This window comes from Empidonax traillii, unplaced genomic scaffold (assembly GCF_003031625.1).
Source record: "Empidonax traillii isolate 1590-97213 ecotype Southwest subspecies unplaced genomic scaffold, ASM303162v1 scaffold321:size1084243, whole genome shotgun sequence".
NCBI lineage: Eukaryota > Metazoa > Chordata > Aves > Passeriformes > Tyrannidae > Empidonax > Empidonax traillii.
Genome location: NW_020955514.1, coordinates 160,173 through 232,261, shown reverse-complemented (window position 1 = coordinate 232,261; position 72,089 = coordinate 160,173). Strand labels below are relative to the sequence as shown.

General features: G+C 41.9%; 2 protein-coding genes across 23 annotated transcripts in view; both read right to left on the bottom strand.

The window, feature by feature from the left end:
* ADD1 (adducin 1) overlaps nucleotides 1-7,218 on the bottom strand; it is a 63,953-nt gene extending 56,735 nt beyond the window's left edge. For 4 of the 16 annotated variants that reach the window (XM_027891408.1, XM_027891409.1, XM_027891414.1 and 1 more), the window contains exon 1: nucleotides 7,077-7,210. The gene's annotated coding sequence lies outside the window, so the exon portion shown is untranslated. Of the gene's footprint in view, nucleotides 1-7,076 lie in introns of all 16 variants that reach the window. The other 12 variants (XM_027891406.1, XM_027891407.1, XM_027891404.1 and 9 more) reach the window with 7 other exon arrangements.
* Nucleotides 7,219-15,367: 8,149 nt separating this feature from the next.
* Nucleotides 15,368-50,496, bottom strand: SH3BP2 (SH3 domain binding protein 2). 7 transcript variants are annotated; one of them, XM_027891426.1, is made up of 13 exons: nucleotides 50,412-50,496; nucleotides 26,002-26,141; nucleotides 24,885-24,987; nucleotides 23,132-23,249; nucleotides 22,460-22,530; nucleotides 22,017-22,105; nucleotides 20,572-20,637; nucleotides 19,440-20,028; nucleotides 17,781-17,892; nucleotides 17,376-17,431; nucleotides 16,900-16,981; nucleotides 16,589-16,648; nucleotides 15,368-16,146 (listed from the first exon to the last, which is right to left on the bottom strand). In XM_027891426.1, exons 2-13 carry the CDS (start codon nucleotides 26,138-26,140, stop codon nucleotides 16,009-16,011), a joined length of 1,623 nt encoding a protein of 540 aa, XP_027747227.1. In that variant the 5' UTR covers nucleotide 26,141; nucleotides 50,412-50,496; the 3' UTR covers nucleotides 15,368-16,008. The 7 variants fall into 7 exon arrangements, with proteins under 7 accessions (XP_027747227.1, XP_027747228.1, XP_027747230.1 ...); XM_027891427.1 differs by lacking the exon at nucleotides 50,412-50,496 and adding an exon at nucleotides 50,219-50,270; XM_027891429.1 differs by lacking the exon at nucleotides 50,412-50,496 and adding an exon at nucleotides 50,038-50,058.
* Nucleotides 50,497-72,089: the final 21,593 nt, after the last annotated feature.

Genomic DNA, 72,089 nt, shown 5'->3' with positions numbered 1-72,089 from the left:
TCCACCAGCCAGAATGTTCAATTAATAAGGCTGCCCTCATAATTTGCAGACCAGCTTTCCTGGCTGACATTCAGATTTTAACCATGCTTCCCAGCCTTCTGTTCACCACTTCTGGCTTTCCTTGACCAGCTGCCAAAATGCTCTTTATTTTCTGGTGGCTGGGCAGGCCAGAGGACAGTTTGAGAGACTACCTTCTTCCAAGTTGTGCAGCAAACTGTTCACTGTGTTCTCTGCTCTTGGCTCCTGCCCAAGTTTCTGCAGTAAGGGAAAACTGGAGGATACTGGAAAGACTATCATGCCACCACTGTGAAGAGGGACCACCGTCATCTTCATTGGGGTTTCCTTGGCCTTAAACCAACATCTCCATTAATAGACTGGAATTGAGTCAAAGTGTCCCAGATCAAGAATAAAGACCATGGCAAACCTAGAAGTGGACATCTCACCTGTAAAAATCCTTACCCTCTGCTGTGATCACAAACACTCCCTCCAGGACAGGGCTAAGAAGTTCAATGTAAGATGGTCCACATAATTCAAAAGCCTTAAAATCAGTGCAAGTTCTAAAGAAGATTAAAGGCAAAGTGGGAAAATCACCCAGGCAGATGTTCAGTTTCAAACAGCAGCGATCCAAGAGAATACCAGGAGTTGGACACTCTGAGTCCAAGGCATGGGAACCTACCCACCAACTTTCCTTGACACGTGAGAGACATGAGAGCTTTCCTTTAGATAAAGGATGGATATCTCCCTCTTCCTCTCCATCCAAACCATGTATTATTCGCTTGCTTTGGGAAAACTCAAAGGAATTTACTAACTTTTTACCAAAATCACTATATAAGCAAACAGGGAAAAAAACCATTCATTTCATATGGACAGCTGAGATCTAAGCAAACATCTAAGATCATTATTCATTTATTTTACATGCCTATTAATAGATCCAACAATGTAATCCTGTACTGCAGTTGTTCTACATAACCAAAGAAATGGTTACTGTATACTTCAAGCCACCAACACTTCATGAAAAACAATTCACAAAACCAAACACCATGTTATCCTGAATTCACCTATAAAAGACATAGAACTATTCTGGAGTGCCTTTAAGTTATCAGTTATAGCCAAAATTACCAGAATATCTTTGAAAACTCATCACCTAGTAAGTTTTACTCTAAGCCCAAGAGGGAGGGGGAAAAACAAACAAGCAAGCAAGCAAACAAACAAAAAAACCCCACCCCTTGCTATGTGCACTGGTAGACTTAAAAATTATACCCACAGTAAGGAAAGAAAATATACTGTGGATTTAAAATAAAATCTTGTGCTTTACACTGATCTATTATTCAAATCCTATGGCAACTTGAAGTGACATTAAAGAATAAAGCAACACATTAGCTCTGTAGAATTTTACCTGAAAACCACAGGAAGTTTCCCAGTAACTGAATGCAACTAGAGGAAGATGACAGAAGTAAGGAAACATCATTTCCTACCAAATGAAGTCTCTTTGCTTCCCTATTTATCCTTTTTGTCCCAAGTTCTGATGTTTGCCCCGACATCCTGCATGAGTCCATCTGCTCCTCCCTTCATCTGAGCCTTGGCCCATCCAGGTCAGCCCTGCAAGAGGCAAAATGTGCTTGGACTGGCCCAGAGCTACCCATCTACTGACACGCTGGAAGTGCGTGGCACCTCCACAGCCACATGCTCCTGCTTCCCAAAGCAAACCAGGAGCCGTGCCTCGCTCTTAGTGAGGGCACGAGTTCGGCCATCACATTTGTTCATTACTGGCAGAAACCTTTCATGTCCGAAGTCACCATTTTCCTGGCAAATGTAGCTGAATGTAGCTGACAGGTTCAGAAGGTGAAGTGAAAAATGAAATGAAGTCCCTTCAACTCTGGAATACTTAAAGCTGTGCCCATTCAAGATTAGTTTGCAAAGCTTTGCTAGACAAGGTTTTTTTGAGAAACAAAAAACAAATATACTGCATCTCTCAGTTAATGCACAACAGCAGCACTGTCTTCTTTCAGTGAATTTTTGATGGAATGGGTGTTTCACAAACATACAAACTGTACAGATTTCCATCAATATTTTGCAGTGACAATACCCAAAGAAATGGTTTTATCTGTTAAAACACCAAACTCAAAGCACGCTTTATCCTTCACCTCCACAGCCACAAGGCAGCAACAGTAACTTTATGCTCATGTGTATGTAACACACACACACAAAAAAAAAACCCAAACAAACAGCCAACAAAAACAACCCACAGAAGGCAGCCTTCATGGGTCAAGGTTTTCCCCAACACTTTCTGGTTTAATCTGGTGTTAGCTACAACAGACTTGAAATAAAGTACCAGACCTCTCAAGATTCAAGATCTAAAACAAGATAAAAATGAAAACCATAAAAAGCACCACAACAAAAATTTGAAATGTGTAGGTACAACACAAAACCAAACCCCAAATAAACTAAGTTTCTACTGCTCCAAGTCATATTACAGTTTTTAGTCCAAAGTTGCTTTTACATGTTTACTGATTACAAGAACTTAGAAGATCTTAGGTACAGTAATTTGATTTCCCCTTAATCTTTTGTGCATAACCCTATCACAACATTCATCTACTCATTTCATGTGAAAGTATCAAAGATGCCATAAAGTGTTACTGATTAACTGCATTTACTACTCCCTGTTTCCATGACCCCTTTACAGCAATTGAGTTGCATATATGAAAGAAAAATAAAATCTCCAAACTCTGAAATATTTTACTCCTTATTTTTTCAGATTTCATGAGTCAAGATCTGAAAATCATACATAACATATAGTAAAAAAATCACTAATTTTGAAAAGACAAAGGCCAAAAATGCAAAAAAATGTTTAATTAGTCTGAAGAGCACAGGAACTCCAAATCCCAGTTTAAAAGAGTAGCCCTTGACATCGCAGTTTTAAAACTGAATTCACATTTGCTTTCATGTATGCTAATTTTTAATTAATCTGCAAGGAAAACCACTCAAATTAGTAATAGTTAGAAACCCCTTTGATGTCCCACTCACTGGCAGAACTGATCTGAGGCTGGAAGGTTGATCTTTCACTGGGTAACAACTGCATCCAGCAGAGCAGGCAGAGATCATTTCTCAGAATGCAATCCAATAAGCAAGGTCAAAGGAGGGAGTCACGAAGGTGCTGAAGAAGTTGTTGCTCCTGTTTGGCTGCACCTTCAAGGACACTGCAGTTTCTGGGATGGGTCACAGAGTCAGTCCAGCAGCCCCAGCAATCACAGTGCTGGTCAGCAGCCCCATGGGCAGGGGTTATTCAAAGCCATCTCTACTCTGAACCTAAGTTGCCCTGAAGTAAAGAACAGTTAGACTCAAAAATTCTCCAAAGCAGCAGCAATACTTCAACTTTATTCAAGACCAGGACCGTTGGTTAGAATGTTAGAACAGAGCCCTCAAGGCAAATGACATCATATGAGCTTATTTATCATCCCAGCTTATTTATCATCTCAGCTTGTACCTGATCTGAAAAGCAGTAGTTCTAAAACAGGCATTTCCTGGAGCCTCTTCCCTTGCAACTACCAACCACCAAAATTTCTGAACTGACAAGACTACAGTAAACAACATCCTCTGAGTGGTGAGGAAAGAAATCAATTATTTGCTTCAATCTGACTAAAGATTATCAAGATTGCTTTCAATAAACAGCAGATGCTTACTGAGATGGTAACAGATGTTAACTTACATTATTACAGAACCTTGTTATTGTACACACAATACTTTAAAGGGAACAAAAAAGTAACCGTAGAAAGGGGTAATTTTAAAGTAAAAACTATCATAGATCAATATGTCTTTGAAAGCAGTGCTTTTTAAGCATTACTACCTCTGATGAAAAGAAGTTTTCCTCAGGAAATAAACTGGTTTACATATTTCACAGTCTACACCTTTCTCTACTAACAGATTTGCACAGCTACTTCCCCCAGCCCTACCAAAAACAGTATTTTTGAAGAAAAATGCTGAATAAGTAGCAAGACTAGGTAATATTTTCCCATTCCCCTGAGAAGGCTGATTAAATTATATGAATGGAAACTTCCAAACTCAGGTAATCTAGGAACTTCTACTATTTTTAAAATATACCTACTTTTGAACCTGTTACTTTAGAAGAGGTACAATTTAACAGAAGAGCTTTAGACAAGTTCCTCAGCAGATGACAAGCGACCTGCACAATGGAATAAACAGCGTAAACTTACATTTGCCAGTCCTCACAATCACTTCTCAAACATAAAGCACACATCACTCTAAAAGTGCCTATGAAATATTTAGTTACAGTCTGAACTACTAATACAGTAATATTTCAGAGATTGCTTTCTTCCACGCAGCGTTGCCCGAGAGCAATTTCAAATTTCGGAGCCACTCAAGTCAGAAGTTCAGCATGACTTCTCCTCCCTGTCCCCACACCTCAGGTGTCCCTGGTGCACAGCAGAAGTCCCACTGATATTCTCTCCTTCATAGAAGCAGTGGGCAAGTCTTGTTACTATGCCTTTTTCCCTCAGAGCAGGACTGACTCATTTGCATAGCAACAGTTTGGGATTTATAAATTACTCACTATTCCCAACTGCTACAGTTCTTTAATAATTAAGAAAAGTATTTCTGCCAGTCAGAAAAGCAGTGGATACAAGATTTACTGCCTGGCCTCCTCAGAAAGCACTTGGCCCATAGTTGGATGCACAGGAGCCATCAACATGCTAAACAGCCTTCTCCTACTTTGAAACCCCCAGTTCTACTATTTTACTCTATTTATTAACAAAATTGGATACTTCAAAATTCAGTTTTCTCCTCCTATAGTAAATCACAGAATGTTGGATGAGATTTGTTAAGGGCAGTTCATGCTGCGAAACTACCCCTCAAAAACCAAGACATGAATGAAGCAGTTTCATCCCTACCTCTGTCAGTCTCAGTGCTCAAATGCGTTTTCTCTGTACAATCTCATTAAATGATCCAATTCCATGCATGGATTCACAGACTGGTTTGGGTTGAAAGGGGTCTCAAAGACCATCCAGTTCCACCCCCCTGCCACAGGCACCTTCCACTACATCAGGTTATTCTGAGCCCCTTTCACACATCAATTTAACATCGATGGCGAATCGCAAAGAATGAGAACAGTTGAGTCATTTTCTGTTGGAGACACCTAAAAAGAGCTGTCACAGAAAAATACCGATGCAGTAAATGACCTTCTTCACTCCGCAGCATTAGTGAACCATTCTCTAATGAACTTACTGGCACAACACGCCAGCAAAAATATTTTCTTCAGATGGAGCACAAAGATTCAGATTTCTCACACCAGTTTATAACAGTCAGCCACGGAAAAAAACATTCAATCAACACAACAGTTTTTGGCTAAAAGGTGCTATTCTCAGCACAGAACCTCATATGGAAAACAGATCTCCAGTAAAACTACAAGATACTTAAACATGCAAACACAGTCATGCACATATTATCATCTTGCTACAGTAAAGATGTGTAAACTTGCTATTGCCTCTTCCTCAAAACTCTTCTAAGAAAACCCCCAAGCTTAAATTCTGTAACCGAAGCAAATTATATAGATCATAACGTTCACCTATGACTGTTTTTACAAGATGGAATCAAATCTTCTTACTGAATATAAAGAAATATCAAAGCCACATGCCCTAGAAGTTTAGTCCAGAGCTGCATTTTTTCCTCACTTATACAACTGCTCTTAATTTCCTTACTGAGATACAGAATTGTTACACCGAAATAATTAATTTACAAAAACAGAAGCCTATTTGAGAAACAGTTTGTATTTCCTTATTTTTCAAGTAACTTATTTTGCTCTATTTAGAAGAAAAAAAAAAAAAAAGGCAAAGAAAAAAAGAACAAATTTGTGGCAGCGAAGAACTGCCAAGAATTCCGGTGGCACATTCAGTCACGTTCCAAGAAGCAGAGCCGTAAACAGCCTGCGTGCATGGAGATACCTGTAGCTTTCAGCAAAGCGTACAGGAATTATCCAGCTGTAGTTGCAGTTTGAGAATTCACAAGCTGAAGGTAGACATGTTTTGCAAAGCTCTGTATGAAGACGTAAGTCATGGTGCAAGAAAAGAGCACACCTCTGGTATATGATAATGTTATGACCTACAGCAACTTCCCAAAAAGCACAAAACCAGCAATGAGGTTACACCATTGAGATACGGCAGTGTCTCATGAAAGATTTAAGTGCAGTGCTACTCCTAGCCCCCATCTCAGCACAGCCACGGATATTTTTCCAGCTTGACTGGATTTTCCCCCTCCGTAATTGCTAGTTTTAACCAAAGCCAACATAGATTAAGAATCAACCTTAAAAGCAGCGCAGAGAGCGCGCCGTAATTACGTGCAGAAAGGCATGTGACATTCTGTATCAAAAGCAAACCCTGAAAACGCTAATATGTAACACCCCTTCCAACAGAGGAGACAAAACAACTGCCCGCCTGCTGCCGGTGCTGGTGCCCCGCCAACCCCAACACCGCGCATCCCAAACCCTCCTTCGCTCCTGAGCCCCCTGCGGGCGATGACTCGGGCGGTGCGATGCCCGCATTTCGGCCCGCACGGCGGGCCGGTCACCCCGCAGGCCGGGGAAGGGGCAGGTGGAGCCGGGGGGTCGGCGGGGGCAGCGCCGGCAGCCGCAGCAGCGCTCGGTGCGACGGAGATCCCAGCGCCCCGCGGCCGCGTCCTGCGGCGGCCGGAGCATCCCGGCGGGCACGGGCTGGGCACCGCGGCACCCGAGGCAGGGCCGGCAGCGACCTGCGCGCCCCTGGCAGCTCAGCCCGCCCCGCACAGCCCCGCACAGCGCCGAGCCGCCCCCGCCGCCCCGCTGGCCCCGCACCGCCGCAGCCCCGCACCGCGGGCACCCTGCGCGCAGATGGTTTTTCCGAGCACACGCCGCCCCCCTGCCGCTCTCCAGGCAGACGCAGCCCCCTCTGCGCTCCCCTCCGCGCCGAGCGAGCCGGTCCGGCGGCGGCGCCCCCGCCTTGCCGCCCCCTCCTGCGCTCCGCGCAGCGCCCGCCGCCCCCTCGCCCGCCGGCTGCGCCCCTCAGCCTCCCCCGCAGCGCCGCGGTGCTCACCCGAGGGCAGAGGAGAAGGGGCCGGAGCGAAGGGGCCGCGGCGGCCGCTCCTCTGTCCCTGTGTCGCCGTCCCTGCCCGTCCCCGCCTCCCGCCGCTCCCGCCGCCCCCTCAGGCACCGAGCGGCCCCCGCCCGACAGGGTGCGGCTCCCACAGCCCGCAAGCCCAACAACGGCGCCGCCCATTGGCGGGTCGCCGCGCGCCCGGCGAGCAAGCGGCCCTGCCATTGGCGGACGGGGAGGAGGAGGGCGGGGGTCGGTGCGGCCGCTCCGCCCCCGGCGGGTCCCGCGGCCACGGCAGCGCCGGGGGGTCCCCGGGAACGGGCCGGGAAGAGCCTCGGGCACGGGGAGAGGGGGCTCGTGTGGCGCTGCATCCCTGCGGAGAGGAGCGGCGCGTCACCTGCGGGGCTTATCGCGGAGCGGGCCGGGCGATAGGGGCGGGCAGACACCGCTTAATGGCCCGACGCGGTGCGATAAGGGCTCGGTGGCAGTGTCTGATCCCACCGGCTCGGACAAGGCCAGGGCGGGCCGGGAGTGCGGGGGTCGAGCTGGAGAACCGCCCTGGTGAGGGCCAGAGACACCTGTCAGACCCGAAGGTGTTTAATCGGCGGAATGCCCTGCGGATGTTGAATTCCAGGCTGAGAAGAAGCTGCGCGCTTGGTTCAGGAAAAGCAGATACGTCGCGTAGCTGTTATACGGGAGGCCTGATTAGATCTTTATAAATCAGCTCCTTAGATCTTCTGAATCCTGAGATCTTTCTGAACCTTGTGTAGCTTTTATAACCCCACAGTTTGTTGCAGTGGCTGCAAGTAAAACACCAACTGTAAACTTTAACTTCTTCGGACATCTGTCGTCATTTTCTGTACATTTGTACTTTCATTTCTGTATCATTTTAAGACTGCTGCTTTACACTTCTTTTTGGACACTGTTGTGTAGAATCCTGCCTGCCGAATGAAGAGTTGGGAACATGCTCTCAGAAACACTGAACTCTCCTCCTGTGCTGTCTGTACACATAAGTAGGGAAGGGAAGCAGACTATAGCTAGCAGAACCTGATGGGTGCCTTCAGGAGACACCTCCTGTGGAATATGGGAGGAATCCAGCCTGCTCCAGCCACCTCCACCTTGGAAACACACTCCACTTAACCTACTTCTCACTTTCGGGCAATTAATCTTCATCTGTTTACTGTTCAGAACGGGAAAACAGGCCACAGAGATACATGTAAACTTATCTGTGAATTCAGCCTCCAGAAATGATGTTTGGGTTGTCAAGTAATGACGCAGAATGATTGTGGCACATCTGACAAGAAGGCCCTGCTGGACATAGATCTGCCCAATCAAAACCATCCCACAGCAGGACACGTGCTTGTGTAATTACTGATGATCAGCAAATTATGTCTGAACATCTTTTTGTAAGAACTGTTGCAGTAAGCCTAGAGGATTAAAGTCCCTTCACCTGCCTGTCCCCGTGTTAAACCCAGTGGATGTGTGTACACAGCAGCCAGCAGACTCTTGTCCTTGCTCTGGACCTGCAGGCTCCTGCCTCATGCAATGTCTTCCCTTTGATTATCTGTCAAAATGCTCCTTCATCTTGGCACCTCTCTTCCTTTCCTTTCCTCACCATGGCATTTAACACATAAAGCTCTCTCGTCTGGAAAAGTAAATGGGAGAACCAATCCACGTTAAAAGCAACTCAGAAAAAAAATGTAGCATTAAGCTGTTCTAAGCTGAATGGGTTTCCTCTCCAGCTCAGTGCGTGGCTCCAAGGCCAGCAGTGCCAGGAAGGATGGGAGTGTTGAGGACAGCAGCAGTGCCCAGGGGCTGGGGGAGGGCAGGGTCATTTCTTTCCCTGGCAGTGCTCTCTCAGTGTTTGTGTAACCGCTGGCTGCAGTGGCAAAGGCAGCTCGGGCTGATCAAAGGATGCCTTTTATCAGCTCCTGTTCGCTCTCCTGCTGCAGGACAGTTCTGTTCCTTTACCCTTCTCGTGTCCTGCTCTGTGACCTGCCCAAGGGCACAGGTCCCCACTGTCCCCTTCCAGCCTTCTCCCTGCCCCTTGCATCACCTCCCATAACTGTGAGGCCAGAGAAAATATTTTTTTACCTGGCTAATCCGAGGGAAAATCTGGGGGGTGAGGGAGGGGGCAAGGCCAGCTGCCTGCTGAATCAACCACCTCGCTCTGCAGGCCGAGACTGTGACAGCTGATGTGTGATGGTGTTTATGTTCTGTGTTCACTTTTCGGCCTGACCCGGTTCCTGCTCTACCTCTGCCCAGCTGCAGGAAGGGCAGTGCTGCTGCAAAGGTTGGGTTACATGGGCAGAAACACAAGGGACTGCACTAAAGCAGTACACCGTGCTGCAGAAATAAGGCAAGACAATCTGAAAAAGCACTGCTGCATTATTTAAGAGATGCAGAACTTGTCTTTGTTAACTCTTGCCAGCTGGGTTTGCAGCATTACAGCTACAACAAAAGGTAAATCATGAACCACACAGTAGTTTTCAGGCTGAAGTGTTTGACTCCTTCAAGATCTTTGTGCTGCTGCTGAGAGCTCTGGGATAACGACCAAGGCAAGTCTGTAGCCAGTAGGCTTCCACTTGCCATGTGCACATCTGCACCTGTACTGGAGAATGGTTACTGGCCTTCAAAAAACAGAAAAATGCTGTGGTGGATGCTGAGGACAGCCAAATGTTCCCACGAGAGGTGTCAGAACGTGGTGCTGCTCAGGCAGTACAGATGTTCCTCTTGCTGACTCATCCACAGTCAGTTGTTCTCCTTAGCAGGCTTGAGCAGCAGCAGCACTGGACTCAACTTACATCAAACAGTCTCAAATAAAAGTGTCAGCGTGAACGTATTCATTTACAAATTACTGTACAGTTGTTTTTATGCAGCTGGCCTGTTTTCCTGGCATTAGCACTTCGTGGTGCTCCAACACCTACAGCTGCCTGAGAGAAGCACATTTATCTTTTCCTTTGTAAGGGGTGCATTCATTCCACATAAGCAGTTCCAGGTCAGTTTTCTCACCTCCGAACCGTGAATGATAGCATCAAGGTAGATCTTCCTTGGTCTGCCAGAACTGTTCTGTCCTGACTAGGCAGGACTTGCTTCTCTACTGTCATCATTCATTGTCATCTCACACAGACCTTTTACTCCATTTCCCAGGTTCCTCTAAATAAAACAATGCCAGTATGTGAACTCTCTGCTGCTTTTCCCATGGAGAGTCTTTGCATTGGAACTTCCTTGTGCCAGCAAACTAAGAGCCAGTTCCAGGCCAGTCGTACCAGAGCTGGAGCACTGGGAGGGTGTGCATGGACAAATACAAATTATCCGTACGAAATCCCCCAAGAGCAGCCCCAGGTGCCCTGTCTCTCATTGGCACACAGGACGCTGCTGGGGGTGGGACAAGGGAGCTTATGCACAGGCAGCATTACTACTGAAAGACTTGTGAGGGATTTGTCTTTGAAATTATTCAACTTAAATGCCTTTTTTTTAAATGATGTAATGGGTTACCTTACTCTCAGCTGTGATTAACAGCAGTAATAATGCCTCGTGGTTTATGGGCAGTATTACTGAAGTTGGTCATTGTAGGTAAGGCTGTGTCTAAAGTATATGAATTCATGTCCTTCACAGGAAACTGCTTTTTTGAATTTTACTGATTTATGCAAGGATGGAGAGCTTTCCCAATGGACTGAAATTCATATTTAGAAACAAACCCTAAAGTACATATGAGAAACATTCAATAGGACAACTACATGGAAGAAAAAAAATGTATTCTGGTCTACTTTCACCTACCTCCACAAGGAAACAAAAACACATTGGAAGCTTGTTTGAGCTGAAAAAAATAAAGATAACTGACACTGTAGGTGGGAGAAAGACAGAGCAGCTGGAACTGGCCCATACTAAATGTTGCCAGATTTTACCCAATCTGTTAAACTGAGAGGCCACTTTGGCTTTAAGTTTGAAAGGTATTGACTTTATGCTCACGAAGCAGAGAGAAATTTTTACACATGACTGAGATGAAATGTCAGTCGAGCCACATGGTTCAAGCTGGTTTGTAACAGTTCCAGTGAAACATAACCAAAGGTGCAACAATTGCTTCAGCCAAAGGAACTCCAGCAACCAGCATTCTTTGTGGAGGTTAGGGTTTGTTTTTCCAAAATGCTTTTCCAAGTAAATCCAATTCTTTCAGTTGCAACATCTATGGCTTCCTAAGGACCATCTGCCTTCTAGCTGTATGTTCTCTGCAAGTTGCTTCTCTATGAACTCCAGCGTGACCAGAGCTGCTGAAATTGCTTTTAGCTGCTCTCTGATGAACATCTTCATCCTTAGTAGCAGGAGGAGGAAAAATGTCACTAAAAGAAGTTACAACTTTTGAACTAACTTTGCAACTACAAGCAGACCCAAGAGAGTAAAACAAAGAAAGGAAAAAGGTACCAGGGCAAGTTCAAAGTAATGAGGAGGGCTGAAAAGCATAAGAAAAATATTTTAAGGTAGTTAATACTTTAGTTATTATTATATATAGGAGAAAATTAATTAATCTTGAGAGAAGCTTTGTAATATTAGAATATCAAGTTTTTAATTCCCTTAAGTCATATTTAATTTTAAAATGGCACATTTTCAGCAGCACTCCCACGGTCAGGGTGTGGCTGGCATTTCCTTGGAAAAAAACCCCAACCATGAATGTTAGCACGGTGTAAATTAAAGCACAACATAATCAATGGAGCCTAAAACAGACAGCTCACGAGGCCACACCTGGCACATCTTTCCATATTTGCCCTGTAATAAAACCCTTTACTAAGTTTCCACGGAACAGACCTGTCTGTTTTCTGTGCTGCTGGGGTGGTCCTTTCAAATCACTGGCTTTCCATATGGGCGCAAAGCTCCATCCATGGAAATGGCTTTCCAGATCAGAACTCCAGGGCACATCAGCCCCCCAGCCTGAGAACCGACTGTGCCCAGATGGCACACAGAGGGCATTTGCACAACGTGGTTGTTGAAAGGCAGAGGAGGTGGTAACTTAAAGAAGGGTTAAGTGCTTTTCCCTCATTTCATAGATATATATTTCACATATATATGGATTTTATACATCCAGAGATCTAATCCTCTAAATGGTTGATATTACTGTCATTTCTGTGCAAACCAACTCCAGGGAATGCGTGTGAATACAATGACATTAAAAACAATTCTTTGCTATCTCCAAGATTCCATGCCCATTAGGGCCACACCAGGAGGTTGGATTATCCACTTCCTGGGAACTAAATACTGCAAGGAAGGAGGTACAAGTGTGGGAGAGTAATGACCATCCTGTAATTAAGATACAGGAATGGAAGCCCTGAAGGAATAGATTTGGAGCTGGCTGTGCTCCAAAGCTTGCTACATACCTGAAGTCTAATAACTTGATCACTTCAGCCTGTCCAGTATTAAAGCGAGCTCAAATGCTCTCTAGAAGTTGTAGTTGTATTTGGTATTTTGGCACTTCAGGTATTTATAGTAAAAGAATTATAAGCTCTCCTATTTATGGGTCTGTAATCACGGGCATCTCAAGCAGTCCCACTGCTAGGAAAAAAAGCCCTCCTTGACATGAAGGAGTTGACTTTTTCATGAGATAGAAACTATTGCAACATCATGCAATTTGCTTGCTGCTGGGTAAAGTATTTCATGTTCAGGACAACTCTTTAGTGCTTCGCGATGTGGATAAATTTAGGTGGTGCTCAGGTGTCCATTAGGTAAATTCAACCTCGAAGTCTATTTTAAGAATAATTTAAACATAGAAGTATGAATTAATTTGGTTGTCATCTAGGTTGAAAGACATTCAAATGAGTAATTTTGCAAACCAACATTGCTACTTACACGAGAGAGATGAGCCAAAAGAGTCTTAAGTTTCAAAGACCTGGCCCATTGAGTTTCCCCCTGAAGTCAGCTTTAATCTCTGGCTTCTATCTGAAGTCTCTTAAGATTGATTTCTCTCTAATGACTTCCACACACATGCTCAGCAGCTGCAATCAGGTCGTGTGGATCCCTGCGTGGAACAGGCTGACCAGCAGATGTCCCCAAATTCTAAATAATCACGGTTAAAGCTTCCAAAATCTTCAGTGCCCTTTTGCACGTTCCAAAGGATGAAGCACCTGAGGCTACAAATACTCTCCTTGCTTATTCCCATTCTTGTTAAAACTGGAGTTCTGAACGAGGGGAGTACTTGTCTGCTGACACAAAGCACCTTTACTGCCATTAGAAAAAGCATCTGGATATTGGTTCACTTCTTACAACATATTGCCTATTGATTGATTGTCCCTTGCTTTATTTTCAAAAGCATTATAATCTTCTTTCCCCTAGAACAGCAAACCCCCCCTCCCCCTCAAACAGCACCTGTAACACTTTTTCCTGGAGGTTCAGACAGAGGAAGCAAGACTTTTTCCAAACTGCTATCAATTAGTTTTAACTAGGATATCACCAAATTTATAAACTGCCTTTTTTTGCACATCAAATGCTTTTACATTTCCTGACAAACTACTTTAAAGCTACAGAGTTTGCAGGAGGCTGTAGACAGAAAGGTTGCTTTGTGGTGAAGGAATGAAGAGAGGCAGCTTAGTGAGAGGTACAGGAGACACACTGAGCTATGTGTTCTAGCTGTGCCTTTCTTCCCTACAGACACCAGAAATTTAACTTGGTTTGATTTGACATTAAACAGAGTAGTACAGGGGAGCAAGAGGGCTTGGAGAAAAGTGTGTAAGTGACTGCAGATTTGTTTGGAACCCTCCTACCTGTTTCTGGAGGGATGAGGGAATTACCTTGCACCATCTGATAACCAGAATGCCAATTTCTGAGAGTTGCTTACATGAAGATTTGTTTCTTAAGGGGGCTGAAAACTAATTCCTTTAACTGTATGGTTAGAAGAGTCTAACAGTATCTAACACAACTACAAAAAGAGCATTAAAACACACATCCATGAAATTAAAGATGACCACACAAAATGAGGTGAACCGGCACTGAAAGTTTTTATCCATTTCAGAAATCTATACATTTAGGTACAAAACAGAATTAACACAAAAATTTACATATTTTCAACCCTTGCATTACACAGGTAAAGAAAGTGTTATGTTTTAAATGTATGTGTACAATTTAAAAATCTTCTGAGCTTATGCTTGGAAAAAAATATCTGAATAGAGCCCCAAAGAGAACATACTGTAGATATGACTGTCATGAAACAATTAAGTCAATTATTCCCAGACAGAGAAAAGTTTATTCTCTAAACAGTATGTGTGAATACTGCAAGAAACTTGACCCTGCTCTGATATACATTTATGTATTTGCCAAAAATGTTTTATAAATGCTGTCTTGGCTGAGCCCTCTTTAGAGTAAATTACGTCAGGGTAGTGAACCACAGGGATACTAATTTAAACTAAAAGGAATTGGAAACTTAAAATATCCAGTATTCAACAGAATCTGAATTTTGAGTACTTCATACACACATAAACCCAATAAACCCAATTACAGCGGGAACAGAGATCAAAAGACTGATATTGTGTGTGTCTGTGCCTCTTGCAAAGGTGGAGGCAGTTTCTTGCCTCAGTTCTTATGTATGATCCTACTACAAAGGAGCTTGTGGAGACAGATTCAGACTGACAGAAACTAGATACCGTCTTCTGTTTCAGGAGTGGCAGATTTTTTTTTATTATTATTACAATTCCTGTTAACATTATTAGAGCATGAAACCATTATGACAGTACTTTTGGACCAAGAGAATTAACAGGTTATTAGAACAAATTTTTCCTCCTTATTAAAGTTTAGGAATAGAGTAATTTGGGCATTGGATTTAGGATACCTGTCCCCAAAACATTAGGGAACAAATATTACAAGCACCCTAGTAATGTTTATCACCAATAGGATGTTAAAAATAGACTTTATTTTACACGCAATTACAAACTGGGTAGAAATTTTAGTAAAGGAAAAATTCTTGGTAGTAGATTAGGGCTGTAATTCTTGGTAGTAGATTAGGGCAGTGTGTTTTGCCCTAGGAGAGAAAACAATGCAATGGGCTGACAATCAGATCCTAAGAGACTGATCCTGACCACAAAGATTTATAGTAGTATCAAAATCATGGTTTCAGGGTGTTTTTTTTCTGTGTTTTGTTTTAAAGAACCTTTGACTATGGCAATGGGAGAGAACCCATCTTCTCATACCCATTAAAAATTCCAGCGGCACAAACCCTTCCAGTTCAGAACTTGGTAACGAGGCTCCCATGAAGCCAAATCAATATTGTTCCACACTTACCTGAAGTGCATGTCATTAAGGAGTCTTGAGATGCCACAAGTGTATCAGCTGGACAGCACCTGACAGTGATTGCTGCAGCCACTGTACTCGGAAGGTACGTGCATGTATGAGGTGGCTTAAAAAAAAGCCGGATTTCCTGATCATCTTTACCCACAGTAAATCAAATAGTTTGCACAGAAGTCTTCGTTATTTACATGTCAACTATACAAGTAGTACAAAAGAATATCTCAGTTGAGCACCAGTGCTGACTTTAGGAGTACTACCTTCAAGTCAGAGTATTAGTATTCCCTGTCACAAGTAAATTCTGATAGATGTCCACAAGTCCCCATTTTCTGGATCAGTTGTATTCAGACCACTTCTTTGTTCATGCCCTTCTTTGACATTCCAAAGAGATTAGTAATAGCAGCAGTTTTGTAAAAAGTCTGGGTATCCTGGACAGCTTTTCCAGCATCATCAGTTCAGATCTTTTTAAAAGAAAAGACCATCAAGTCCACCGATCTGGACTGTAAGGTTTTACCAAGAGTTCATTACATGGCGTTTATGTACAATTCGTGTGAGAATAAATGGTGGGAAGAGACTCAGTTTGGGTGTGCAAACAACAGCATGTCCAGCAGTGGCAGGAGTCCAGAGTTAACTCAGGGGCAGGGAGTGTCAGTGAACTAGGGCTGTCGTGTCACCTTGGTTTGGAGTAGCCATAAGGACACCGAAGCATCAGGCTGTCGTGACTAGGTAAGACATGAGTGCTGTAGTATTCAACCACACTTCCCATGTTCAAAAACATGATGTCTGAATCCAGGTAAAACTTGTCATCCTGTTGTAGAACAGAAACCAAATGTAATCACTGACAGCAAAGCTTCCAACTCAGTGTTTAAAGAGAAAAAGCCGAAACACCATCATCAGAATGAAGAAGTTCTTTCAAACATATAACTGCTTTGCAAACTAGTCAGGTACACAAATAAGTCCATATTAAACTTGGGCATTTAATATTCTATCCTTTAGGATTTGACTGGAGCTGAAATTTAGATGTGAACATTTACAGTTTCTCTTTTGCATGATACAGCAACTAGAAAGCCCAGATCTGAGTACTCAAACTCTCATCCTAGACAAGATATTTGTAAATCAGCTGATTTTCACTTTCAGGAATGGGAACAAGTTTAGACTTTAATTCCAACATATACCTACATGCACCCACATTTTATACACACACACATACAAATATAATATACATATGCACACAGAGTGCAGCAACTAACCTTCTCAAAGATTCTGTAGTTTCTCACTTTTCCTGCATGTTCATCCCATACAACCAATACCTTGAAGAAGAAAAATGCAACATATTCAGTCTATGCTACCAAGCTCTTCTAAGTCAACATATTATTGAGGAATTAATTAAAATTCAGTCTAAAAAATTAAAAAGAATCACTGACATGATAGCAATTGTCTCAGATTTTCTTGCTTTACGAAAAGAGCCCATCTAAATTGTTAAGTGCTTTATCATACAGAAGATATAGCATGTCTCAGTGAAGAAGTTTTCTGGGGGGTAGATTCAGCAATTGCAACTTACCTTTCCAGGCTTAGTAGAGGAGTTCCTAATACAGTACAATCCATTCTGCGGTCGTCCTTGAGGGCTACTAGCTTTAAATATCCTAAAAAGAATGAGCAATTACACATATTAGCATTTTCTGGCTCAGATAAGTCAAATGCCTACAGTCTTAAAATTCTTTTTTACAAATCTCTGTATCAGTTGTAATAATTCATAGTAGATCACTAAAAGAATGTCACTGTTGTAACATCCAAACCAGCAGTGCGGCACAGAAGATCTGATTTTCTGGTCCCTTCTACCTTCCTGGCAGAACAACCTTCCCCAGATGGAGCAAAATCACGTTGCATTCTTATCTACCAATTGATACACAAGCACTGAACTAACTTCCCTGAGAAGTGATTTCCATATTAAATACCTGACAAAATTATCTTTGGACTACTGCTCAGTACAGGTTTTTGTAGGGCTTTTAAGTAACTATTTTAAAAGTCACATTTTACCTTTCCACTTCGAAGGATTCAGAGGTATTAAGAAATATTGAAGCAGGCAGCCCAACCTGTAAAAAACAGGAAGAAAATAAATCACAGTGTAAGTCAACGGCAACTCAAAACATGAGCAACTTGTTATGCAAGCAAGTTACAGCCATCACTATCTGAAATCATTAATGGTGATTTAATCAATACTTTATGCTTTTTTTTCTCCTTAATATCCAGTATCAAAATCCAGAACTTATCAAGGCATTCTCAAAGAGGCTCAAAAAGAAATAAAATAAAAAAAATTACACAGCACTGTGCTTTCAGAAAGTTATTCTTTTCCTGCAATAATGTATTTAAAACAATTTCCAAAAGTATACATGAGCAAGGAAAAAAATATTCTTTGATAATGGATCATCTGCTTAATCTTACTTTTTCATACTCATCATCAGAGTCATCATTGTCAGGTTGGCTTGGCTTGGAGGGTAGTGCTGGTTTTTCAAATGAAAAGCTTCTAAAACTCTGTCCATCTGGTGGTGACCTCCTGGAAGAAAAAGAACAAAAACTGAAGGATATGTCATCAGGAAAACAGAACAAATTTACACAAAACACTGAAGGGATAGTAAAACAGAAATTTCAGTTTAGCCCCCAAATCATAGAATGGTTTGGGTTGGAAGGGGTCCTTAAGGATCATTTCATTCCAACCCTCCTTCCACTCAACCAGGTTGCCTAGAGGCCCATCCAACCCGGCTTTTGAACACTTCTATGGTCCAAAACTTCTCTGGCCAACCTGTTCCAGCAGCTCACCACCCTCACAGTAAAAAATTTATTCCTAATATCTAATCTAAACCTACACCTCCCCTCTTCCAGTGTAAAGCCTTACCCCCCGGTCTATCACTACATGCCCTTGTGAAAAATCCCTCTCCAGCTTTCCTGTAGCCCCTTTGGGTAGTGGGAGGTGCTGCAAGGTCTCCCTGGAGCCTTCTTTTCTCCAGGCTGAACAACCCCAACTCCCCCAGCCTGTCTTCCAGCCCTTGGATCGACTTAGTGGCCTCCTCTGGACCAGTTTCTACAGGCCTTTTTTTAAAAGGGAGCCCCAGAGCTGGAAGGCAAAATAATTTGAGTAATTGTAGATTAATTTAGGTAGGAAGAGACCTCTAGAGGTCATTCAGTCCAAGCTCCTGCACAAAAGAGGTCCAGCCAGATCAGTTAGCTCAGGAAGCCACGTCCAGTCAAGTTTTGAGTATCTCCAAGGACGGAGATTCCATCCCAACTTGTTTCTGGTGTTTCACCATCTGTTTCACATGGTAAAAAGTTTTTCCTAATACCTGACTGTAATTTCCCAAGTTGTGACTTCTGCTTGTTGCCTCTAATCCCAAAACACTGCAGACTCTGAGGTCTTGCTCTGTCTTGCCATACCCACCCACTAAGTAGTAGCAGGTACCACTGATCTCCCACTGATCTTCCTAAAAGTTGAATGAATCCAGTTCTCTCAGCCTCTCCTCACTTATCATGTGCTACAGCCCAAATATCTTGGTGGTCCAACATGGGACTCCCTCCAGTCTATCAGTGTCTTCCTTGTACTTTGGCTTTAAAGAGTGTATTACTTGTTCTTCAGAGCTGCTGAACGAGCCAATGGACAAAAATATTTTCATCTGCTTCACCACTGTAACTAGTTCCACATCCCTTACTAAAGCTGATCTTAATATAAAATGGAACACATTTCCTATCTCCACAGAAGCCTAAAATTGGTTTTGTAGTTCATTGAGGTCCGGACATAAAGGCTTCTTATTCACTGCAATCAAAGGCTATTAAGGCTTTGAGACACACCTGAAAATGAACTATAAAATTTTGGTGTAATTTTTTTAAAGTTTGGTTTATCTACTGTTTCTTTCTGAACTGTTTCTGCAACTAAATTCATTACAGACGTCTCAAATAAAACACAGGCAATAGAAGCACAACACTGAGGGAGAGAAGGATGGCGCAGGGAAGACAAACAGATGTCAATATGGATCTGAGAAATATGTCTATCAACTAGTTAGCTAATACACAATGGAAAAACAAAATAGTGCTTTGTGTTTTCATACTTACTGTAACTGGGGACATGAAGATTTCTCTGCTCTAGGCTTGATTCCTGGGGGCTGGTGGCTTGGCACAGGTGGCTTTGGGAGCACTGGTGGCACAAACAGTCCAGGTTTACCGTGTTCTCTTGGCACTTTGGGCTCCACTGGTTTTTCAGTGAGCTGCGACAGCTTGGGTTTATTGGCTGGGAGTGGAGGAGGAGTTCGCGGTGAAAGGTTTAAGTTTTTTAGCTTCTCACATCCTTCTGGAAGAGCAAGAACTTGGGCTGGAGGCAGAGGGTCTGGAGGCAGTGGGTGAGATTCTTTGACACATGCAGGCTTCTTGAAAACAGGCAAAGAGGGCACAGGGGGCAGCTGCTCACTCAGTCTCCGGCTGGAGGACTGAACCTTTAGGCTGGGCTCAGCTCGGCACTGCAGCTGCGGCTCTCTCGTGGTTACGAGATCCTCCAGTTTGATATCAGGTAAGCTCCTCTTGGGAGGTGGTGGGGGTGCTGGAGCAGTAGGTTTGCCAGCGTAGGAATTTGCCCTTGCTTCTGTGTAGGCAGCTTTTCTGACATGAGGAACGGGTGGAGGTGGGTATGCTGGGGGCAGGACCATATCTGTAGAAAGAAAGGATGGCACACTGAGGGGAAACACATGTATGTCAACAAGCAAGCCTTTTCACATTAATTTTTAATGTGATTTAAGGTATTTTACTGGCATCTGGTCTACACAGTACCCAAAATGCTGGATAAGCATTTAACTTTCAGCATAGTTCTGCATGTTATAGGTAGTAAACTCCTGCCATTCTTATTCAGGCATGGCTTGTGATGACTTAGCAAAGGCTTTTTGCTGTGCTAAAAATAAATTAAAAACAGACTACACTGAAAGCATTAGTCCTGCTCCAGACTGATGGAGAGATGCAGGTCATCCAGGGCAGGAGGCCTGCAAGCATGTTATGCTTTCTGTAAATGGTTACTGCTGTTACTATAAATGTCTCATCGTAAATACCTCTCAAGATTAGGTAGGTGTGCATTACTTCAGTTATTGCACCACTTGCCATGTTTTAGTTATGACCAAAGCAAAGTAATAATCCTGGCATTCCATGTGAATATTGCCTTCACTGGGGGCCTTTCATAAAGGGAATCCAAGAAATCACATACCATCTTTCACTATGTCACAAGTATCTGGCTGCAAGTAGGACTCATCCTCTTCCTCCTGATCGTAATCTGCAGATAAAAAGAAGTGTGTCATACTCTGATAAGTACTCCTGGAACCAAGAAAGAGCATCAACTACTTAGGGCTCTTTAATAAACAAATATTTTTCAGAATTTTTTTTTAAGGGAGGTAAAAAAATTAATTAATAATTTTGGCCCACCTCTTTGCTATCTAGAATAGGTGTTTCCTTAAATTTTAATGTCAGTGAAGTAAGCCATCACTTACAACAGGGGGAGAAGAAGTACACTAAACATGAAATTTGTTTCCAACTTTCAAGTTAAAATTTCTGGTGCTACAGCCTTCCTGAGAAACACCCAAATCAGATGCAGAGACACAGCTACATGGATGCATTGGCAAAACCACTTGGAAAAAATATAATCCCCAAAATTTTAACCCTAACACAGAAACATTTCTGATTTTGCAATAGGGAAGCCTAAGCAAGCCTCGTGATCCACAAACAATTAACTCTGTGCCTTGCTCTAGCAACAAAAAAAACTGCACCACAACAAATGGCTGAAGTGGTTTCAATGTTGCCTTTAACTGTAAATCAGAATAATCAAGACAAGAAAAACATGCTACTTCTAGGCAGTACTTTCTCATTGATTATAAGAGGAGTCTCAAGAACAGTATGAGAGGAATGCACTAAAAAAAGAAAAAGGTAAGAATAGAAGAACTGATTTTTATCTGATAATTTTCCTAATTTAAACTCCTAATAGGCCTCTCACCATAATTCATCTTGCATACAACACTTCCCTTTCATAAACACAGAAGGACTAAACTACAGTCCTTCCTACATGGAATGCTGCTGAGTTGGTTTTCCTCTGCTTTGCAGCAATTGAACAGGATTTCCTAACAAGACTCAGTCCTGCCTTTTTGTCCCGGTCAGGAAAAAGAGTCAGGAATTTCCTTTCAGGAAATGAGAATACTCGCTCCCATCAACCCTGCCCTTAGAAATCTGAAAGGGAAGATGAGAAAAGCCCTAGCAAAGGATTTCTGTTGAACCCTGAGGCCAGGTTTCTTACATTGGATTTTACTAATATATTTCTTGACTAGGAGGTCAGTTGCTGAAATATGTTGTGAATGCCTACCTGGAAGGCTTCCTGTCACATCCTCACTTCTAACTAACCTCCCTGAAAGGTCTGAATTTCTTGAGTTTATCTTTACTAACAGAATATCTGCTTCTGGTTTAAAACTACAACAGCTATACACCTTGTAAAAAACAAAACAAAACAAAACAAAAAACCAAAAAACAAAACAAAACAAAACAACAAAAAAAAAAACCAGTTGCAATATGGACCAGATTGCTTGGAATGGCAATAAGTCCTGCAGAATCCAGAAGAAATAATTAAACAAATAAAGAAGTCGTATTTATCAGTGTCTGATTTGTCACCTTCATTATCTGCTGAATGATGAGAATACTTGATATCGATGGGACGTTCTACTGAGCCATAGAAACTGTCTGCATCAGAACCAGAGTCACTGCAAAAGAAAAGACAGAGTCCCTTCTGTTTAGGGCTCCAGCACTGGAGAGGAATGTTGGAAAAGCAGAAGCCATCTGTTCCTAGTTCCCAATTAACAGTCTTATATGTTGCTGCTGTCTTTTAAAAAGATTGTTTTACACAAAGCTGACATTTAAAGTTGTCTTAGTAAAGAGATTTATTTTTGTCTTGGTGTTCTTTAAGGTACAAATTAGGAAGGGCCTTCCTTCTTGGGTCTTACTGCACCTGTTCTTATTTAACAGCAAGTTATTTGCAGGTGCAAAAAGCCTAAACCACCACTGTCAAGAGCTAGTGTGAAAGGGATAAAAAACTAATAAAGATTAGGGGTTTATACCTGAATTCTGTTATTGTTTCTTTCTTCTCATGGTAGTGATCAATTTCTCTCCTCAAGGACAGCATCCAATTCTAAATAAAAATAAAAACACAACATTCAACACCTCCACGTTTAAATCACTGAATACAGACATATCTGTCCTCTGTAACCACAGAGTAACTGTGCAGGGAACAAACACTGAAATAGTATTTATCCATGACTTTATACTGAAAAGACTCGTCAGTCAAATGTTTTGACTGCCTAAAACGCTGTAAGAACGTACTGAAATATTAAATTTTCAGTTTTCAAGTTTCAAGCTATTATTTCCAAAGCCAGATACCTATTCATAGTATGTTTATGGGCAAGAGATTTCACTGAACAGTTTTCATACTTTATCAAAGGTTTAACATATAAATATTTATTCCTTGGCTAAGAATAAATATGGAATATTTATGGAATATAGAGAAACATATTCCATCTAGTATGACACTTACAGCCATTCCCCAAACTACAAGTTGAACTAACACCAACTTAGTAGTTAAAACTTCAGACATGACTTTCAGAGGAGCCCAAAGAACTAGGTATACAAATTTCAGTGACAGCTGCATTTCCAGTTCCTTTAGATTTTAGGGAAGTCCAAGGTTCGCTTTCCGCTTCAAGGAAAATTATACTGCAAAAGAAGAAGAAAGTTACCTTTCTTTCATCTTCAGAAGAAGCTGAAAAAAACCACGTCCTGTGCTTCTTGCTTATGTGAACTAACTTGAAAGGAAACACATTACTTGATGTTGTCTCCTCAGCTGCCCGCATAACCCTGAGAAACACAACAACCGACACAGAAACGCCTTAATCTATAAAGTTACTGCTGCTGAGCAGGTCAGAAAGCTCTGACAGAGAACAGTTCTACTGGCCAGTTTTGCCTGATGAAAAATAACCCCCCGAGCCCAGGAAAACACCCCAGAAATCCCCATATGTGCATTGGTGGTACTTCTCCATTTAAGTGGTAGAAAGGACAATGCAAGAGCTCTGACAGGAGGAAGGGCACTCATCCAACCACCAGCCAGGATTACTGAATAGATGCTTTGACGTGTTCAGGAGTTTTAATGAACTGCATTAATTCACAAGTGTCACACACAGTAAGAAGTATTTAGGGTGCTTGTGGTCCTACTTTCAGAAAGGCACTATTTCAGAGGAGAAATCAAAACATATGCTTCCCATGAAATAAAAGGAAAATTAGGAAAACTAATATTAAAAGTTAACTTAATTTTGCCACTTTTCCCTTATAAACAGTTTCTTGCACTTTTTTTACTATTTTAAAACAAGCATAACTCAATCTCTTTCTTTTTTTGTGTGTATAAGGAATTTCCTCATTTGAGATTCCTCTGGGGGGAAAAAAAATAAAAACCCTTTATGCAACTACCCAGTCTAACAATTCTTTCATTTCAAATTCCTTTTCAGTAATCTTTCTCTGTGTGCATGATACTGAGGCCTGGTCCCTATTCCAGCCAAGGTTGCTAGAATGTAGATACATAAAAGGCAATAAACACAGTCTCTAGCATTTACAAATCCCATGGCGTTTTCCACATTAATGTGGGTTACAGAAGCTACTGTCGTGATCACGTTACACCATGAGTTTCTTCTGCAAATTAACCTTGAATTTTTAATTAGCTACAATCTTTACAACTGCATTCCCCTAAAATATGCCTTTGTTGTGCTCAGTTAGAAAAGCTCTCATAATCTAAGAAAAGATAATTCCTTATTCCAAAAGTCTGAGAACATGATGCAGTACAATAATAACATATACCAATGCAATAAAATCGCACTGATATTTCTTTGCATTCCCTCTCTTATTAAACTTTTCTTAGCAATTTCCTAATGTTGAATTGGACTTGCATTAGTAGGCCTTGTAGATGTGGTGCACTCAGACTCTGACAGGACTGGCTAACCTGAAAGCCATGTGCCTTCCACTTACAAAGCAAATATTAAGATTTAAAACATGTAGCAAAACAAGTCAGACATCTTGCCCATGCATTCTCTTATTTATCACTCTGTAGTTCAAACACTTTTGACACTAGAGCTGCTGAACCAGTAACTCCATAAATTTTCCCTTCTGGTTTTGCGATGATCATTGAAATCCCTACAGAACAAAGATCACTTGTCTGAAAGAATCCACATCTATCTGCACAAGCATGAAGTCAATGACAAGAGCGAGCCCATTGCAACTCAAACAGCTTTACTGGTCAAATTACAGGACGTGAAGGCTGTCCACTTGCCAGGCACTGGAAATGTCATACACACAATTTGAAAGGAATACTTCCCTTGGAATCTAAGATCAATGCTTAACCCAAAGAACAGATGTAGCTGTGTTTAACTTGGTTGGAAATGAAGCCTGGAGTCTCTTGCATTAAGTACAAGGAGTTTGGGTGTTCAACAAGTTTTTGGCACTCACCTGTTGTAACCTTTCAAAGAAAAGGCACCCTGGGGAGATGCAGATGTGCTGCTTTTAAAATAGTAGATACATCCCTCGTGGATAATCACAAATCTCAGTGGCCCTGAAAAGATAAAAAGTGAGCAAAATAAGATTCCAAAGGCAGTACAATAACTATAACTTGGCTAAAATTATTGTTTAAGATTTCACTGATGTTATTAATCATTATAAATGAGCACTAACTAGTTAAGTGACAGCTTGCTGATGATCAGTCACATGGTAAAACTGTCCATTCACAAAGTTTCAGGAGCATTTCATTCCTTCATTTGAGAGGGAGCTGATCTGAAAATTTCAAAAGAAGCCTCAGACTGCAGGTCTGACCTCCACTCGTGCTCCTTTACTAGCAGAATAAACAACAGCAGGAAGGTAGCTATAGCTACAAATACTTATTTACATCCATCCCAAAACCATGATGGTATCTCTTCTTTCACCTTAAGTATATAATGCTGCCAATAAAATGATGTTCTATTTTCTTTCTTTGAAAGGGGCCAAGACTCCTTCCTATATCAAAGGCAGTAATCTTTGTCCTTAACTATATATGTATAGTTTCAACATAAACAGGAATAGCACATGAACAGCAAATAAATAAAGCCAAAACCTGAAGTTTTCTCCATGTAAACAGACTCTGATTTCAGAAGAAATTACTGGTTTTAAGTACAGCCCAATGCTGGCAGCGAGAAAATTTCCATTTCACAACAGCAACAGGAGTTGGGATATTTTTCCAGTACAGATTAACCAACTGGAAAAAAAAAAAAAGCTGAATACTAATTTCTTTTAGAAAAGAGTATTTGAAATTGATACATATCCTAGGAATCTGTTTGTCTTGAAAAATCTCACTTGTGAAGGATTTGACAAGAAATTTAAACAAGCAAAATAAAATAAACCACAACATTTGTTATTTAAGATTTAAAGTTCCAAAACAATGAAAGCAAAAATCTTTCAGTAGGGGTCTTTCACACATATATTCCAGCACAAAGTAAGTGGAAGAACAGTCTCAGTAGTCTGCTATCATGATACGTGTTAGTGGCCCCAGAGGCAGGCATTTTAAACACTTAATTTAGTTAATAATTTGACTTACACTTCAAGATCTGCAGCTGGGTGCCTCCTTTTTTATGAAGATACCCCGACTTGGTCACTCCTCCAGGCATTGTCAGAAGGTTTTGTGCTCCGATTGCCTTCATTGGGACAGGCCAGACGTGCTCCTGCGAGGCCATCATCCTGCAATTCCGAATGGTTAAAGACAACTTAGAACACAGATTTTACTCCAAAGAGTACTGAGAAACAAAGCTCGTTTCCTTAAACAAGCTTTCCAAACAACACTCAAGAATGTAGCACAGACGGGTGTTCAGAGATTCCAGGAACCTCACAATGTATAAAAAACCGTGGTGCAAAAAGCCCCGACTTATTTTTGTCCAGCTCTCAGGAGTGATTGACAGTGGTTGAAACAGTGGAAGAGTGCTTAGTAAGTGTTATTTAAGTATTTCTGTGTTAAAAATGCTCCAGATAACACTGCCAGACTTAATCAGGCAGGTGACCAGAAAGAAAATTGGTTTCTTCTCCCAGTGCTACACCACACATGTAAATACAACGTCATTTTCTGTACAGTGAGGGAATCAAGTCCAAGTTTAATAACTGAAGTATCTAATACTACCTACTCCTGATATGTACATGTTTTACTCTGAATGGAAGGATTAGCACATAATCTCACACCAGATATTATATGCCACAGTACCCAGAGCAAGTGAAGCTCATCTCAGATTGCTGCAGGCTTCCATTTCATTTATCTACCAATTATTAATGCCATGCCCCACCAAGCTCCTTTGCAGTTACCACTCTTTCTGCTGTCATCTTAAACCAAAAAGATTAGTTTCTTAGGCAGTAGCTTTTTCAGATATATAAGTTTGAGCCCTCTCTTTCTTCAAATGGTGACAGAACTAGGCTAAAAATCCTCCTGTGTAATAGGGAAAAGAAATCATGCATGGACTGAATGGGAATTTTGACCTAGACATAAAAGGGTCTGTTATCCTCAGGTGTAGGGCTAGAGACCTTTGCTGGTAAAAGGCAAACTGATGAAGTTCCAGTTAATTAATTTCTGATCAAGGAATGATGGTTTAGAACTGATAAGCTTTCAGTGGAGGACTGAGATGTAATGGATCTTGTTTGCTTCTCCTTTACCCAAAAGGGACAGTAAGGGAGGTCAACAGTGAGGCTCAGCACAGAATCCAAGAGCCTCAGCACAACTCTCTGCCCAGGCACTTTCCCCTCCAGCCTAAGATGGCAACTGGAAGTTCCTAAACTGAAAAGAACAAGGAAGTGTTGCAGCTTTGTTGAGGGATTAAGTGCAACAGCAGAGTACATATCCACTGAGTATGTGTTAGGAAAAAGAGAAATGCACGTCAATAGATCTTTCAGTGGATCAGCTCAGGATTCAGATCTAACTGCTTGTCCCTGTTGATGATGTGTGTGTGGAAAAGAGTGGAAATTCCTAGCAATTTCTACCAGGAGAGTTTAAACTAAATTCATTTCTTTAGGCAGCCTAAAAATCTCAATCACAAAAATTAGGTTTTGGTCCCCAGTGTCATGAGGCAGGTACAACCAGAGGAGGGAGGATCCAAGGCCCCAGAATGGCTCTCACAGCAGACACATCCAGGCACCATGGTTTCCCAATTTTCCCCATCACTCCCCTCCTCACCAAAAGCTAAGTTACTTTTGTTGTGTTCAGCTGTATCCTTCCTTCTGCTGCTTCCTCTGTGCTCTTATTAAATGACTGAGATCTTTCCAAGTTGAGTTGTTCCTTCCTCTTCCTCCCCCACAGTGAAATGTCCAGCACCAGCACTGTATTTAACAGGTCCAAGAAGGGACTACTCATGTACTTAAAGTTTTTAAGAATAATAGTAAAAAAAAGAATAGTAGCAGAGGTTAACACACCCTTCCCCTTCCTAAATCCTTCAATTTGTTCCTCCACACCTTGCAGAAAAGCCTGAGGGAAAGGGAGAGTGTTACCCAGCTGGCTGCAAACACTGCAGTACTACTGAGAGTAATTTCCTTGAAATAAGGAATGCAAAGGTAAGTCCTGGGCTAAATTCAATGTTCAAACATCAGAAATTAATTTGTGATTAAGTTATTTCAGTCTGTTTCTAGTTCTGCTCAGAGAAAAGATTAAGTAAAATTGGACTCTCTTCATTCAGTTAAATATACTCTGATGCCACTTTTCTTGAACTAACCCTAACTTTAGCCTCAATGCCATCCAACAGCTTCCAGTTCATCATGGGGCTTGAAATCCTGCGTGCCTTTACTACAAAGAACAGAACAAGAAAGGACTGAAGCATGTAGAGTATGGTGTAAAACTGTTTCAGTGTTGGGTACTAAGGTTGAAAAGCTATCAGAAGAGGCAGTTAATATTTCAGAGAGGTTACCCGAAACAATCAGGAAGCTGAAATTTCTAGGAAGCCAAAGGCAAACACTGGGAACAAGTGTATGACACCCTAGGTAAATACAGAAAGCAGAAATATTTATCTAGGTCATGATGGCCTTCTGTATGGGAGTACACCAGTCAGACTACTCACTAAAGCATGCCTGGATGGACATTTTCTTCCCCACTTGAAAAGCCAAAATTTCAGGAAAAAAATTTTAAAAAGAAGCAGAGGAGTGAGCAGAGGGGAAAAAAAAGAAATCCTTTTCCATAGTGTGATGATTACAGGATTTAACTGAGGGGAAAGGACAGCCGAGTATCAGGTTCTGCTTCCTCTATTCACATTCATTTCTCTTCTTTTGCTCTCTATTCTCTGTAAGGAGAACGATCCTTACAGAGAATAGAGAGCAAAACTTAGAACTTCCCCAGCCCAGCTAATTGAATAAGAGGAGACATGGCTGAACCCCAGGCAACCAAGCACATATTACTTGAGCTAAAGAGCCCACCTAAGGTACCAGGCTTTTCAAGAGATTTAGAGGCTGTTAAGCCTATTATCTGGATTTCAATGTGGCTTAGAGCTCTCCCCATCATATCTGTAGCTCCTCAAGCACTTTCATTTGCTGGCACATTGCAGACACTTAGGGAGGACTTTGGCATTCTGATTTGAAATCTTTGAGTTAGGCTACTAAAATCCATTTAAGTATTTGGAATCTAGTCCCAGGCAGATCTGTCTTCTTTTCCTGACTGCAGAAAACAACTCTGTAAGGACAAATGTTGCTATTTTGCATCATAGCTGTCAAAATTATGTAACTTCAGGATCTTTATTGCAGGGGTGAGAGACAAGAAGGAAAAACGGAAGCTCTTAAAGATTTTTCTGGTCTTAGCATCTACAGTATAGTTGCTTTTAGCTCACTGAATTGGTTCCTTCCATTCTTGATATTCCTCTTACAGTTTTTAAAATGCATTACCTGAAGAACAGTTTGATGTTGCATTACCAGGAATGCACAATAGCAAGCACTGAAGTCCCTGCAGAGCCTGTTAACTTTGGCATCACTGAGAACAGAAAGATATTTCCAAGCTGTTTCTGATGCAACTATATTCTTGCACTACAAGCCAAAAGACCCCAGTACACATTTTCACTCCTGGTGCATTGGCAGAGTCTCTTCCAAGGAGCTGACAAGGAAGTCACCAGGAAGGGCCCCCAATGAGCAGCCAGAGCCAAGACAAAGCTCTCTCTGACACTGGTCCTCTGCTACAAACAGAAGGCAACATCACCCATGCAGTATTTGGTGAAAGCTTCTAGTAATAGCTACAGATCTTCTTCTTCCCACTCACCAAGGAACCAGATGCATCCACGTCTGTGAGGCAATTTTAACCTATCCTCTCAGTTAGAGTTGCTAGATTGGAGGGTAGGGCATAATTTTACTGCCTAAAAGTCCTTCCAAGAGTAAAAGTAAAATTCTGCCACATTAAAATCTGGATTATATTATGGAAGAGCACTTACCCCTCTTGGCCTTAAGAGCTACTGGCATTTAGCCCAGTTAAAGCCAGTACAAGCTGATTCAATTAAGGATTGCATCCTGGAAAACCCACAAGTCCTCAGTTCTTGCTTAACTTCAGCAGAACATATGGCAGATATGATCATCTCCACATCTTGCAGTATACAGGCGTAAAAAAACATTACCCTCATCTCTGAAACTACAGCTGCCAAAAGCTGTATTAAAAGTTTTCACTTGTTATAATAATATTTATGGTTGGTCCTGGAACCCACTTTGGTCATGCTGAAAAAAATAAAAGACAGCCTCCAAAGCTGCAGTACAAACATTAAACCTGAAGTTTTAAAAACTACCTCTATGCCAATTGTGCCTGAGAACTTCTAAAACTCTGTAATATCTCATAATCTCTAGTCTATAAACTCTATTTTGAAAGTAAAACCTAACAAAGCCCAATGCTAGTGTCCTTCTGAATATATAACTTACATACATCATGACATATATAACCCATAACTTATAGAAATGAATGTATTCCTCATATCTTGCAGAGGGAGACTGAAGTCTCTGCTAAAGGCTTTACCAAAAAAAGAGGCAGCACTGCATACTGCAAAACTGTAAAATGAAAGTTTCCCCTAAGTGCTCTCATCCATTCTGAGCAAAAACGAGTTCTCTGATTCAACCATCTAAACATTCACCAGCTGTTCTCAAAGATGCTTTCTGCAGGATTTTCAGGTCTCTTGTCCACTTATTCCCCAGGACTTCTGAAATACTCTTCCATATCTCTCCTACTTTTCTGGCTACACATTCCATTTCTTAATACTTAACAGCCCCTTTCACAATAGTTTCTCAGAAAGATTAATGGCACCGGACAAACACTCTGAAGTCAAATAAATCTTACAAGACAAAGGGAACAGAGAACCAAGCCTGACCGAGATACACTGTTGTATGTAAGTTTACTCTGTTTAACTTGCTTCAACTTGCTTTTGTTTTCTGGTGAAAGTTTTCAACCAACACCCACCTCATCTCTTCCCCCTCCAATTATTTATCCTTTAATTTTCTGCACGAGTTAAAAGTATTTTACCCCAGAGACCATATTCTCCTCTTAGTTGCAGCCTGCTCTCTACCTTAAAGAGAAAAGATGACAGAAATACAAGCCCCCAAAGAGCACTAACCTGGTGACCTTGCCCGATCGACACATAGTTTTCCTGCTGGCAGTTTCCCCGAATGATTGTTTCCTTTGTGATGACAAAGCCATTAAGAACTTGTGACCCCTCTCAGGCATGACAGGAACATCCCTGCGCTTCTCCCTGCCGTGGGTACTGCCAGGTTGAACGTGCCGGCGAAGCTGCCGAACAGTCCACACAGAAGGGAAAGAAACTCTGCCCCGACCGCTTGTGCATCTGCACTGAGCTGCGGCCAAAAGTGACGCCGAGGCAGTGACTTGTTTCCTTTGCTACTTCCTGTTCCCCCCCTTGTCAGTGGGCAGCACTATCTTTGTCAGATTTCCCGGCTTCCCAGAGAGGTTGTAAATCAATTCCTGCAGACCTCAAGCCTCTGCCAGACATCGAGCTAGAAAGCAGAGGGGATTTTCCAGCGCTCACTTTCTTCCTGCTCACCTTTCAATCTTTCCTACGGGAGAAAAAGAAAGTCGTCCTCTTCCCTTACAGTGTTTTCAGGCTCTCCCAGTAGCACAGGCACAGGTCAGAAACGCTGCCTGTGCTTCTGAAGAGCTTGTGCCTCAGGTACCTGCAGTGCACCACAGAACCACCATGAGTATTTCATGTTTTCTCCTCCATAGCTGGAGCTTGTTCCTTCCCTCTTTGACCCAAGAAAAATTATAATAGCCGTTTTTAAAGACTCTGAAGCATAGATGTGCTTTAGAGCAAGTCTTGCCCGCACATTTGATGCTACCCAAACCACAGAAGAGAATAAAATTCAAATTCAAGAGGCTCATAATGCACAATTCTACAGGATGAATATCACCAACTGATGATAAATAAATGCCATTGTTTTACACTTATTTTCATATGGAGCTCTAAAAAGGATTCAAGTGTTTTACTGATTTGTCTAGAATCGGACAACATCACAGGCTGGAAAGTTCAAATAAGACAAAACCAACTAGCAAGTTTCTGAAGGATGGACAAAACACGTAAGTAGGTTAAGCAAAGTTTACTTCATGTGTTTTTGGGGAAAGGGATGTGAATCTGTACCCTAAAACAGGCGGAAGAAGAAGTCTCTATACAACACTATCTCTTTCTGTAAACTACCCAACAGTCAAAGCACAAAAGATAGTAACATTTCAGGTACTGGTCATGGCTGCATCAGCTAGAAAAGCAGTTCTCTCACCACAGGGCACCCATCTGCGCTCCTTGCACAGTCAGGCTCTATAGGAAGGGGAAGCAAACCATAAATACCACACATCTATTGCCAGCCAAAGGATCAGCACATCAACACAAAATCCCAATGCTCTTCAATAAGGATCAATACCCAGTTGTCTTGGTGGCTTAACTAACAGATTTTTCACACAGGAGATACTTAATAGAGGACTCCAGCTCAGCAGCTTGTGAATTGAATTCACTTGCCTTATTTGCTGCAATATCAATTACCCATTTAGACTTTACTTATTAACACACACTGCTTTAAAGTAATTTTTCCTCTCTAAGTTCTCTATCAAAACATACCCTTCCAGGCTTGCATTAGCATCTTTACAAGCTTTATCTCTGCCTCAATAACAAAACTGCAATCAAAATTACAGCATCTGTGTGTATGTAACACTGGAAAAAAACTTCAGTTCCTCTTTCCCTTTTCTGGTGTGACACACCTAAGTCTTGGATTTCCCCTCCAAACTCTACAACTTACAGTACCATGCTCTTTGGCCTCAATAAATTAAGTCTCCTTTATCCAACACATGTTCCTGACATGCTGCTTTTCCACTCTGACCTTTCTGATGCTGTCCTCTCCCTTTCCTCACTTCAGCATTCAAATGCAGCAGGACTTCTCATTTCAAGTTCCAAGATCCCATTTCCACTTTTCCGGTGATTTCCAACACTATCAAGATGGTCCCAGAGTCAAAACAGAAACCCTTTCACACACACAGGCTGGTGTTCCACCAAGGGACGGCACAAATTTAGATGTTTCACAGTTCAGGAGCGAAAATTCAGCTTAATTTCTAGACCAAACAGCCATCAGAAGGATTGCGTATCAAAATTGCAAATAAGGAGCCCGAAAAGACATGAAAGCTTTATGGATTTGATTGACACATGTGTCAGGGAAATGAAAGAGTATTAAGTATGTCCTTCTTCACAAAGCAAAATTTTGTCATGCGTGGACCTTTGGTGTTTGGTTTTCAGCCCACTAACCTTCATTTGTCCCCACAAAAATTAGTGGTGAGGAGCAGCCTTGCACCAAGCTAGCCTAGGGAGAATCCCACTCCAAAGGAGCTACTTCACTTCCTTAACATCATAAGACAGCCATCACTCAGATAGCCTTAAAAGGAAGAACAAAACCATCTGGAACCAGCATTTGGATTGCATTCCAGCAGGGCCAGTGTCCGAGGAAGGCAGCCAACCCTCTCTGCCATTGTTGGGAACAGCTCTTGCTGGCAGAATCCTACTTGTCATTAGTTAATGGAACACAAGAGCACTAAAATACCAGTATAAGTTCCCCCGTCTCGCTGCAGGGCTGAGCTGTCTCTGCAGCAAGAGCTTCCTCTTGCTGACGAATTTACAGGAAACTGCAAGAATGGACTGCAAATAAAAGCAGTGCAAGAAGAGCACAGTAACAGGCGAGGCAAGAAAATTTAAAAAGTGACAAAAAAAACGTTAATATAGCATGAACACCACTTTCTGCAGCAAGAGGTCAGCTCAGTAGTCATGTTCTACTGAGAATAATGTAAGGTTCACATATTATATATTTCCATAAAAGTCTACAGTATGGTAGGGCATTAAGGATGGCCACATTCTGTTAATCCTTCACTGACTTTCATAAGCTTGGATCAGGAGTGGATTGTTAGAAGTCTTATTATTTTATTAATTCTAGCAAACTAGTTTAGTCCCAAGTAGATTACAGTGGAAACATCCACTGTACTGAGAGGTGACACATTTGCCAACTGTCTGCTTCCCAAGGGTAGATTGTAAAAGAGCAAGTGCAAATTACCCGCCTGAACCCTTCATTTATTAAGTAAGGCAATCCTGGGAAAATACAAATAACCACACATCAGAATTACTTCTGCTGGGTGAACTGCAGCACTATCACACAAAAACCAATAAATCTGCAACAAAGGGCAGAAATGAGGCCAGAACTTCCAAAAATCCTCTTTCAATGCCAAAAGAATTCCTATTCTTTCAACTTCAACTATCATTCCTTCCTTCAGCTTACTTGAGAAGAGCTGAAGAAGTCCTAAAAATATTTCTACTTATTTATTATGTGTAGTTAAAAAGGTAGATGAAGTCTTGACAATATATGTATTCAATCTAAAACCAAGAAACATTTCAGATCAAAAAAGCTTCTGAATTGCTACTCATACCCCTCTGGCTCTTGAACTCTGGACATCTATAGACATATTGTTGGCTTGGAACTTCAAAATGGGCCAGCCAGCACTGCTCTGCAATCAGTAAGCCATACCTCAGAGAAAGAGCCTATCAATGTTAAAACAAAGTTGGAACTTTTAGTGATTGTGTCACCGAAGAGCTTGGCACATGCTCCAGAAGATGATATCATGACTTTGGAATACGTCTGTAAACCAATGTACAGTCACAAAGTATTTGCAGTATATGCATAGTTTCAAAAAAACCACAAAAACTAAGACTGCACAGGTGGAAGACAAGAACCTTCTGCAAACTCTCAGTATAAGAACGTTATCATTTAACAGATTCTCTTGCACCAGCTAACCTTGAAAAATAATGCAAGATTTTATAATAATGTATTGTAGGGTCCCTCACTACCAGGAAGATATTGAGATGCTGGAGCATGTCCTGAGAAGGACAATGAGGCTGGTGAAGGGTTTGGAGCACAAGTCCTATGAGGAGCATCTGAGGAAGCTGGGACTGTTTACCCCAGAGAAAAGGAGGCTCAGGGGGACTTTATCACCCTCTGCAACTCCCTGACAGGAGGCTGCAGCCAGGTGGGGGTCAGTCTCTTCTACCTGGTAACACATGATAGGACAAGAGGAAATGGTCTCAAGTTGCAGCAGAGGAGGTTTAGATTATATATTAGGAAAAATTTCTTCACAGAAAGGGTTATCAGGCATGCACAGGGAAGTGGTGGAGTCATCATCCCTGAAGGTGTTTAACTACATGTAGATGTGACACTCGAGGACATGGGTTAGTGGTGAACCCAGTGTTGGTGCAAGGGTGACACTGGACTTCAATGATCTTAGAGGTCTTTTCCAAACATAACAGTTCTATGAAATAAGGACTGAATTAAAGTCAGTGCAGCTATTTCAGCATAATTTTCTATGTTGGTAATTTTTTTATGTGTAGCTTTCCGAGTTAAGTTTAAGGGATTTCTACTGAATCAAAAGTACCTCCCTCCCCTCAACTGTATTCACCCAGCAAGTTAACTGGGTCACATCTATGCCAGTGAGACTACACCTGTAAAATCTGGTACAACAACACAAAGTAGAAATTAAGTTCCTAAAGCACTTTGCTGCTTCTCTTTTCTTTTTTTTTTTTCTTTCTTTTTTTGTGATTTTTGGTTTTTTTTGTTGGTGTGAGGTTTTTTAGTTTGGTTGGGTTTGTTTTTTATTTTGTTTGAGTTTTGTTGTTGTTGTTGTTGTTGGGGGTTTTTGGTTTGGTTTGGGGTATTTTTGGTTTTTTGGGTGCTTTTTATTTTTTAAAATAAATTCAGACACATTACGAAGACTCCACTTTCATTTACTATTCAAACTTGATAGATACATTCTTTGTTCCTTTTATCCATATAAAAAAAGACTGAAAATGCTGCTACGGTTGTGATTAGCTTCTATCTTTCATCAGTGCTTGTAGAATGATTTAAACTAGAACATAGATTTTAAAAAAAATCACGTAACTGAGCAGAAGTACAGACATGATTGCCAAAGTCCTATTCCTGCAGACAGCTACAAAGGGAGTTCCCCAAATATACATAGACACTGAAAGTGGGACTTTCCACAAGTGATTTATTTCCTTGGCAGATGTTTTCGATCCCAAGATATTACTGTTAAACAGTTTCACTGCTAAGCTGGTTTGTGATGAACTATATACAGTTCTATCACTAAGGTACTCATGGCCAATAAATTAGGAACCACTGTTGGACTCCAAAATAATGTCTGCTTAGATGTCAAAACAGCTTCAAGCATTTAAGCTGGCAGACCACTGAACTTTCGTAAAAGCAACACCTAAATAAATTTCAGAAATTTCTAAGAGGGAGTCAAACATCCATTCTGTCCCCATCTGACAGGTACACTTACCCAGCAAACATCTTGCCATATAAAGTTAAGTCTGTTGTTATGAAATATTTTTTCCTGTTCTCTTACAATTTTACTTAAATTGATTTAAAGTAGATCAAGAGTCCAAGGGGAAAAAAAGAAGAAAGGTGAAAAACCCACCTTAACACATAAGTTCACCATTTTCTGGCACTAAAGCCTTCTGGCAAGACATACAACATCCATCAGTTCGTTGAATGCTGTGCTTGTAAAAGACTAAGATAACTCAGGCCCAAGACTACCAGTGCCAGTTAAAAGAGTATTTTGTGTGAAAGCATGTGCAGATCAAAAAAATTACTGAATATAAGCAATTTTAAAACATTCCTGCTGTAGGATACTAAACCCAACAAAACCACATAAAGCTTATAGAGAAAGTCCTTCTGAATGTTTATCAGCAAAAACCTGCAATGAGTAAATTCATAAACTCTCTCGCTGGCCCCAATCAAAAGCTACTAACTGAATCCTAAAGAAATGCAGCAGGCCCTGCTTTAGAGGAAGCGTTTGGCCCTGTCATCTGAGAGGCCTCCAAGCCTGTGTGTCCCTCTCCTGGTGAACTGCAGGAATCTTGCAGCTGAGAAAATGTACCTGCTGCAGCCAGCACCAAAGGGGAAGCTCAGCTTCTGCCAGACGCTGGAAAAACAAACCAAACCAAACCAAAAATTTTCTACTTTTATTTTGCTTGTAAAGAGACTATGTGATACAATTTCAAGACACAGTGTCACTGCAAAGGGTCACTCTCTACTTCACTGCTGTACAACACAGTAGATGGTACCAGTTTTTAAATAACTATGCAATGAAGCATCTCCGAGTTTGCTGTTCTCACACTTGGAAACTCTGACTATGAAGCAGAATATCAGACTAAGTTAATAACCCTTCAAGTGTAATTTATAGAATTAGAAGGCCCAGCTGGGCTGTATTGCTAATGGACTGTCCCCACCTCCATCAGCTTTGAAGCCCCTGGTGCTCAAAACCTCCTGCAAGTGAGTAGGTGTACCAGAAACACGGATTCTTTATTCCAGTTCCAAGGACAGTTCCCCTTAAAATCACAATACAAACCTCTTCATCCATTTCCTAAGGATGTTGTCAAACGTAAGTATTTTGCTGCTCCTTCCTCACAAAACACTAGATCAAAGGACTGAACAGGTAGGAGCATGGTTTAGAATAACCAGCATTTAAGGCTACTGGGAATTTCACCACTTTGGGAAATATTACCTTTGGGGTTTGATGGGATCTGGTTCTGTTTTTTAATGAGCAGCAGAAAGAAAAATCTCTCCAAGATTATGCTTACTCTCTACAAAAGCTGAATTTAATTATGAGCACACACATCACGTGTAGTTGGGATTTTAAGTAAAGATTTTAAAATTAAAACAAATGTGCACGGCAAAGCTGGGCCAGAAAGACAGCAGTAAACAGCTTTAATTTGGAGGACATGAGAGGGAACAGTCAATTCATATCACTTAACCATGAAAATGTATAATGACATGCTTCTTCCACAAGACAGTTTGGACATTGGCCTTTTATAGTATCCTTTCTTCACGGAAATCACTACTTGCTTCACAAGTATGACCAAAAGGAAAACAATTAATTCCCCTTCAATCTTGTTTAAATGAACTCTAAGAGCAAGGATTAGCCTGACATTGACCTCTGTCTCCAAAGCTGTAGAGCTGCCTTTAAAAAGACGAAGAGGAAAAACAAACAAAACAAAACCCCCAAACAAAAAGAAAACAAAAAGAAAAAGATGATGTAGTGCATCTCGCTTAGTGCACAGCAACTGAGAAACTGGAAATACAGAAATCCATCTCAGATCCCAAGATTTCAGCTTCTGGTACTTCAAAATGACACCAGTAAGCCCCTGAGCTGCAAATTCTTCATCTGGAAGAATATTCTGTATCTGTAACACTCCTCAGATCTGACTCCACACAGCTACTCCTATTGTCCCATAGCATTGCCTATTCTTTCCATTCTTATGGTCACATCAAACATGGTCCAAAGGTCATTTGTTTGGCTGATTCCTGGCCTCAGTGACTGTTCACCACCAAAACTTACTTTTATTTATGACAGACAAAAAAGAAACACACACACACATATATATACACATATATTCAATTCTTAAAGACATGGTGTATGTTATTGAGCAACTCCTCTTCTTGGCAAGATAAACTACAAAGAAAGCATGGCCTTTGTGCACCATTCTTTGTTGTACTGTTTCCTTGAAAAGCTCTTCTAAAACAGTGCAGCCAGACTCTGCAAAGAGATGAATTGACTATGACAGAAGGGCTTCCTTCTTCATGACCTCCAAAATCTTATGTTTTGTGCACTGCCTAGAACTAATAGACATTATGTCCAAGGAGACTGTACAGCATCCTTTCATTCCCGAGTTTTGTTCCTACACAGAATTCACATGGAGCATACAACATTTCCAGCAAAACCTTTCACAATATTTACAGAATCTCTTCCTGCTATACATACCCTGGGTAATCTTAAAGGCATTCTAAAGACAAGTCACTTGTTGTACACAATGAAGAGCTGATGCTGGATTTCACTTGCACAAAGAAAATTCAGGAATTTGGGTCAATGGGATTAGTCCTGTTTCAACCTAAGTAATCAAACGTGACATCTTTGTGCAGTAAACACAGCAGCATTTCACCCAAAACCAAGCCCAAGGACAGATCACACCTGTCACAGACGCATCGATTCAGCTGTGTGCATTACAGCCACCACAAAACACAACGTCTACAAAAGCTAACTTGAAGAAAAAAAGGCTCTTTCTGCACACTTGAAAAATATTTAATGCTATTTGTGACTTTTATTTAGTATTTGGAACCATACAGACTGATACACAACATCCTCTAAAAAGCTGCACATAATAACTATATCAAAGTACAGGTGCACTTTGATAACATCTTTATATCCACATCCATAAAAAGAACTCTCAGCTTTAGAGGTGCACTATAAAGCATGACAAGTGCATTGCACACTTCCAAAAAGCCTCCCCGTCGTCCACAAAGCACGTGACAATCTTTCATGCATTCTAGTAATTCATTTTTAAATAGCAAGCCACTTTTTTAATGAAAGACATTTCCCAGATATAATGGAAATAATTTTCAATTTCTGTCAGGTAATTCTCCAACAGATTAAAACCTAACAATCCCAACACTTCAAACTAAAATTATACCATTACATATTAAAATAATTTTGAAAATTTTGTCTACAGAATTTGATGAAAAATATCTACTTTTGGCATGGTCACAGATTAGCAAAGATTGACATAATCCCACTGTGGGTCATATCCATTGCTCCATTGCCACTTCCTCCCCTGTGCAGTCTACCAGAAAACCAGCAACTGGCACAGTACAAGAATAACAAGTGCAAAGACTGCACCAGTTATGTTAACTGAATGTGAAAAAACAAGCCTTTAGTCATAAAGGACAGGAGAATTTTTGAAGGAGTTCTTGCTATGTACTGTACACCTTGAAATCTTAAGGCTTGCATTTTTTGCTCCTTTGGAATGCTGCATAATTGTTCTTTACTTTTCATTCCACTTGCTTGGAAATTAAATTGTTCAGTCAGTCAGAAATCACAAGGAGTCTATTCTCCAAGACTCAGCATTCATTTGCTGTTTTGGCTGTTCTACAGAACACTACCATCAACCCTTCTCACTCTAATACAAGCCCCTTCTTTTTCTAGGTCATCTTGCTGAAATAAACACCATAAACCCATCAGCCCTTAGGTGACTAAGGGTTAAAGAATGAACAGTGATATAGCTTATCTTCTGAACACAGGACTATTAGGAACAGATCAAGTTTGTATTTGCTCTTTATGTGGACTCATGCCCAAGTATCAGGCCAAGTTCATATCTGGTCTTTATGTGCGAGTTGCTCAAAAACCTAAAAACCCAACAATAAGAAAATTTAAAAAAAAAAGGGAGTCTGCCCAATGCCACTGCTGCCACTGGGAAAGACTGTGTGGGAGACAAAGCTCGTCCACAACTTTTGTTTCTGTAAGTGTGACACTTCACAATTCCTGACTCGCATGTCAGGTGTGTTTCTTCCATACACCTTCTCAATTAACACAAACGAGCAATCGCATTTAGAGCAAAATTCCACCAGGCCCTGCACTTCAGCTCCTTAGAGCTACAAAACTTACAGGGGATGAGTAGCATGTGGCAGGCAAATTACTCAGCATGTTGACTGGAAAGATAGAAATGGCATAGGCATAGAAACAAAGATTAATTAGAAGCATTTAATTAATATGTTCTTCGCTATCTAAAACAGAAGAGAACACTCCAGGAAGGAAGGGAATTGTGCAATGTTGCCAAATTAAGAGTTTCAAGCAAAAATTTCATAGCAAAGAATTCGCTGCAAATCCCTTCTGCTTGGCTTTGTCTCAGTAAACAAAGTTCATCAATCAAGTGCCACATTCCTTGGAGTATGATCTCCAACTCGGAAGAAGAGACCCAAACCCCATTTCAATTGCCCAGCACTGAGGTTCCTAATACCAAGTCATTGTTAAGGAGCATGATAAGCCCATTAGATCAGTGTTTAGCACATCTTCAGTAATTACCAGCTTTGTCACTAAGTTCTTGCCACCTGCCAACCCAATTTAGCCGGGGAGCCAAATCCCAGAGTGCAAGCGCACAGGAGGCATCAGCAGCACCGTGACACCCTTCTCTCCCACTAAGATATCCTTCTACCCCCTGCAGTCCTCTCATTTCTCTAGGATTCATTCCTCCTGGCTAAGCAGAGGAGCCACCAGCCTGCAGAGAGGAGGAGGAGCACAACTGCTCCCCACTGAAGGAGCAGGGCTGCCGTGCAGCCATGGGGAAGCAGCCTGGCAGCAGAGGCACGGCAGGTACAGTGCCAGCCTGACAGGTAAGTTTCCGGACTTAATCACTTTGGTATCATCTAGTACCGTGTGCATTTGGAAATACGGTATTCCCTCTTATCAGCATCGTTTCCATCACTGTTAGAAAGGTTATCTGCAGCTCAAAGCAGAAGATGTGAGATTCAACAAACCACTCGTGCCCCTGACAGTGCTTCAGTCGGCCTCTTCAGACACTCGGATCAGTGAGTGGTGTTCTGAACTACAACCTTCTTCGCAACAGCTGTGCTATTTACCAAAGGACAGAAATAAGGGCTGCTTCTTTTTTTCTCAGGGTTAGGGGAGGGGGGGCTGAGGGGAGAGCAGGAGGCAGATGACTCACTGAGGCTTTGAGTTCTGAAGGAAAAAAGAATTTCACTGTGAGTTCTTCCCATAACAGCTTCCCACAAATACAGTAATTTCCTCTACATGGCTAGAGAACAGTTTGGCTATCTAACTCCATTCTCCTAGTTTAAACATGAAGAACACATTTAAAACGTTCCTCTTTCCCTTCCAAATTTCCTCTCCTCCCCCACTGCACAGTCACACATCAAGTATTTATCTACCATAACCCTAGAAGTCTGTCATGCTTAATTTACTCCTGAGTAAGAGTACCCACACAAGTATATTGGTGGCAGGACTGGAATACATTTGTGCCAGCCTGTGCATCATCTTATTATTTGTTTGGGTTCTCCCAAACCCAAGATGACAGCTCTGTTGTATTTAAGCTCACTAGTATTTTTCAAGGTGTTTTTCTACCTCCAGCCCTTTAGGGGGAAGAAAACTACTAAACTTATAAGCAAGACTTGAGTGCCACTTCTGCAGTGGGCATTCTGCCCTCCCAAAAAAGCCCTTCTGATTAGCATTCTGACAAGTATATTCACCTATTTACAGTCCTAATGCAAGGCCCCAGTTAAATCCTGAAGGTAAGTACTCCTTCCTAGACACCAGAGGCTGCACAGGATTGACTGCCCCATGTTCCTGTATGTGGTACACCCACTTTGAAGAAGAAAGTGTATTTCTCCACACAGCATGTACAAGAGTGTGTATAAACAAATCCCACTTCGCTCCCTTAAAATGCGCAGTGCTTTGGAAAAGTGCCTACCTGGCATGACAGTGCAGTCTGATTAACTGACTGAAAAATTACAGTGGAAAGCTTGAGTGTTTAAGCCCGACTGATTAAAGGCAATTAACAAGCTGCAGATGTTCAGCAGCTGTGCAAGTCAGGTCACTTTTCTGCCCAAACATAGCTCCAAGTGCCTCATTTTGATTAGTCAGGCTTACAGATCAGTTCTGAATTAGCCAATTATAAGCCTTTCATCTGTCAATAGCACCTGTAGGCTCATAGTCCAGGTTTCCTCGCGCTAAATTTCTCTCTACATCATTATCAGAAAAAAAGTAGAAAAAAAAATGCTAATCCTTCCAGGAATACAGGAAAGTCCAGAACACAAGAAGAAGAAAGATGGATAGCTCTTACACAGGCCTGTGTATCTAAAGTGTACAGTTTTATCAATACAAGGACATCCCAGGAGCTGAGTTCAGTACACACGCTCGGTCAAAACTGTGTGATTACCAGATTTGTGTGAAAGCCTTGGGAGAGCATGCAATGCAAAAGCAACGTTCAGTAACAACCTACGCCACGTCTGCAACAAAATCATACCACAATGCTCTGGGATAAGAGATGCTCTTGCTTGAGGAAACAACTGTCTTGCAATTGGAATACATTGAATGGAGTCCCTTCAGAGCTCCAGCTTGGTCTGAGAGAAACAAACCCTTACGTGCCGTGTTGTAATAGAATTACTGTTAAGCAACATCAAGGTAATGATTTACTCTTTTTATTTAGTAGGGTTGTCACAAGATTAGAGACTAATAATGCAAGCCTCTGCTGCCTGGTTGCAGGAACTGGCTCTCAAGTCACTGAGTTCTGGTTTGAATGCCAACCTCAGCACTTAGATGCATGCAAGCAACTTCTGTGAACTTAAGGGGAACTAGGTAGACTTCAAGATGAAATTTGTAAGATGTGGCATTTAAACCAAAACTCTTTACTTTATAGGAGAATCTTAACAAGTTTTACACATACACCAATAGAGGATTCCTCCTTTCCCATTCTCACGCTGGTCTGCTACAAGAAGTACGGTAAGTCTTGTAGAATCACGTAAGAGTTAATAAAACATGATATGAAGGACCATTTCAAAGAGATTTTAATTTGGAATAAGATTTACATGACGATATTGGAAGGAATCACAGATAAAAATGTAGTTTCCAATTCTATAGGTCTTTATAAAATTTATATTTATAAAAATAGACTGTTTCCGGAATGATGATTAATGTCTATCACTACAGTAGCTGAAGTTAAAATTAGAACAAGGAAACGAAGCTTCCTACCAAGCCACCTTTTTTTTTTTTTTTTTTTTGGGTCTTACAAGACATAATTCAACAGACAAGACCGAGGTATTCACAACACTCTACTTCCACCTCTCTTCTTCATTTTTCACCACTAAGCACTTATTACATGAAAAATGAAAATGAGTAACCCACCCTTTTACATTTATTAAAATCAGTTTCAGGACGTGAGATGTAGCCCTGGAGTGTCGCATTAATAAAGACACCTCAGTGACTGATTTCACCAGAGTAAAGCTCTGCTGGAGAGTAGGAAGCTTATTTTTCTGGAGAAGAACTGAACATGGAAGTGGAAACTGGCGTGCTAAGTAAGATCTCCCTCCTCCAAGGGTCCTTGTTTTTTATTTTGCGGATCTTTAAATGAAAAATTCAATGCTAATAAAAGATGAAGCTGGAGTTAATTAAATCATTTCAGTTGAAATGCATTTTAGAATTAAGCCTTGCTTTTGTTTAATGATTAATTATTAAATTGCACAGCACAGGTTCACGGTTTATCTAAATAGGAATACTGCCAGCCAAAACAGACCTGACCTTATTTCCATCTGTTACAGCAGAATAACACCAAAAGATGCAGCTCAGCATGAACTTCAACAATGAAGGACATTTACACTGAGTAACAATGGAGTTCAGGTCTCTGAAGTCCAATCTAAATTCACAGTTCTTGACCCAAAAGAGAGAAAATCCACACATGCAGACCATATTTCCATCACCCAGTATGTTTCCGTTTCATTTTCTTGACCATACAAGTACTAAGCCTAGGAATCCTAAATCTTCTTACTTCCTTCTACTCTTTGTTCTCCTCATTTACTTGGCTGTGCTTCAAAATGAGAAATCTTTTGCTTTTAGTCATGCCTGTTATGCGTAAATCACCTTTCAAGATGAGTCTTGCAGCACACTTTTCTCTCTCTCTTTCTCTCTCTACTCAACACTTAGACAGAAAAAGATCTGAGGCAGCAGCACATCCAGACACGCATACTGGTGTCCCTGGACTCTCCCAGTCTTTTCTTTCCAAGTACTGCCAGAAGCAAGAATGAGGAATGTCATTCAAACCCCAATGTGCAGGTTGTTTTTATATAGCAAGTTGGGACTAATCACTTAACAGGAACTTGGTAACCAGTGTTAAGCCAAGGTGCTGGAAAACCACAGATCAGTTGTAAGGCAGGAGATGAACTAGAACATAAAATACCAACAGGCAACTCTAAGAATTGCACATTTAAGTAAATTTCCAGTGTGCATATTGCTGCTCCTCATCTGCTCCTTTTAAGGCTCCAGCTACTACGATGAGGGATTTTAGCTTCTGGTTTGTTTAAAACTGCATGTTATCTTTCCAGTTAGAGGAAAGGCTTAAAACATAGAGTACAGGCACACTGGAAGAAAGCGAATAATAAATGCTCGCTTAAAACACCGACATCATCTTCGTAGGGACCTCATCCATGACCTCTGATACTTGTGCAGTGTTCCTGCCAGAAAGAATCAAATTCTAAAATTCCAGGGTTTTGGTACTTACAAAAAAGGTCAAATACTACTCAGCACGGCCACCAGATTTTTAAAAAAAATTATTAAGGCTGATACTTCACTCAGTTGTTGCTCCCATATGAGCTCAAATAGAAATTCCATTTTTGTATTTTGAGGAAAACATCTGGAACGAAAGATTTCCTGTTTGAAGAGTCCTTACAAGTGAGTTCACGATTAAAGGCATAAATCCAAGTTTCTCCCAGTACTCTCATTTACGGCAAAGCTGAAGGGATAATGAAATAAAAGCTTTGGTTAGATATGTTCAATAATTTTCCTATTTGGGGGTTGCAATATAATGCCTGCACTGAAATAATCAAGAACATCAGTGAAGTGTTTTACAGAGAGATGTGCCAGCCCTATGTGTCAAAGGTATGGTACATGTAAAGAACATTTAGTTGCAGTGTCAACTGCATCAAGCAACTAAAACCATAATCAGTTTACATTGTAAAGGACCACTATAGAGTTCTCATAAAGTGATCTTAAATCTGTGGGCAGGTATTAAGTTTTGTAAACGTTCCATGAGAGAGTTAAAGCCATTTCTATGCTATACAAGTCTTTGTAGGCACCTAAATCAATTTGGAATAATTGGGAATTACCACAGTCACCCTTATGCACTCACATACAACCATATCAGTAGCACCACCTCCATGAATTAGAGTCAGTCAAACTATAAGGAATAGAACCCCAAATTCCTGTACTCCTACTCTAACATATCCAAGGAAGTGATCTACCATGACCAAATCAAATCTCTTGTTTTTATAAGTTACAGTAGAGTGGTTGCATTTAACTATGAAAAAAGTGTTTACTATTTAAAAATCTAAGGATACAAAGCAAGTTTGAATTGGGAAGCTTCCTCTTTGACAAATTAACAGCTGAAGAGCAGGGCAGGGTTGGAATTAAAGATATGCATTTTCTGGAAGATAGAGCAGATCTTATGATTCAAACCAACTGTTCCATTAGGATGGAAGTGATTCTGATCATACATGTATAATGTTCTAAAGTTTGTCAGTTGTCATGTTATAACTTAAGACTAAATGAAATAAAAATCCAGAAAGCTTTAATCATAACCAGTTGAACAGTGAGAATTTTCAAACATCAAGAGGAAAAAACAGGCAAAAAAACCCTAAAAACAGGCATTCCCTGGCCTTCTTGGAATTTTACCTTTGGCTTTTCCAGAAAGGTAAGATTGTAAGGAAGCAAAGATGTGCTTTTTCTACCTGAGGGCAACTATAGACACGAAAATTATTCCAGCAACAAAATTCAGCGAGCAGCTATTCAAAAACTTAGCCAAAGACTTGCTTATCTCACACCAGCAAGATAGCCCAGCTCTTCACAACTGTTTCAGGAGACAGATCCAGAATGTCCACTTTCCATGAAGCTTTGCCAAAAGTACTTTAGAGAGAGCCCTAACTACAGATTGGGTGTCCCTGAATTAGCCTGGTCAAACCAGCCTGTGACAGTGGCAGGAAGACAACTGGAATGTTTACAACAGGCATGCAAGCTGTTCTCTTCTCTGCTCCTAAAAAACAGTTTGCAGGAGCTGAAGCCGTAAGCATTGCCAAGCTCTGACTTCTGAGCAATTGTAATTCCTTTTCTGCACTGTACTCCATCTCTCTGCCAAAGATATTCAGATATGCATAACTACTGAATAACACCACCTTGGAAGAGATAAGAACTTGGTCATTACTGGAAATGAGCTGGCACACAAACAAAACAAATAGATTATTTCAGTTGTACTGGTATGCTGGGATAGGGGAAGAACAACATTTAGGTTAGTTTCCATAGGAAGTCATGTCCCTGCATTCTCCCCTAACTATTACCTTGTTTAAAATCAATCCCTTTCCTCAGGAAAAATTGTTTTCAGATTCCTGCATGTGTTAGATGAAATGGAGACTCTTCAACTCCCTTTTTAAGAAAAAAAGAAATTCAACTTAGAAGTGTATGGAGAAGAGGTAAGACTTAAAAAAAAATAAATAAATCTTCAATCAGGTCTTTGAGAAATACTGTGTAGTCAGTATATTGCTCTTAAAAAGCATAGTGTACTAAGAATTCTCTCATGTTTATGCTCCAGTTTAGTCATCTAAAGCAAGCAACCCGATGATACATATGCTTGTAATATGTAACATGATAAATAATTATTTAAAGTTTACAGTGATACCCAGTGTAGTTATACTGATCAAAACTCCAGTGCCTTCAAATCTTTCCTCAGTGTATCACAAAAGGCATAACTCACTTAGTAATTTTAGCATGAAACAAGTAGGGCTGATAGAAAGAGGAAGGGGGTGTTGATTAACAAGAGTTAGCAATGGTTCATGAATACTGGAGGAACAGTGACATGCGTACATGTGATAACAGCATGAGAAATACACATTCCATTTAGTACCATATTTACAGAAACGTATTGTGCCTCTCAGATTACCTCTAAGGCTGCCTTAAGTCCCTCTGATTTCTAGACTCCAAAACTCCCTTCCCAATGCTGTGCCAGTACAGCACAGGTTCAAAACCAATCGTGAAGCAATGTTATCAGGAAATGCCTTCGTGGAGTAAGTTTACCGTAAAAAAAAGACCAGAAGAATGCTTAGCTACTCAAGAGAGAATGGCCATCTATCATTATTTTTCATTATTATTTTCTCTCTTGCACCAGAAATCCCCATCAAAAGACAAAATGTGTTGTGAAAGAATCATTTTATCAACCAACACTTCTAAATCAAAACAAAACCAATTTATTCTAGCAGTTCCCTGCTAACTGATAGGAGTCCTCACCATTGCTTACAGAGCTATTCCTCAAAGTCACTGAGATCCTGAGCTTCTGGGAACTTTCCTTCAGGGCCAAGTAGAAGCAGTAAGCCAAAATCCTGATCCTACGGTAACACAAACTAACAGTTTACAAACAGTAGGGTTACTTACATCTGTAAGTGCTTTTAAGTTTAGGGCTTAAGCCAGAGACAATTAATGGACTCAATACTTGCAGGGCTGCACATTCCACACAACTTATGAAACTGCTGGATAGTCTGACAAAAGCATAAGTTACCCATTGTCTAACATCCCATGCCAAACAGGGATGTGGAAGGCACACCAACACTAGGGCAATTCTGTCAAGTTAAAACACATACCCCTCTGTGAGAGCAACAAATGCCCCAGCAATCCAAAGGCTCTGGGGCGAAGAGCAAACATTGTCACAAGCACTTTTCCTACAGGTGAAACGGCAAATATGTGTACGCCTTTTGGTCATCCCTGTTTGTGTTTCACTGTTGTAAAGAACAAGTTAACAGTTCTTAATGCATTTCCATTTCTACTCAGCATTCATTACCGAAGTGACTACCATGTTTGGTTTTCCATCAAAGGAGACTGCTTCACATCCACTTACGTAAGAAGGAAACTTTTCATGGCCCCTATTTTGCTTTTTTTTTTTTTTTTTTTTTTTTTTTTTTTTTTTTTTTTTTTTTTTTTTTTTTTTTTTTTTTTTGTAGGCTACCCAAATTTTCTAACAGCAATATTAGATTGGAAGTCTGGTCTTCGAAGTACAGTGGGTTCATCTGCCTGCAGGAGCTTCCAGATTCACAGTCAGCTGATCAGATTGGCCACAAACACAGGAATTCTCACTCAGTTCTGCCTGAGGTGTCTGCTGGAACTTATCTTGATGTATTCATTCTTACTGCTTCGAAAACTTTAAACCCTTTAACCCTCTACAGAACTGTTATCTTCCCATTTCCCTCCTTTATAACTTTACAAAAAAAAAAAAAAACACAACAAAACTCTCTTTTATTTTCTGTACCTTTTAGTATGAAGTTTGTCACGCTTTGTGGAGAAGTTTATGGAAAGCTGGAAGATGTTAAAACAAAAACATGACAAACAGCCTTTAACCGACCACTAAGCTGACCCAGTACTGACTCCTCACTAATGGAATATTGGCAAGGTGTATCTATTAATCAGCTCTTCTGCAACAGCAAGATGGCTCCAAAATACTCTAACAGGAAGGGAAAGAAACATGTTATGGCTAAAAGAAAAACAGCAAGTTAATTCTGCTTTTGTCTGAAGCATAAAAGAGGTATATGAAGGAAACAAACTGCAGAGGCTCCCACTCTACATTTCCTGTACAAATACAACCAAAAATAAACAGAAGAGGTGTATAATTATTCAGATCTAAATTTGCTTCATAACCTCTAAAGACACTAAACCTAAGAGCAGGGTGAAAGTGGAAATTTGCTTTTCGCAGTAGGAAACATACCAGTTTCATGCAACTAATTTCCAAGAGGAAACTTTAAAACTCTCAGTGCACAGCCAACCTGAGCACACAAGCAGCAGGAGTCTCTGACAAGTGCTCAGCAACACTGTTGCACCTGTAATGATGGAGTGGTTAGAATGGTACGAGACCAGTTCAGTCCCACTACTGACCTGGACTCTTCTAGCATCAAGACTCAAGAAAAGAAGTATTAGCAGGCAGGATGGTAGGATGGGAAACGTTTATCCACTTTCTCAATTCATTTGGGATGGCAGAATCCAATTTGCACTGGTGACTTGTGGGATAAAAGCTGACAAATTGACTAAGCACATGCCAGGTGTCCTTGCTCTCTACTGATACAAGAGGCACAGACCAGAGCTTGCACAGAGCCTACGCGTGTAGATGAACGGGAACTACATACCTAGGCTGAAGTGGCAGACCCAAGTAAATAGGAGGGGACTTCCACGATTGAAGCAGATGATAACACTAAAGAAAATGCTGTCACAAACGCATTTGTACTCCATGTTTCACCCCTAAAGAGTCTTGCCTCATCCTTTAAAGCATATATTTAGATTATCCCTTCTGAAACACGCCAGAAAATGACTCCCGATGCTCTCAACACCAAAGCCGCAGCTCAACACAAGTGGGAAACGCAGCTAAAGGAAAGCATCTACACCTTTTTTTTCCGCCCCCAAAGAGCCTTTCCTTCTCACGCCAGTGACCTGACCCCATCCCGCCTCCCACCTGCAGGCGACCAAAGCAGCACCGACCTCAACGCGTCAACCCACGGGACGGGGAGACACGAGGCGTCTTCCCGCTGTTCCCCTCCCAGCAGCGGGACCGGCACCTTCCCCAGGCAAACCGGCTGCTCCGGGGCCGCCTTTCCCCGCCCGGCACCGGGGCTCTCCGGGGGCGGCCGGCACGACGGATCCCGAGGCTCCCGTGACTCACCTGAGGAGTTCCCCGGCGCCCTCCGGCACCACAGCGGCGGGAGGGGGGAAGGGCGGCGCGGACACGCGTGGGGCGGGAGCGGGGACAGGGGCGCGAGTGGAGCGGGGCGGTGGCCGGAGAGCGGGAATGGGAACGGGAACGCCTCCGCCCGGCCCCGCCGGGACAGGGCGCCGTGAGGGGACAGGGCGCTCACCTCAGCCGCGGCTCTGCTCGGCTCAGCTCCGCGGGCAGCAGCCGCCGCCACCACCGCCACACCAGCCCGTCATCCCCGCTCCGCAGCCCCGCCACGGTCAGGGCACTCCGCGCCCGCCCCTTCCTTCACCTGCCGAGTCGGGACCGCCCCGCTCCCGCCTCCCTCTCCCGCCCCGCTGGCGCCGCCGGTGGGAGCTGCCGGCGGGAGGGGCAGCACCGCCCTCACGGGGCGGCCGCGGGCCCGGGCGGGGAGCGGGCTGGGCCGGGCCGGGCCGGGGTGTTGAGGGTGTTGTGCCGGAGTCCGGCCCGAATCAGAATCCTTGCCGCTCTGCCAGGGCTGTGTGTGCTGGACGCTCCCGGCGGCCACTGCCTCGGGTCTGTCCAGAGCCAGGAGAGGTTGCAAAAGACCTCTGAGATCATCGAATCCAAGCTCAGCCTGTGACCGAGCACACCACTCAGCTAGAACATGGCACTGAAGTGCCTCGTCCAGTCTTTCCTTAAGCACCTCCAGGGACGGTGACTCCATCCCCTCCAGAAGTTGCATCCCCAGAGGACGTGACTTGGGGATCGGGTTTTATCTGACTGGCAGCGGGGTCTGACACAGGTGCCTGCCTGGAAGACACCAGGGGCAGGGAGAAAGCAGGTTGTATCATATGGCAAGGATCCTTTGCAGGTGTCCTGTGTCCGTGGGGGAGCAGGTGGAGGCACTGCCCCAGGCCTGGTGCACCGCGAGGGTGGTCGGCTCAGAGCTGGGCAGGGCACAGTGCTCAGCCGGGCTCTGTGGACACAGGTGGGCTCTGGTCTCTGGTTCCAGGGCCCCTGCAGAGGTCACCCGAGTCCAAAACAGCCCAAGGGCCTGCCAGCCGTGCTGGCTCCAGGCTGGCCACGCATTGAGTGCAGAGCCATGCATTGCCTCTGCACTCAACTCTCATTTTATCCAGGCTTTCCCCATACCCATGGTATCTAAACCCCATCACTCTGCAGCTTACCTGTACCCCCAAGAAATCTTACGTGGTTGGAAAGGTATTTTTAAGTCCTCTAAAAGGTGACTTCTAAAATTGGATAAGATGAAGTTTACTTCATTCTCACATGTTAAATGTTAATTTGAGATATACTTTTCATTCAGTATTTCAGATTATATTGGGCTTTTGTATGTTTCTCCATTTGCCTTTTATTACTTCCCAGATTTTTTTTTTTTGTTTGTTTGTTTGGTTTGGGTTGGGTTTTTTTGGTCTGTTTGTTTTTGTTTTTTAATTATATGAGTAGAATATTGAAAAATCAAAATGATGTTTAAAAATGTAGATAAGAAAAATAGGAAAAAAATATGAAAAAGCTATTTAAAAATGTTCAGCAACTTAGAATGCATTTTTGTACTTGTAAAAATGATCTACAGAGTAGTGTTACTACTGTAAGACTACTGCTGTAACAGGTACAAAGTGGTCAGTTTTGATTTCGCTTACTTTTTTACCAAGAATGTAACTGAAAAAGAGCACTTAATAAGGCAGTATACCTGAAACACTGATCTTTGCATAATTCTGAGATTTATTTGAATAAAAAGCAGCAGATTCCTTTGCTGCTTAGTCAGCCAATACTTTAACTTAGTTTTTAAGCCCTTAACCTTTACCATGGTATCAGAGTAGTTTCTGTGGTCAGAAAACAAAGTGGTGTGATATTTCCTGTCAATGCCATTTATTAGTATTTCTCTTTGCCATTCACAGAAATCTGTAGCAAGAAGTAGCAAAAATAATCTCTCTTGTGAATACAGCAGAGTGGTGGTTTGGTCTGTGGAATGAATTCCCGTGTTTTAAGTAAAATAGAGACTGGCAATAGCTGGAAATGTGGTTTGGTGCTGACCTTTGATTAATTTATAGCATAAATACAGAGCAATTAACACCTGATATTGGCTTTGAAGGAGTCTCTATGTAAAGAAAATAATGATTTCTTAGTACAGGAAAGGCATTGCACTGGCTTCTTAAACCTTCCCACGGTGTATCTCTGAGTTGCAGCCAGCAGCAGCCTTTGCCTCGGACTCAGGTTTCTGTTGCACAAAGGCTGAGAGCTGTGTACAGCCGTGGGCAGGCTGAGTAACACAAGTCCCATACAAAGACCACAAGCAGGAAAGCTGTTTGAATGCAGCTCTTCCACTGATTTTGGTGCAAGTTCTGTGTCAGAACATTCTGACTCTGTTGGTGGAAATTACAGCATTTATTTTCCTGCCTGACTAAACCCAGCACTTTCAGTCTCCAGAGAAGACAGATCAGTGTGTTAAGCACATTAAGCTGAAGCAGGTGTGGGGAACCTTCCCTTTGTTGGCTGAATTTGCCCCGTGACTTCATTTTATAGGGTACAGCCCATGATTAAAATTATTGTGTATGTTATTACTGGATAGCAGAACATGTTAACGTGTGGTCTGCCAAATGTGTTGGAAAGGCACACTTGGTCCTTAGCAAAGAAAATGTTCCCCGCCCTCAAACCAAAGGCTAAACTGACAAGCCACGATACAAACTGTGCTACAGGGTAACTGGCCCTCCTCCATCTCTCTTCTGAGTTGAATTTTGGTTTTTTACAAGATAAGCTCTCTGTGTGGCCTAACTTTCATGCTCTGTTCCAGCTGAAGGGACTTGAACACTTGCTCATTCCTCCTGGAAAAGCCCTGCCCAGTTCCTTTTAGGATCACACTTGTGTAACATCAGGAAATCATAGTTATTTTATGAGCTTGCTCTTTCTCAGTTGTCTCAAGCTGATAAACTCATTACTTGAATCTGAAGCTTTTACCGGCTCACAACTTTATTACATACTATTGAAATTATAGAGCCATAGAATGTCCTGAGTGGGAGGGGGCTCACAAGGATCATCAAATCCAACTCCTGGCTCTGCACAGGAGAACCCCAAAAGTCACACCAAGTGCCTGAGAGCATTGTCCAAACACCTCCTCAACTCTGCCAGGCTTGGTAGTCATTGGAGCCATCCAGTTATTTTTGATTACAATAATCTTCTGCAGTGAGGAAACATTCCAACTTCATTTAATCAATTAATCTAAAAAAATCCATGCTCTTTTCAAAGAGAATGGTCAGGCTAGTCAGGTTAGTTTGACATGGTCTACTTTGTGGGAAAAGATTTCCATTTTATCCTACTTATCTGTACATCCTTAATTATTTTTTTCCTCCAAATTTGTATATAACCAATCAGATTGAAGGGACTGAAGTAGATGTGATGTTGCTTTCACCTCCGTTCTCCTTAAATACAGAACTTGCATAAGCCTTGTTATGAAAAATAGTATGTGATTTTTAGCTGAACTAGATTCCAAATCTAACAGACTTAAAAAATATTTATTTGTGATTTTATTAGCCAGCTCACCCAGAATTCTGAGAAGAGCACTGTCCCTCACTGCCTTGTGGCTCCGCTTCCTCCTTCCTTGTTCTCTTTTTTTGTTTTTAATGCGCTTGCAAAGCCTTGGTCTCTTTGTTATAATTGTCTTCGCATGCCTAAGTTAGCTGCTACTTGGCAAGTCTCATTTCCTGGCCTCGAGACATGGCTTACCTCTGGTGATCAGTCCTTCTTTCTGCTTCTTGCACAATCCGTGCTTATACCTGATTTCCCATTTGCAACACACTTTGAGCTCCAGCTGCTCCGTGAAGGTTTCTTTCCTTGCTTCTTACACAGTCATGTGGCACGAGGAGTCACACAGAGCCCCATGTAAGCTGGCTGTATCAAACTGGGCATCATCCGAATTGCAAACCTAGGGGGGGGAGTAAAAAGCAGGGTGCTTGCCTTTTTTTAAGGTTTTGATTATTTGTAACTCTATCAATTATCCAGTAAAACAGGTACTTGTATTCTGCATGAAAAGCATCAGAGAATTGTGTAGCTACAAAAATACAGAAGTGACAGATCAAAAGCTGGTGCTGTGATACCAACAAGTTTCCTGACGATGGGATTCAGGACTGGATTACCTATTTAAAGATGCAACACACCTAATGCTTCAAATATTCTCAAATATTTCTCATTCTCTACTCCAGAACCACGGCCAGTTTTTATTTTGCTTGCTGTTCTTTCTTTTAGCTGCTCTTCCATGGGAATGCAGGCTGAAAGCATGAGTCTGGCTCCAGAGACACTATCAAGGGGCCCTAATGGGGCCTCTCAGTAACAGCACAGTACACATCAAAAATAACATTTGCTCCAAGAGGCACAAGGACTCCGATTGTTCTCCCCAAAAGGCACACATTAAAATGACAATATATTTAGGTGCAAAGAGAGTACTTTTATTTCTTTGTTTGTTGGAAGTGCCAGAGAAACATGAAAAATATTTAAATTCCAAAGATAAAGAGATCCCAGAAAGAGCAAATGTTTTCATTAGCAATATCCTCTGTTGTGTTTATAGGACTTTTACCAAGCCTTTGGTAAAAATAAAACCTCTGTCTTGGCTTTTTGTTGTTGTTGTTTTTTAATGCTGACAAATACTGCAATTAATTTGTTACATAACCTATTCCAGGGCTCAACTGTATCCCTGTAGAGACAGAGCAGTCCATTATGGATGAAGAAAGTCTGCCAGAAAAAGCAAGGCTTTGTGAAGGCGTTTTGCCTATTTCTGTCACGCTTTCCGGCTGAAGCTTTAAGGAAATAAACTCACTAATACTTCTCCGATGTCCTTGGCTGACAGCTGGTACCTCCCTCCTTGTCTTCAGTGCTCTGGTGTTGCTGGTGTGCAGGGTGGGAGTAAAGGGATCTGTCTGCGGTCGTTACTGTCGTTGGCAACGCAGATTGTTCCATTTCTTTTTTTGCTGTGCTGCATTTGCAATCAAATTGTATAATTCCTCTCCACAGAAAACAACAGTCTGTCCTGCCTGGCTCTTGGTGTGTTTGTGTTGAAGCAGCTGTAATTTGGGTTTGGCGTCGTGTGTTCTGTCATGGGAGACTCAGGGATGTCCAGTTGACTAACATGTTTTGCAGTTGCATGAAATATCTAGAAAGAACACAAACTGTTTGAAAAACGGGGTTTCATAAAAATTCCAAGAAAGTAATCTGTCACCTACCTGGTCCTCAGAGGAAATAACCACACTGGATAGCTGGGATTTTCAGTCCTCATCATTATTAGGTGAGGAAAAGGCCACTATTGAGACTGGTAGAATGTATTTTCCTTAACTTGCCTGCTCGTATTAGAAGAAAGCATGAACTTTTCCCACATGACCTCATCTGCTAACCTGTGTTCTGGCAAGACAGGTGAGAAACATCAGTTTCCAACATAAGTTCCAAAGGAAAATTTCCTTAAAATCCCAAATGTAACCAGTTTCACACTAAGCATATAATAAGAATGACAGTAAACACCAAACTTTTAGTGACAGTGAAACACGTCTCCAGGTAAAGCTCTCTTGTTTTTCACTTTTGAAATGGCATGAACAAACTCTAGCCTCAGCTGCAGGGGCAGAGAATCCCAAATAACACACTGCTAAACCTCCATCATACGATTCGTGATTTGAGTGCTCTGTGCTGTGATCTCCTCCTACTCCTTCCACTCTGTTACAGAAAACTGCCCCGCAACGGAAATCATCACAACAATTCCAGTCTGCTGCTGGTGAGTAACATCATCTTCATCTTGTCAGAGTGATATAATTTGCATGCTTGTGAAGTTTCCAGAAGGAAATTACTGCTCCCATAACTACAGCCTTTTTTATGATAGCTCACAGCAATCAAGACATAAAATCCAGCACAGGAACACAACCTTTCAGAGCCCTTCAGCTCCAGACACGCTTATGAGGGCAGGAACACCAGAAAGCTTGGTGGCCAAGGGTTTCAGTATCATGGAGGAGGATGAAATCATCATTAGAGAAATGGGATATCAGGCATCTCTCAGGACCAGGGTTGGATTGTGGGCACAAGGACAGGAGGAGGATCCCAGGGTTGAAGGCAGCAACAGCACTAAAACCCTTGTGGTGTGAGGAACTCCTGCCTGTGTCTGCCTAGTGGAGAGAGCTGAAGTTGCTGGTGTGGGTGGTAAGTATTGCTAGGGAAACCAGGGCAGTTTCCAGCTTTGCTCCCTAACAACAGGACACTGAGTCACCCTCATCCTACCCTTTGACTTTGCTAACGTCCTTATGCCCTTCCTCAAATCTCTCCTCATATGTGGGCTATGTTTGTCCCATTTCTCCCATAGTTATCTTTAAATCCCTGTTAGCATGAAGACTATTTAACTCTCTGAACCACTGCTTTGAGCATCTTTCTGGCAGGAACTCTCACTGTAATCATCCTTTTGAACTGAGCAAAGCTGAGTAGATTTTTTATATCCTGCAAGGATGTAGAATCCATCACAGCATGCTTTAAAAACTGATGCATATGCAAATGCACATATAATAATTTTTAAAGGCTTAAGAGCACAGTAAAATAGGCCAGAACTGTTGTTTAAAAGCAACTTGCAAGAAGTATAAAAACCAACAGTAAATCCTTTTCCAAATGCATCAAGTGCAGGCAGCAAGGAATCAGTACTGTCAATATATGATTAAAGTTTAAAGACAACCTCAGAAAAGATAAGATTGTAGCAGAGAATTACAGAAAAGCTGAAAAAATATCTTACTGTCTAAAAGAGTTGGGGAAGTTTCCATGCAAGACCTTTTCACCAGGACAAGACTGTATTCTCAAAGGAGTTCTAAGTGTGTGTACCTCAAATTATGGTGTATAACCTTTTGCTTAAAAGCAGCATTTTATCTGAGAAGAGAAAGGTAATACATGTGAGGCTGAGGGAGCTGGGGCTGTTTAGCCTGGAGAAGAGAAGGCTCAGGGGTAACACCATCACTCTCTACAACTCCCTGAAAGGAGGTTGTAGCCAGGTGGGGGTCGGTCTTTTCTCCCAGGCAATCAGCAGTAGGACAAGAGGGCACGGGCTTAAGCTCTGCCAGGGGAGGTTTAGGTTGGATATTAGGAAGAAATTCTTTACAGAGAGGGTAATCAGACATTGGAATGGGCTGCCCATGGAGGTGGTGGATTCTCCATCCCTGGAGGTGTTTAAGAAGAGACTGGATGTGGCACTTAGTGCCATGGTTTGGTAACTGTGGTGGTAGTGGATCAAGGGTTGGACTTGATGATCTCAGAGGTCCTTTCCAACTCATCTGATTCTATGATTCTATGTGATTGTGATTTTTCTTTAATTGTTCAAAAAAATAAGGATCTACAGGTGTGGCATCTGGACCAGAGCAAATTAATAAAGAGTGTAATAAAACAAGTAGAAGAGGCAATAAAGATAATGTGTTATAAAGGAGTCAGTACAGTTCTTAGAAAGAGGGCTTATGTTTCACAAGCCAGTCTGCTGACTTAAAGGAGTCACTAGGCATGTGAAAAGGGAGATCCATCAGATACAGCTTATTCAGATTTCTAAACCACCCTCAGTGCAGTTTGTTATCAAAGACTTTCCAAGAAACTGCCCACCAATATTAAAAAAAAAAAAAAAAAAGGCTAAAAGGTGGAAAAAAAGAAGACAGGAGTTAAACAGAGTTTTCACTTTGAGGAAAGGCATTTTCCTTCCTTGGAAACTGGCAGTAAAGCTGTTGAGCATATTCATACATGATATAATAAAAGTACTGTAATGCAAAACTCACTGTGAGAAGGGAGATGAATAAATGTGCTGATATTGAGTCACTTGGGGTAGTAAAGATAAATGCTGAGTGTGAGGAAGGACTTAATAACACTGAGCAACACAGCAAGCTCAAATACATTGCCCATAATTGCAAAAATCTTCCTAATGGCGTATCAAATGGGCCCTGAGCTGGTTATTACCACTGAGAAATGAACACTTGGGCTATCATAGTTCCAAAAAGCTGGTGGTTCAGTACTTAGGAACAGTAAAACTGCAAACAGAACATTAGTGACTAACAGCAAGGGAACCAAGAACAACTCTGGGAACAGCCTCATGGCACAGTATAAATCCATCAAGCTTCTCAACCTGGAAACTGTTTTTAGGGCAAGATGCCCCATTGCAGAGAGGGCATAGACAAATGCCACAAAATGTGGTGATTGTGTGATTAGGTTGTAGATCTCCTTGCCACAGGATGCCACAGATATTAAGAGTTCAGTCAAGTTTCAAGTGAGCCTGGGAAAACCTACAGCAGGAAAACCCATCATCAATTTAAAAAATACAACACTTCTCCCTCCAGAAAGTTCATGCCTTTCAAGGTTTTGGGGAAAAAAGTATTGGGCTAGATGGACCTTCCATATGACCAACAAAAACATTCTTACATTATCATCACTGCTTTTAAAGTATTTTACTTCAGTTGTTTCCTTTACATTGTGAGAGTGCTTCAGCTGATTTCTCTGCAGTCACCTGATGAACTGTAGCAGAAGATTAGCTCTTAGTAGATTGTCTCCTGAGTCATTGTGCTGTATTTCATCAGGCTCAATCCACTGCCTGGTACACTCATCATGAATTTTGCTGGGACCTCCTGTAAGATCCAAGGGAAGCTCCTACAAACAGTAAAAACTCAGCAGAGGTAGAACCTCAGAATTTGTCATAAATTTTTTTTGTACTTTTCTCCAATTCTTATATGAGAAATATCTGTGGATTTGATACAACTGGATTATTGTGACATAGCAATGCTATCAGGAGGAGAAAGAGCAGAACTATGTAGAAAGTTGCCTCGCCCTCCAGAAAGGTGGTGGAGAGGACAGCTATGCCTCTAAAGGGCACGGACAACGAAAAGGGAGCTGAAAGTTCCTTAGAAACCAAACCTAACAACTATAAGACCCAAAACAGTCTTGTGATTGTGACTGCTGTGGACATCTGTCCAACAACTGTGCCAAGAATTCAACTAATGAGCCCAAAACCCAGCCAGAAAGGAACAAAGCAGTGCTGTCTCTTGGGGAAGCTGGCTGGTACCGTGCAGTCTAACTCTGGAGAGCACATACTCTGGGAGAGAGATAATGCAGATGACTACAGACCCCAACACCCCTCTTTAGATTGAAGAATGTATTTGAAATGTAGCATTTTCAAGACAAGTCTGCACATCAAACTCCAACAGCCCTAATGAAAATATGTGATCCTTGAACCGAGAATAAGGAAACAAGAGAGGCATGGTGAGTCTTCTGACTCGCCACTTAAAGACAATTTTACTATCCATAAATGAACGTGATGCTTTACAAGAAACAAAGTTATTTTAAGAATAAATTCTATCCATGCCCCACATGAATAAATAAGGTATAGGATGGATCACTATAAACAAGCACGAGAGACGCTGTGGAGTTACAGAACAGAGCTGCTGGTAGGACCATGGGTTGTGAAACATTCCAATATGAAGCAGGAATATAGGAGGAATTACATCCCTCTGATCTTTGAAGCCTATCACTCAGCTCTGCTGCAATATTTGTCTGCATGTCAAGAACAGATAGCAAAAATGGAATGAATAAACAGTGGTCACAAAGCATACAGTTACTTGAACAACTGAAAGTCTATAGGAAGACTTTTAGAAAACATGTGGGCTTCCCAACCACTGGTAAAACAAGGTACCAAAAGTTTCAGCGCAGAATAAAATTGTCCTTGCTTGTGAGGTGTCATCCCTACAGCCAAAAAAACTGAAGGCTTTGAGCTGTTCTAACATCTGATTTGTAAACAGTCATTGTTCATTTTGTTTCTCCATATTTTTTAATAGTATTGTTATTATTTCTGTTCCTGGTACAACTATAAGGAAGCTTGCTTATTTTTCCAAGCCTTACATTTTTCAAAATCGAGCCAACCACATATTTTCAGAATGACATGAATTTTCCTTCACCTTGCTTTACATCACCAAGTGTTATGAAGCTTATTTTCTTACTGTTTGTAAAGCAATTTGAAATCTTCTCATGACAGATATAACATATCCAAGTAATTAGTCAGCCCCATTCACAGCTGAATCTTTGCTGGTGCATGAGGGTAGAGTTATCTGGTGATATGTTTAACAGCTGAGAAAAAAAGGCATTCCTCCTCTGTTTCTGCTCACACAAAACTCTCTGATGCCACAAAATATTTCCAGTGATTTTCTCCTCTGGGAAAGTGGAGAATATTTCACCTTGCTCAGAACCGATGTGTCTGCAGAAGCAGAACTCTGATGTGAACAGACCGGTGCCCAAGAAAGCCTTTGCAATATCCCCTTTTATTGCAAAACAACTCTTTACATTAGGAATAAAGGAGAGCAAAACTGAGGTGACAGAAGCTGTAATTGATAAGAGCCAGTCACACAGCGTGGCAGCTCCTTGCTCACTTCATATTAATATGCCTCCTTCACTTCAGGCCATGGGGTCCATCTCTGAGCATGCTGAGACTCTCCCCTCCCTGTCCCTACCGTGCGTCTAGAAATGTCATCTTTTGAAACAAACTAAGCCCAACGTCAGGCTTGGAAATAACAATTATTTTAACAAATCCAAGTCCTGTATTGAACACATCAAGCAAGATTCAGCTCCAGATTAAGAGACAGAAATTTAACTGTGAGCTAGCTGGGTAATGTTCCTTTGTAGGCAGTGGAGTTCTAGGGCTTGATTGTGGCTTTCCTCTTGCACACATGAATGGCTAATGCTGTTTAAGATGTCCTGCTGTATCAATGACATCTGCACAGGGAGAGCAGCTGCAACACAGGCCCTGCACCCCGGGAGCAGCAGCCAGGGACCAGGTGAGGTACCCAAGGCATCGGACCAGCCACAATGTGCCTCTGCTGGGGCAAAATAGTCCCGTCCCTGCTCAGTGTTTCAAAAGGGCTGCTCAGCTTATCAAAGTGCACCTCCCTATTCTTCATCAAATTACTAGGGTGCATTCCCTAGATTTCCATGGGTTATGAAGGAAGCTTTATTTGCAAATAAGGTATCTCCTCTTAGCTTCCTCAATTATGGTGTATTAATCTGACTCCTGCTCAATGGGCTTATTCAGATGCTTAACAATTTGCATTTTTTGCCACTTGAGATGCCTTAAGGTATCCTGAGCTTTCCCACGGAGCTTCCAGTTACGACATAGGAGCTACATGAGGCACCCATGTCCTTGGAGCTGCAGCTAGAGACATGATCCCACTGCTGAGAGCACCTCAAACGGCACTTGGCATTCATCCTTAGGCAACCAGAACTTCCATATGTCCACGTGCTCTCTCTTCATCTTTTTCCCTCTACTAATCAGTATACTTGATTTATGAGAACCACATCAAGCCTAGATGCAGCTACTGTGCTGAAGGTGTGATGTATTAGCCACTTCCTCCCCTTCCTCTTATTTCTGTGGCCTGAGCAAAAGGCCCCTCCTCTGCGTCCTCCACTGCCACAGTGGTCAGAGAGACAAAGGTGAAGGTCACGTTCTCAGGGCCTGACAGGCTCATGCAAACCCACACCCTGACCTCAAGGCTCTCTGGACAGCAAAGACTTGGCTTCCCCCTTGCCGAAGACATCTTCAGCTTGTCATGGGATCAGCCAGTGCACCAGCAGCACCCTGAGGCAGCTCACTCACATGATTATGCTGAACATCCTAAATTCCTTGAATTCAAATGGGCACTGCTTATCACGGAAATGTTTTTCCCCCCATAGCTAAAACCCTCCATACAGGCACAGATGCTCTCAGCAAACAGTTATTGAGCCCTTGTGTCCTCTGGGTTGCAGGTAGCTCAGGTCCTTCTGTGTGTGAGCATCCTTTTCCTGAGTGGATTGTTTTATAGCCTGCCAGAGACGGGTTTTCATAACAGGTTGCCATGGGGTGGGCGACTGGTAGCATATGACAGAAATCTGTTAAAAGAAGAAGTTGGGAGCGAAGTTAAGATACCAAAAAGAAATTTTAGACATGCATTAAGAACAAGATAAACCCTAGCTGTCCTAGAAGGCCCATTAGTCAAGGGAAATTATAAATCTGCTGATAACGATTCAGAAAATGCAGAAGTGCTTAAGGGTTTTAGTTTATATTTGGAGGAAGGAATATGATGTACCCTCATCACATGAAAATGATGAATTGTGGCCAAGTTAGCAAATAAGTCAGATGATTGTAAGATGAATCCCTTGGGATAAATACTACTAAATCAACCAAACTGCGCTACTTGCACCCAGGAACTGTAAAAAAGCAGGCTGTGGAGTTCCTCTGGCTATTGATACTTCTTGATATATTTTGGCATTAACAATGTCAAATGCAGGTAGAGTGAAATTCCAAAAGACTGGAAGTCTGCGACTATTTTGCCAATATCAAAAACATGCAAACACATTATGGGGGAGATCTACGCAAGAAAAGATTTAACTCTGCCAATCTCGGGTAAAACAGTGGCAAAACAGATAAAGAATTCAGTGAAAGCACAGGTTTGTATTCAGCATTTCAGCCTTTACAGCCTGATACAAATGTGGCAGTCCAAAATACAAATAACCCAAGCAGTGCACAGACTCAGAACTGGCTGAAAGATTTCAACAAGTCCTCAGTGGGGCTCATCATGGAATGGTGTGTTTCTAGCAGGGTTTTATGCTGGACTACCCCTACTGAATATTTCCATCATTGATGTAGAATTAGAAAAAAAATAACCACGGGTAAATTTAGGACATCCACAAAGATGGAGTCCTAAATGAAGATGAGCCCAAGATATCTGTATTTGTGGACGACTAATACATACAGAGTGGAACAAACTAGTCAAGGAAGCAAATTACCCTTCTGTTGATATTAGGAGATTAAGACCAGTGGCCTTTCTGCTAATGATGCCTCTGGTAAGCACAAAATATGCTACACTTCACTAGCACCAATTATCTTTTAAACAAATACAAGTTTTGCTTACACATACTGGCATTTACATGGACATTTGCACAGCACTACAGCTGTGATTGAAACCCCAGAGTAACTTCCCTAGAACATATTTTCTTATCTGCACTCCAGTATTTGTTATTCTTTGTGTGGCACTCGAGGCCTTGATAAATTTCTCTGAGAATTGCCTTGCCTAAATCTAATCCTGTTATCACCTCTCGGGCAATTTGCTACAAATTGCTAGAGATGTCTCTAAACCAGATTAGGCGCCATGGAAACGAGGCTTTGGCACCAGCACATCCTTTTCCCCACCGTATCTGACACTGATGCATCCATCTGGTGAACAGGCTGCTAGTCAGCACAGTCATCCAGCAGCCTGACCCCTGCTGAGGGTACTGCAACCACTGGCAAATAAACAGCTAAAAGGACACATCCCCTCTTTCCTGCGGTGCTATCCTTCCTCCTAGACAGCAGACAGACACCCTCTTCTTTGAGGACTGTTGTGCAGATTGAGTTTCTCCACCACTGCACCTTTAGGTTTCAGGTTTACCAACATTCATTATGCTTTTCCTACAGATTTCATCACAATTTTATATGTTTTATTCTTTTCCCTAGGCTTTCCTATGCCTTTTCATTCCAGTGCTCCATAATCTGTTTCTAAATTGTGTGTTTTTTAAAGGACAGCTAGAAGTCAAAAAAGGAGAATTATTCATAAGTAGCCATCCTTGTTCAACTCTTATATGGTAGATCATGGCTTTGATGATCAGCATTGCATTTTCTTTATGTTTTATATCCTTGTGAAGATAACCCACTCAGAAATATCTTTCTTTAGCCTACTTTATAATCTACTTTGTATGCTGCTATGTAGATTATTCAATCTTTTCACTGGAGTATATGTTTGCCAACACTGAGAGCTACATTAGAAATAATAAACAAAATACTCTTCTATGCTGTTATTGCAAAATAAAAGCCATCTCACAGCAGCACTGAGGAATTTTAATATTGAAAGTCATCCAATACATGTGACCTAGATCATCTAGGGCAGGAAACACAAACTCTACCAGTAAATAACATGGGGAAAATGGGGCCTTTTTCACTAGTATATCCTACACAAGGGGTCTCCAGGACGTATAAGGATATGGGTTAGCAATGGCATGTGCAAGCAGTAAGAGTGCTACAAAGTGATTTGATGTGCAGCACTGTCTATTTACACAGACAATGTGCTACTGTGTAGAAATACCAGAGCTGGCTCTGAACAAACTGGCTCACAACAAATTGGCTCAGAAAGCAGATGCAGAGTGACTGCATTAGTATTGCTTTCCATCTGGGTTAATTAGTCCAGATAAAGGACAGGCTAAATCAGCTGGTACAGAGCTCTGCAACTCTTCACATGAGTTTGCTCCTCAGCTTGCTCTCTGGGAGCCAGCTCTGACTGTGCTGTTTGAAAACCTGTTTTGCCCCAGAAGCCTCCACTTACTGCTGCCCAGCAATTCTCTGTGAGGTACACAGTGAGTGTAAAGATAATCTCTTTTACTGGAGGGAATGCAGCATGGAGGCTTCGGTCCCTGCTGCAGGAGGATGGGACATTTTCCAGGCAGTGTCATACAGTGAAGTGCACGGAGAATCCCATGGGCAGAAACTGCAATCTGAGCATCCAGATCTTCTTCCCAGCACCTTCTCTCATGAGCATCCATCCAGCAGGGGTTTATATCATCCCAGACACACGAAAAACCATTGAACCTGGATTTCCCACAGTGTCACTGGGAACACTGCCATCAGCACTACTGGAACAGAAAATACCGGAAAAAAAGATATCTGATTTTGGAGGATTTATATCCTACAAGGAAGAAGCTGTGTCCCAGTAACACTGACTGTGATGCCCAAGGCCAGGTGTGTTTCAGGACACGTTCCCATCAGCTACTGTGAGCAGTTTATGCACTCCCAGAGCTATGAACTTATTCCTTGCCTCCTGCTCACCATCAGAGCAGTGCTGAGCCTGCCAGTGAAAGTGTTTCCCTACAATCTGGCATTGGGCAATGCTTTGCCTCAGGCTGGTATTTCCAATCTTGCAATTCTGCCTAGACTGTCCCTGAAAGCTGAAACTGTTTCACAGGGACAGCTGGGGTTCAGGTGAGGTTTGTCCTCACTTTGCCACACGCCACGCAACGTCCTTATTGCCATCAGCCACCGGGAGATGCTGCTGCTTCTGCCGACTTCAACAGCACCAGCCCTCAAACTGGCCTGTGCAGTTCCTGTGGACAACATCCTCTTACCCTCTGGGTGTTTCAGACCAGCATAAGGAAAGCTGAAAACTTGCTTGGGGCACTCTGGTGTTAAGGATCACCACTTCTTTAGAATTAAAATAAAGATTAGGAAGATACTTTGAAACTACCCTTGTCTCCAGAAAGATCAAGTAAAAATATATATTTAAAAGATTCAAGTCAGAGAGCAAAATTAAAAAATGCTGATAAAACATTTGTGAAGAAACAGAAAAATCAATCGCAACAGCAAACTCTTTCTGTATCTACTCAATTGCTTGTGCACATTCCTCGACCCCCTCGTTTCCCCAGCTGGTGGCAGGACATGCAGGGAAGGGAGTGGAAGGGGTTAAACCCACCTCTTTCAACACAAAGTTGAAGACTTCCCACTCTTATCCCTTTCCCAGCACTACAAACCACCCTTTTCATAAGTAATTCTGTACCTATATTTGCCTAAGGTTCATGAATTAGCTTTATCCACTGAAACTTAGATTTTAAACCTCTGTGTAACTTAAAAAACAATACAAACATATAAATGGAATTCAAGTACCTGTAATTATTGGCTTTTTTTACTGACACCGAAACAAATGATAGTCTGCTGTTCTGCAATGGTAATAAATAGAGGAAATCAGTTCCCCAGATCTGTTTTTGAGGGGTTTTGCAAGAACCCACTGTGTGCAGGGATCTCTGATCTCACCCAGAAAAGAACATTAAAGATAAACCATGAAGATATATTTCCATCAAGAAGAAATAATTCAGCCCTTGGAGCTTTTGAAAATTTTCTGTCTGCTGAAAATGCCACAACATAAGATGCATCGAGGTCAGGACATACCCTCACCTCTGAGATAAGCAGCTGTAAATCTGTGTTTTCTAATGAGACTGGAGATAACCTGGATGCTATACCAAGAAAAGTGCATGGCCCTTGCATGGAAGTGTCTGCCTTGACAGGAACCACTGACTATTTCTATCACTACTGCCTTTCCTGTCCTCTGCAATGCCAGTGGAATGAGTTCCCACAGCAGAGAGCTGCCACCCTGACCCCTGGGTGCTGTCTGGTGACACCAGTGGTTTGCTGAGGTGTGACACAGCCAGCTCACATCCTGGAGAGCTGTAACCCAGCTGTCACCGAGATCCCCTGGAAACCAAAACACAGAAAATCTGAGCAAAGACAAGAGGAAAAGTGGCGGGAGAGAATTCAGAACTAAATGTTGGTGACTAGGCACGACTAACTCACCTGATGACTGGGTGTGAAAGACATTTACAGGATATTAAGAGCCACACAAGTTGGGTGTCCAAAGTAACTAGACTGCATGAACACTACCCTTTCCTGAAATGACCAGAATTATGATCACAAGACAGGAGAAATTTACTTAGTCTACTGTCAAACTATCTAAAAAACCAAGACATTGGGAAATGCTTTAAACAGAGTTAGAGGGGGGAAAAAATGGTGAAGGAGTCTGGAGACAAACTGGTCTTCATTGTCACTGCTTAGAGCCGGGGCCTGAGTAGCTTTAGAGACTGAATTATCCTCAACTCTTAACAAATGATCCCTTCAGGTTATACTTCAAGAACATCAGCTGGGCAGTATTTCAGTATGTGCTCTGTGGGCAAAGGCTTTGATGTCCAGACTGTCAATCCAATTCTTTTCAGAAGGCTCTGCTATCATTAGAAAAAAATGTTAAAGGGGAAAAAAAACCCAACCTGCAAAAAAAAACCCTCACATACAAGAGTGACAGGAAAGCCTAGCTAAAAACACACCTCTTCAAATTATTTACAGTAACTGAGACTGAGGTCGGGGGAGTTATTCTGCACTTTCACCATCACAGCTGTGATGAGAGTTCAGCCTTCAGTCTTTGGAGAGTTGAAACACTATCTTGTTTCAAAGGGAAATCACTGAAACTCAGGCTGTAGGGTCTTGTATCATGATGGAGATAGAAAGGCCAAACAAAACAAACATCTGAACAGTTCTTGAGAGTCAGCAGAAACTACATTACATCCTTCCCTTATTAATTCATGTTTATTTTAACCATCTTTCCTCCAGATTTATTTTTCTGTAGACAAGAGTGTTTATAACCAGAGACTCAGACCAGCACCTTTTACTTCTCTTTCAGTTCCAGCTGAGGCCAGTAACAATCCCTAACTATTTGGTGGCCTTGAACTGCTTCCCAGAAAAAACACACAAGTCTTAAAAATGAGAAGTCCTGTGACAAGATATCTGTGTAACCTATCTTCAGCTCAGACACCAGATGTTTGGGTTGGACTAGATGATCTTTAAAGGACCCTTCCAATCCAAACCACATGTCTTAGCACAGCATTTGCACTACTCTCCACCTTCTCCTTGGAGCTGAAGGAGAGAAGCTGTGGTGTGGTTCTCTGCCATTGCCATCCACACCTAGGAGAGGTGTGTCTGCACAGGAAGAGTTCACTTTATGCCAGTGCAAAAAAAAAGCTCTGTGCCAGAAAGATCCCTTGCAAGGGGCTGTGGAGCAGCGTGGCATCCTGATGCAGGCCAGGAACTGCTGCAAACAGGGCAAATCATACAGGTAGAGAAAAATGGGGACAGAAGGGAGGAAGATGCAGTGACACAGCAGCTTTGGGAGGTGCCAGCTGCCCCTAGGCTGAACAGGTCTCTGCAGGGAAACACAAGCCTTTGCTGAGCTGCTGCTCTGAGAGGGCTTTCACTTCCCGGTAGGCATCAAGAGAAACATAAAATTAATGGTTCGATGTCAGGTAGAGGATAAAGACAATGTTATTTAAACTGCTTTGCAGGTCAGGTTTAGTTCAGGTCACTGTTAACGGCACTGGTTCCATTTAGTGAAACTTCTGTCTGAAGCCTCAATAGCTTTAAAGGCAGCTGGTTGCCTAAACTGATCTTAGACTGGTTGGCCAGTCTTTGCGAACGAAGATCCGGGGAAGGTCTTTCCACCTTCCAGCCTGCGCATTGGATTTTTTTAGGTGAGACACAGTGTGCGCGGAACTGAGCCCACCCTTTAATCCTGAGGTTCATCTGCCGGGGCCAAGCGAGCTTGGACAGTGGCAGCGAGGTCCTCAGGACGTAGATGGATTGCCTTACAGGGCTAGCGAGCTCCATCTGCCCGGGGAGTGGCCCCAACTGGGAATTGAACCCGGGCCTCGGCGGTGACAGCGCCGCGTCCTTAACCACTAGACCACCAGGGGCTCCCAAGGTTACACAGTGTGAGGCCAAAAGAGCCTCCTCTCACATCCTCACATACGAGTGAGACATTTAGGACTTTTGAAAGGATTTAATACATGGAAATGTTGATAGAGTAGGCAAGGACAAGTTCAGCACTAGCAGCTTCACTCTCCATGTAAGGGTAGAAATGTCCTCATAGGGAATGAACACAGGGTAAAGAGCAGATCATAACTTCACTCCTTAATTTACCATGTACTAGCTGACGATCATAAATAGTCCTTCTTGCTGTCTAGAAATACATGCCATGCTAAACCACGTTTTTAAGCAAGTGATTAGGTCAAAAGGACTAGATTCTTCTATGGCATCTTGGATTAAGCACCCAACACACTCTCTAAAAGTTATAAAGTGTGGGTGTACAGTAAGTGAGTTTTACTAATTTGTTCCACTCAGTTTTTATTATTATGAAAAAGGAAATTATCAACAGCTAAAACTTCATTTGTTTCCCATATTGGTCTTCCTTCTCAAAAGTGACTCTCTCGAGTCATCTTCACAGCCCACGCACATCCACCCTTTAAAAAAAAAAAAAAAAAGAAAACAGAAAAAGAAATCACCAGCCCCAGTTTGACTTTTTGGCCTCACTTCTACTATTTGCAGTGACACTTCTTTATTTTTGGACTGTGGCTTTTATATTTGGAACTAACAATAGCAGCCGCCCCCAGCACACCGTTTGCGTGGGGGGAATGTTTTGTACACAGAACTGTCTATGTCCCTTCCTCCTGTCACTCACTCCGCCTACACCTCTCGTCCCCCGAGTCAGTTTTCTGTGAGGATCAGTGAGACATACAAAGCAGAAGCCCAGCTCTTGGTTAGCAGCAGCGATATGAGGAAGTTCATTCAAGCATGACACCTTGTGACTCTTTGTTTTACTCTGCAAACAACAGGGTGGTACTTCACAGCAGTCGGGTCCTGTCCTAGAAATAGGTGAGTGCAAGTGAGCAGTTCATTTCAATAATGTTATCTAAATCAAAGCAGTTACACATACAGTTATATGGGAATGTCCTGACTAGAGCATATGAATTTTCCCCCGAGTTCTCTGCCGGTGCTCAGTGTTAAATAATTCTGAGGAAGGCACAACAAAGCATCAGATGGAAAATTAAAAACTAACTTCCCCATAAGCAAGATTTCCATTGGTAGATACTTCTTTCACACCCTAAAGTGTTTGTGTCTGAAAAAAACCCTATCCCATCTTATATCCTGGGATTTGCTTCCAGCATTGTGGATTCTGAGCACTGACTCCTGCTGCACTATTGGCCTCAGGCAGGTATGAGCACAGGAACCTGAGAACACACCTGCTCCACACTATTTGCCTGTGCCCGCCATCCCCATGACTAATCATTTCCATTGCCTGCTTTGGAACTCTCTTTATAGCTTGAATTCTTTAGACATGAGTATAGCTACGAAGAACATGCCAGTTAAAGCCATTCCTTTATCTTTATCTTCCAGTTCTTTACACATCCAAGGATTTAGGTAGTTTTTCTGGCTGGTGCTCCATGTAGAGACAGCATTTTCCATAGTCAACATAGAGATACATTTGGAGTTAATTAGTATGTGATGACATACAGTATAGGAAGTAATGGATAAGTTGATAGTTTAAATTATTCCTTTCCCTGTTATAACCTGAAAATTTCTTTGCCTATTGCACAGCCCATTCATCCCAGGGAGCTGGATTCCTCCACAGTTCTCCCCAGCACTCAGAATATTGTTAAATATGAACTATATATTTGTGCCATTTTATCTAATGTTCCCTTCTCCTAAGCTGTCATAAAAGAGAAGGTTAAAGATCCTGATCCATCTGAACTCTGCTTAGTGCAATATTGCACCAGGAGGCACCAACAGGATCTTGCCCTCCCTCCTTAATGATCTCCCAGCACACCTGAAATGTAGAGGGGAAGCATCTCCTACTGGCAAGAGGCATTAGCTGAGCACCTCAAAAAACTTCTCCATGAAAGGAGAATTCCAGGAGAGCTCTTCTGATTCCCCGGAGGTCAGGTAAGGAGATATCTCAGAACCAGCTCATTTTTCTAATATCTGTTTTAAATTTTTAGGCATCTCTCTTTTTGATGAAGCATATGGATTGCGAGAAGGAAGAGAACTGACATTTCACTCTTGAGGAAAACGACACAACTTTACTAATTTTCTAGTGAGAGTTCCCATTGTCAGCTCAAAATAAGTGCTACTTAGAAGAAAAGCATCTCAGCTGTATATCAAAATGTCCATGGTTGTCATACACGAACACTACACTTGCACATTAAACAGCACTTTTTGTGGCAGCGGAAATAGGACCCACTTTGTTTCTAAAGCTGTTTTGAGATTTTGAGATATAAAGGTTGGAGCTTCACCAGCTGCCAGTCACTGTCATCACACACAGGCCATGATGGGAACATGCCACTATCTGTATATTTGGGTTAATGGCTCAACCCGGTACAGTTACCTCTCCCTGAACTTTCTAGCTCTGTCCTCATGTCTTCCAACGTTCAGGGAGAGCTCAGTTCCCAAGGAATAACAAAATACATTGATGTCTGCAGCTGAGCCTTGAAGCAGTATTACTGAATGTAACTGCTCCACGTGAGCAAATACAACCTGCTGTAATTGTTCTGGCTCTATATGATGAACTGTTTCTTAGCTTAAGACCCCGATTTCAGCCACATAACCAGATCAAGAGTTGAGTTCACAAGAGCCACAGTTAGGAAAACACACAGATTTAAGGTTCAGGTTGACAAGGGCTATGACATAGAGTTAAGGGTGGATGTAGAAGGTTTTACTAAGGCACTGTTGGGGTTTGTGCCAATATGAACTTCCTATCTAATTTTAGGACTTCTCCACACAGATGTTTGGGTGTTAAGATTAATTCTAAGATTTTTGTTTGGAAAAAGTTCAGGCCAGCAGGGACTGATGAAGAAAGATCAGTGCTGAATTGAGAAGAAGCCTTTGCTAAATTTAGGGCTGTGCCAAGAGAAGCAGCCTGAATTATAACCAGTCCTATGAGCCAAAAACCAATTTAAGTTAGTCCTGAATTTAATTTTACTGGTTTTTGCCTGCCCCAATCTCAATGTTAGGTGGGGTTGGTATGACAGACTTTGCACGGTGTCTGAAAGGAGTCAATAAGCAAGTTTAGGATTGGTGTTAAAATTAGAGTTTTGAGCAGCAAACACCAAGGACTTCAGTTTGTGTCTGTCTGCAGCAAAAATCCGTCTGGCATCCATGTAAGCCACATCACTAATTTCAGATCTGGGGCTAGAAAATGTCAATAGATTCTAAAAGGCTGAAGAGTTTACAACCACTGGAGCATCTCCCCTACCAGAATCAGGCAACCAGTGCAGAAGTCATGAGTCTCTATGTTTCAAGCTGTGACCATTAAAGGCCTTTTCTGTGGTATTTGGTGTACACACCCCTGTAAACAAACTTCATGATGAGACAACCTAGGAATGAAATCTAAGTGACAGAATACTTCAGTTCTTTTTAATAATTACAGTATTATTTTTGTAAATTGCTTAGAAAAAGTAATTACCTTAA

What these genes read in the sequence shown, in the direction of transcription:
- SH3BP2 (XM_027891423.1), bottom strand. Translation starts at nt 31,110, where the DNA reads ATGCCTGAGAGGGGTCACAAGTTCTTAATGGCTTTGTCATCACAAAGG. An exon ending in GAAACAATAACAGAATTCAG is followed by an intron (nt 22,106 to 22,459) that starts GTATAAACCCCT and finishes TTTCTTTTGCAG; the next exon opens with TGACTCTGGTTCTGATGCAG. An exon ending in TCTTCATGTCCCCAGTTACA is followed by an intron (nt 17,893 to 19,439) that starts GTAAGTATGAAA and finishes TTTTTCTTCCAG; the next exon opens with GAGGTCACCACCAGATGGAC.